The following is a 72,089-nucleotide window of genomic DNA, read 5'->3' on the forward strand; positions in this document are numbered from 1 at the left end:
CAGCCTTAACCTTTACTGTCCAATTGCAGTCGAGAGAATACGAATGCTGGTCTGTGATTGGCTGAGAAGCTGTAAAGCCGCAAAGGGATCCCACGTGGGTGCAACAGAAGGAACTGCACAGGATTGGCCGCTTCTTCTGAGTTCAGACATGGCTGTTGTTCACGGAGATCAAACCAGAACAATCATCATATTCCCAACGCTAGCTATCTGTCCATCTTGACGATGTGTCATATTCGTATAGATGTACACGTTGTGTTATGAATAGACATTACATTTGGAAAGTAATGTTTTGTAAACACCGATTGAACCTGCGTTGTTTAAATAGGGAAATTAAACTGATTAGACTTTATGTCGTATTATATACTATCTTTGTATTGTGATTTATTTATATTTAACCGTTAGCCAAATGTATACGAATACGTTAATATAATGTGTGCGTAATCTCATCGTCATCATTTCATATATACTCTTTAATATACTTTAAGCCAGATGTCTAACCTACTTAAACATAATGTTTTAACCGACATTTAATAATGAATAATTGTGTTTGTAATACACTATGTTGTTGGTTTTCTGCTGAGAACGTCGTCTGTGTCTATACTGTGACTGCATTAGATCTCCAAACAAAGACATTCACTGTGACATCGGTCCACTTTGTTGAAAAATACCTAGAAATGTTCAGCGCCTGCATTACGAGCTACCTGTTCTGATCTAAAATGGCGAGTATGATGTCATGCATCAGGATGCAGTCCCCACGTGGGGACGCGGCCCTGCAATTGGCAGGCAGGGCGAAACTCTCGGTTCTCTCATCTCATTGGCTAGCAGGAGGCGCTCTCGCAGTGGTTCAGCCCTCGTGTCAGTAGACTGTCTGTGTGTGGCACAGGGTTGCATTGCTGGACGAAGGGGAAATGCGCGAGCGGCGAAGAAGTACAACGTTACACTTTTAAACGTCCAAAACCTCTTCAAAATCGGAAGTATATTTTTGCCGCTGTTTTCTGGGGATTACACGAACCTTTTTTTCGCGCCGTGGAGTTTGGCGTCTCTTTATTTCTTGGGCTCGGAGAAGCTGATTCTCATCGAGTCGCTTCTTGTGATAGAGCGAGCGCACGAGAGATGTTCGCCGCCGTTCGCCTCTACCAGGAACCGTATCTTTCTCTCAGATATTGAAGCCGTGATTAACATTTCAGAACTTACTGGAACAGTGGAAGTGATTCGGCAGTTCGGACGCACAAAGACAGGTACAGTGGGCTAGCAGGTTAGCTAACGACAATAGCTTGTTATCCAACCAACCGAGACTTGAAACGCTTCTCACACTCACACACACACACACACACTGACCGAGTTCATCACTTATCACTTTGTCGACTCATTTACGCTCTTCTTATTCGGTTTCTTTCAAGCAGTGTGAAGTGCTAGACGAGGTCCTGTCAAATACCAGCAAAGAAAAATACCAAATGTTCATGTTTTCTTGTAATAGTATTGAATGTGTCGTTTCGCTCGAGCAGTTTTCCCCCCTGACACAATGAACCGACTTGTTTTTAAAGTGCAGGTGAAAATTAACGTTCGTCTCAACCGCAAGTTTAAATGTCCAACCGTCATTTTTGCCCTCTGTTTGAATGTAACGGTTTCCTCCTCGTCTGTTTGTTTATTCTTCATTGTTTGGGTTCCAGCAACAGAGACCTGAGAGGATTTTTGCCCCCAGCGTCCAGTGGGCTTCGTGTCCGGCTGATTTTTACAGTACAGTGGCGTGCCAGTGGACACCCCCCACCAAAAAGACCTCCAATAAATAAGGGATACATTTCAAAATGTATCCACAGGGCCGGCATCCGGTAAGTGCATCTTGAACTGATATGGAACATAATTGCTACATCTGCATCAGTTTAGCTGGAGAGCAAGGGCAGAGCCGCCCGTCCATGACGAACGACATCCTGATGTGCATGATGTGCACCTTCATTTGATTTGCTAAGCCTTGGTGCCTGTGATAATGCTTTGATGTGAAAGAGCAGGGTGGTTGGGAGCACAATGAAGTGGGGTAAAAACCTCTGACGCCTCTTGTCAATAAAGTAGTTGAATGGTAAAGAAATGCTCTTTGTTCTCTAGTACATTTTCATGTTTTTCACAAGCACCTGGTTTAGAGAGAGAGAGAGGCTGAAAACAACAGCTATTTTACTGGCGTATTTTGGCACGCTCAGACCTATCCAAGCGAGGCGACCCCATTTCTCCCGCCGGTGTTTATGTGAGGCACTAAAACGGCGTATCCAGAACTGTAAAGATTCCCCCCTCCTCCTTTGTCAAAACGCTACTGGTGCTCCTGCTATCTCCCAGATGTCACTGTAGCGTGGATGTCACCCCAGCCCTCATTCAGGCTGAAATATTAGAGCTGCTCTCCCAGGGCCCAGAATGCATTAGAGGCTCGCTCTGCAGTCGGTGGAAAACAAATTTGGTTCTCTGAGGATGTAATTGAGTTTGATTGATGTGATGGCTGTCTTTCAGGCGCCCCACCAGCCTGGTCAGCCGGGCTTCAAATTCACAGTGGCGGAGTCCTGTGACAGGATCAAAGACGAATTTCAGTTCCTGCAAGCCCAGTATCACAGGTAATAATTTAGAGTTATATGCCCGTAAAGTAGCTTGTACAATTACTGCTTGGCCTAATTGTGTTTCACAGGCAAAAGCGAGGGAAAATACATCTAATTCATGTTTTGTTTTAAAAAGTGTGCTTAATGGAAAAAAATGTGAAGTAAAAGTGCATGATGTATCGGCACCATATCGTTTATTAGCTATTGTTAATATGGCTATTTAATTGTAGATGATTTTGTTCATATAATGTTAATTGTGTTTTGGTTACAAAAGTGCTTGATTACCATGAGGATTTAACCTTTAAAACACAATTTCTTTAAGAGTGTTTTCATATTACAATAAGGTCTGTTGTTAACGTTTGATAATGTATTAACTAAGATGAGCTATCAATGAACAATACATTTGTTACAGAATTTATTAATAGTTATTGATGCTGGTTAGTTCATGCTAATTCACAGTGTATTACCAATGTTAATCAAATGGAAATTTGATTTTCCAAATATATTACTAAATGTTTAAATTAAGTCATATTAATAAATGCTGTAGAAGTATTGTTTATGTTAACTAAAGTTGTTAACTAATGAAACCTTCTTGTAAAGTGTTACCCGATAAGGACATTAAAATATTTTTATTGTAGTAAATTTCAGTGAATTTTGTTTATGATGATGTCTGAATTCATTTTAGCATTACAAAACTTGAACTTCTGGTGATTTGAGCTACATGGTTATGTATTTTATTTATGCTTTATTATTACTCTTGTTGTTTTCGAAAACATAATTTAGATTTTTAATATCAGCCATAAAATGAAAATAATTATTATATTGGTCCAAATATCGTAATAATTTTCATTGAACAGAATTTTAATATCGGTGCATCCCTAATTTAAAGTGTAAAAATAGATTTTGCTACGTTTAAAATTGAAGCCCTGTAAAATGTGAATTTGTTTGTTTAGCGTCATGTTTGCACGGTGGATTATTTGTGTGTGTGTGTAAGCAGTGAAAACACATGTTTGTTCAGTAACTGATGTGTTTTGTTTTCATCCCAGTCTTAAAGTGGAGTACGACAAACTGGCCAATGAGAAGACCGAGATGCAGCGCCATTATGTCATGGTAAGATTAGCCAATATGTAAGCTGCCATTACTAGTAGCTGGGGTGAAGGCAGATGCCTTGTTGCGTGTCTCTCTGTATGTGTGTGTTTTAGAATGTGTTTGTGAAACCCCCTCTGGTGCTTTTAGTTCAGCCTCCTGCTTTATTAAAGGGCCCTGACTGACTGCTCTTAGCCTCGGGCCCTTTCATACACCAACCCTTAGCCGTAGGGGTCAATGACCACAGCATTGTCCCCTCTTCTCTCTCCCCCCTTGCTCTCCCCCTTCTCTCTACCTCCCTCTGTGTGTGGATCTGATTATTCTCCAAGGAGACGCTGCTCTCAGACAAATGCATGGCTGTAAATTGGGTGAGGGGTGATGGAGGAGTGCCAGAGGCGTCTGTGGGAAAATACTAGATCGCAACTGAAATCCGAAGACTCTGCAGCGTTCCGTCTTTGATTACCAGATTTTACGCACAAACAAATGACTACAAATTCAGTGTTAATCTTAATCACGGGCTTAATCATTTACACAACACCAAAGCCCTAAATTCAATCGTAGACGTTCAGGAGATCAAAACAGCCTCATGTTAGGATTTATGATAGGGAGAGGAAAAACAAAGCTTTTCGTTGTGTAACTAAACAAGGTTAAACTGTGGAAGTGTATTCTCTTATCTTGTGTAAACACGCAAGCAATGACTTTAACCAATACCCGGGGACGCTAGTTAAACATTCCACTCACAGGAAAAAGCATGTCAGTCAGAAAAGAGGAGGAGAGGTTAGGTAAACACCATGTAGAATCCCCATGCTGACTGTTTGAGCCGATAGTGTCAAAATCACGACGTGCAGGGGACTGCATGGTGATCAGGGTGTTTTTTTAATCTTCCTTTTTCTTATATATATATATATATATATATATATATATATATATATATATATATATATATATATATATATATATATATATATATATATATATATATATATATATATATATATATATATATATATATATATATTATTCATTAGGTTTTGATAGAACATGATGAAATGGGTGTTTTTATATATATATATACATATGTATTTTTAATATGTAATAATAAGTGTGTGTATATAAGCTTTATATATATAATTTCTTTAAAAATCTTTTTTTTTTGCTTACTGCTTAGATATAATATTTTACTAGGAATTGCTCTTTGTAATTTTTATGATTATTTTTTTAAGCGATTGGACGATATATGAGTAATATAGTATTTTATTGGTCAAAACGCATGGGAACTCTGACCTCAAAACCAAATGGGATTTCCATTGTAAACTTTTATCGTTATCATACAGAGAAAGAGAAGCTGTGCAGATATAAGAGACTGTTATGGGACATGATTTTGAAGTGCGCAGCAAAAGCCTGTTCTCCTCTTTTTTTTCCCCTCTTGTTTCACTAGAATCTGACTTTCTTTTCTCTACTCTCTGATGTGAGGTGAAAATGTTTGATGTGGCTCGGATTGAATAAAAAAAAACTGAGTATTTTTCATTTCTCTTTCTTTCAGTACTATGAGATGTCCTATGGGCTGAACATTGAAATGCACAAACAGGTATGTAGCCCTTTGATCCCTGTTCACACAATCTTTGAGTCACAGAGGATCCATGCGCTGTGTGTGTAGACGTCAGTCAATGCAGTCACACCGGTGTGTTAGGAGACAAGTGAAGTGCACTCCGTAGAGATGATGAGAGAGAGACTGTAGACTGTGTTCTTTTGAGCAGCCGTTAGAATCAGCTAGAAGTCAGGACATTACAAGCATGCACGCACGCACACACACAGAGTCAAGTCTCTTTTCCTGCTTGTGCTGAGTAGAGTGTGGTCAGACAGCTTTGATAAGATTAAAGTCAGGACTTTGGCAGGAGGGGCCGTGTGATTTAATGACTAAAGGGAGCAGAGTCTGTGGAGTCCCTATTATGTCAGCACATTTAAGACACCCTTTATAAATTAATGCTAAGGGAAAAACAGACGGCCATGAATTCATCCCCTCCAATCAATTCTTACCCTGCATTTTCTCTAGGGCTGCAACTAACATATATTTTAATAATTGGCTTATTGGACGTTTATTTCTTTGATTTAATCATATATTCCATATCTTATCCGATAAGTACCTGAAGCCAGTATCATGGCCGCACGAAACTCTGTGACTTATGGCCTTATTTAAAGCATTGGGCAAATTGTGTTGTGACTTTTTTATAAGAAGAACTAAGTAACTGTTTTCATATTGTTGATTTTATAGATTAGTTGTTTCTTTCCTAATTTTCGTCCACCTTACTACGTCCTTCAAATTTTGGTTACTCTTCCACCGTATTTACAAAGTCTAATCTGATATGTCCTGACATTATTGTGATGCATTGTACATGTCCCGTCCCCTAGATAATAATGAGATTGTGCTGTGCACCAGATGTAGTTAGGCCACCTTAGAAACAACCCAGCTTCCTCAGCCTGCTCCCCTTCTCCACCTTATGAAGGTTAATGGCATCAGGGAGGAGCTGGTGGATGGCGATCCATCAGTGTCCGCGGTGTGAGTCTCTGCACTCCTCTGTCTGTCAGGCCCCTTGCCCCTGCGATGCATCCTGTTAACCACTTATCTCCCAACTGGCAGCTGAGGGACAGAAGAGTGAGAGAAAAGGAGTAAAAGGATAGAGGGGTGGGAGGGCGGGCCTTGTATAAACGGGTTAATCGACTGATCCGTTTTAGCACCTTGACTTTTATCAGGAACTGCCACAGAGCCCATGGATGCACTATTGAATTATTCATCCGACGCTGAGTCTAACCTGCTAAAGAGGAGGGAGGTAATGGTGTTCATAAGCAAACACACGGATCCCATCCTTTTATCCAGGTCTGTTGATCTGGGTTAAACTAAACCCACGAGCCGATGCCAGGCGGGGAGTGGTTAACCAACCGAGGTAGCGTAGATTGCCGGATCCGCACCGCATTATTCTCAGCACTGAGGATTTAATTCTGACCGCTAGGCAATCCGTTTACTCATCCATTCGGTCGTCTCTAGGCACTTTGTATTTTAAACAGTCGCAGCGTAATGCGGATTTCAGGATGCACGCTAGCGTCTGATACCTGCAGACAGCCATGGCGAGGGAGGGAATGCAGCTGTAATGGCAGCTGCTCCATGTCAATGAGCCGCTGTGCTGACTGAGGTGCACATAGAGCGTGGCTTATTTTGTGAGTTTTTCTCACCTGTTGTAAGACTCCGAGGGAATCTCCTCCCCTCTCCTCGCTGTCAAACCCAGATTGTGCCAGTCAGGCCCGGCTTGACACGGGGACGCCGATAAATGATTTATAAGGGGTGCCCTAGGAAGTGTTTGCTAACTGCTGGATTGTCCTCCTCTATGTGAGCCAAAGCAAACTGACTGGCTCAGTGAGATGAGTACACAAAGCCTCTGATAAAGAGGTGGGAGGATTGGAAAACACAGGCCCGCTCCGTCATACTGTTTATGGTGGTTGGGTCATGAAACCAGGTGAACCTGTACAATGACACTACAAACACATGCATAATAGAGCAGGGCTATTTGCAGAGGCTGGGTATGTGAGAGACGGAAAAAAAAACATTTATATACACAAGCTAGCCACCCGTGCAGACCTACAGCCCAGCTTTACTAACGCTGATCAATGCAGGTAAATTTTAATGCCAGTTCTCAACAGTGCTGCAAGTTAACAACCCTGTTAAGCTTGTGCGCTCACCTCCGGCACGCACATATATAGGCCTTGTTATAGCTTAACTACTGAGCATGAGGCTGTCAGAGAGCATTACCACCCTCTCACCCTGGCAGAATACAGGGGCCCATCAACCCGGCTAGGTCAAGTATTGTTTGTGATGGAGACACATGCCTGGAAGGGCCAGTTGTTTTCCTCTATATTCAATGCTCATCAGCGTCTCACTCCATTCCGCTGGCGCTGATGGCAACAGACAAATAGCTTTCAGCACGCCATTGACAGCCTGGCCCTGGAGTGCTCTTGAAATGGTGCTAGACAGGTCCGAGTACCTGTAATTGTGTACCAGAGCGTGAAGCTCGCCACTTAAGAGGCAGGCTTTCATCTGCTTAAAGTGACATCCTATTTTTATCCGCAGTTGTAGCTAAAAGCTCTGCTTGTCCAGCTCAATGCACAGCTCTGCTTTCATCATAGATTCATATATTACGCACGGCGTATGCCAACTTTTTACGTACATCACCGCCGGACATGTTTTCCCCCGACAGCAGGATTGTTTTTGCAAGATAAAGCATGAAGCTTTAGAGTGAGTGTCAGATAAGGCAACCCTTGACCTCACTCGGCCAGCTGTCAGCGTCGCGTTAAGCCCTTAAGGAATGTGTTCGATGCTCTCCAGGCCTCTCAGCAAATCCTGTCAAATGTTAGGCTGCTATTGACGCGGTTTATCTCAGCAAATAAGGATTATACACTGAGCTGGCTTTTCAACCAGTATTTTGTTGATGCATTCTTCTAGTAATTTTTTTTTGCCAGAGTATAGCAGGGTGTCTGAAAGCTAAACTTGTACTCTGCTTGTCACACAAAGTTTGAATATAGCTTTTAAGAATTGTAAAGCTGGTTTAGGGATGTACAATATATAATGTTTTTTAATGTTTTTTTTAAAATATATTTACACACACACAACCTGTTTTGGCCAAAATAAAATCTTAAGTAAAGCTCATATTTACAATTTTATACTTTATGAAAGCATCAAGCACTTAAACCAAAAGGTACTTATATTATCTAAAAGAAACATGGTTATATATACATTATATAGTGCATTACACTTTTTTATGTAGCCATAAGCTTTTGAAATGGATTAATATCTATATAATCTCAGATTATGCTCAGCATGTCAATTTTATATGGTCAACTATATAAAGTTGACCATATAAAATTGACATGCTGAGCCTTTTAATATATATATCATTATAATAATATTTATTCAAGCATATTTCCACTATAGCTTGTCTCAAAATACATTGGGAGGGAGCAAAACTTTCTTGGGTGTTACAGAGTGTCTTGTAAAAAAATATTGTGTCTGGCTTCTGCAACCGCTTGGCATTTTCGGCAATATGTTATAAATAATTTCCTGGTCGGCGCAGTGCTGCGTGTTTGCCATTGAAATGAAAAATAGAGCCGAAATCCCTGTGATGTGTTTGTGCTCCGTTCTGGCCCTGGGTTGAACTGAGCCTCATAAATTCTATAGATGATGTATCTGTAGCAGAGTTATTTTTCAGAGGCTTTCCTCCCCCTCTCCTTTGGTCTCAGTCAAAGCCAGTGCCAGACCTGTGATGTGAGCTCCTTTCATCAGTGGAAGAGGCTGTGATGTCGGCCGTGCTGTGTTCCTGTTGGCGTCTGATGATGGAAAGGAAGAGGGATGGAGTACATCCTACTGTAGCTGAATGTAGCCTTTGGGTGGAGAGCCCTGGCTTTGCCCCCACTCCTCCTTTTACTGTCATGTGTTCTCACAACGACCCCACATCATCCTCCGCTATTGCTCGGCTTTTTATCCGCCATTCGTGTGCGGTACTCAGCCGATCGACAGGCCGAAAATTCAATTTAATGACCTGCCTGTGTGCACGTAATATGATTTTACAGGCTGTTACGGTCAAGCTGAGGTACCATTTGCATAATGATCGGCGCGCGATAGGAGATGGGGCCTGCTCGGCTACAGTTGCCATGGCAACGGTCAGGCGGGTGGAGAGAGAATGAAGGTCGGGTCCCTGCGGTGGGCTAGATGAAGGGGGGACTTGGGGGTGGGTTGCTGAGAAAATGAAAAAGGTGGGGTCTGGAGAAGGCAAAATAGGCCTCGGCTCCTGACAGGTCTGGATGTAATCCACCTTTGTTCATTAGGTGCGGTATTGTAATGTGAGCAATTTCTCATCAGAATGCAAATGTTGAGGTGTCAGTATTCCTACAGACATTTGCCCCAATTTCTGAATAACGTGCTTGACTTTAAATTAAAATTGTTTTTAAATGCGTACTGTTTTTTTTTTTTTTTTTTTTTTTTTACTACTAGGTCGTAGTATTTTTATTTTTTATTATTATAAAAGCACTGATGCAGACAAGATGCTGAAAATCTTTTGGCTCTGATTGTTGCTGAGACTAAATGTACAATTTTTGGATGGTAAAAATTCATAAATTTAGGATTTATAAAACAGCTTTTTTGTGGTCAGCCCTTAAGTCTTTTATCACATTCGTCTGCTTCCAACATGCCCTCAGGGACTGTCTGCATTATTTAACATCTGCTAAACAACAGGAGTTGGCAGTCATTTTGTTGTGGAGACATGTAAAAATGAACAGTCAACTTCTGCAAGCTTTTCTATTTAGTGCAATTACCTATCAGTGGTGATAATGGTAGAGGTGAAAATGTGAAGTTCAAAGTACAAAAGAAAGTCTTGTGTGCTAGTAGACTGTACCTGCAGGCTGATGGCAGCTGAAGTGCAGTGCTACTCTTAACACAGCTCTAGTGTATCTGGCTCGTTCTTCGTGTGGTTTGGAGTATACACTCATCGCAGCTGTGCTCTCTCTCTCCCTTGGGCTCTCATAATGTTTTAAATATTTCACATGTCAATATCACGCAGTTTGGAGTGTGCCGAGTCAAGCGGTTCTGATTGCCGTGGTAATTGGCTTAATCGTTGGGAAACGCTAAAAAAGGCTTAGTGGTGCACTTTAACAGAAGTAAATTAACCCTTTTTTTAACATCCCCTCTTTCTTTTCCTCTTCCAGACTGAGATTGCCAAAAGGCTCAATGCGATTCTTGCCCAGATAATGCCTTTTCTGTCACAAGAGGTGAGTTTTATTTGAATTGTAGCTTCATTTAAGTTTTATATGTAGCCATAACTTTTGTCCTAAGTTGTAGTGTTTATTATTATTTAAGAACTTTTAGGCTTTTGAATCTACTTTGACTCTGAATTTAATCAGATTTTTTTCTCCCTCTTGCAGCACCAACAGCAGGTAGCACAAGCTGTTGAACGTGCAAAGCAAGTGACAATGACTGAACTAAATGCTATCATCGGGGTACGTGGACTTCCCAATCTGCCTCTCACCGTGTGTACCCCTTTAATTACTTTTTTTGACCCTAAGAATGGGGCAAACCTGCATTGTTATAGGTGCAAAATAACCCTATTAACTGATTTAACGATTCATTTTGGAATTAGTAGCTTATTTTAATCATGTGCAGGTTTGCCCCTATAATAAATGCTTTTTTAATGGTTTAAAGATATGTACATGCATACTGTGTGCTGATTAAAATGTATTTGTGGATTGTAGAGCTGCACGATTCTGGATAAATTGAGAATCACACTTTCTTTTTTTGTTTAAAAATGAAATCGCGATTTCCCAACAATTCTGAAGAAAAACAAAACAATTTACTAGAGGTTCTGACAAAATGTATATTGCTTCAGTTTATTTAAAAAAATACATTGATCAGATTAAATTAAAATATGTCTCATTCATTAAGACATTTTTCATTATTGGATAAATCCGTGTTTGTGAATGAATCTTTTGAATGAATGATTCAAAGACAAACACTATTTAGTCTCTTGTTGCCACCTCCTGATGTAATAAGCACACTTTCAAAAAAGTGGTTTGTTCTGTTTTGATCGCTAGCTATCAATGTTCATACCCAAACTATACATTTTTATCCCAGCACACATTTGTCCCCTGCTATTTAAATGTTTGTATCGTAAAACATTAAAACCTGAAGTTCCCCAATTTGTACATTTACATAGCAGCTGCTCTGTCTTCAGATCAACTCTGAAAACTGTTGAATGTTGCAGTGCAATGATCATACTTTAAAACAGTAACCAAAGTCCCTAAAATCTTTGGTTTAAAGCCTGTTTCATGTCACAATTGTTAGCGGAGAATGATCAGTGCGTTTTCGCTGCCTATGTCAATGAATGGGAGCGTTCACTTTGGAAGCTTGACAGCCAACTCTCTCAATCATTAACATGGGCAGCGGAAAAATACAGTCTGCTCACGCTCCACTGATGCTTGTGACGTGAAACAGCAGAACATAGCGGAATCGTTGTCATTTAGAAATAAGATTGCATGGGTATTTGAATCGAGATTGCGATTATTTAAACGATTAATCGTGCAGCTCTAGTGGAGTCAGTGAGGAAATGTATATTAGGGTCTGAGGTGGCGTTAACTTTAAACTTTCCATCATATTCTGAATTTACAACATTTTGCTGTTTATTAAAAGAGAATGATTGAAAATGAACAACCCAGTTTATCGGAGTGATGGATAATGGGCACAATCTCTGATTAGGTCTCAATTGTATTTCATTGCATTTCTTTACCTGATGGCTCATAGCTGCGTTATTGTTTATCTAATGTACAACCGGACACTGCTTTATTTAGTCTCCTCTATATGTGGCATGAATGCGATTAGCATCCTCAGTCCCCTGAGTCTGCATCTAGAAGCTGTTCAGAGCTTTCTTTGAGCATTAGAGGCTGGATACCTTTAATTAGATCAGGTTTTACAAGGGAGGCTCATTCCTCTCTGCTGACCTGGATTGCGCTGGGAATTTAAGACAAATAGGATCTTGCACACATATCTCTGAGCTACTACAGCTGCTGTTTTCCTAGAATTGCCCACTTCTGCCTTCTAAACGTCACTTATTGATCAGGGGCTAGTGACCCAGATCCCTATCAACATGTAGGGAAAAACAAATCTGACCCCTGTTCATCTAGAAGAAAGGCTCTGATCTGACCCTGCTTTTTGATTCACCTTTTTAAAGATTGCTCTACAGCTGAAGAATCTGATAATAGCGAGGTGAAGGTGTGAGGGTGGATTTGTGTTGTCTGATATTGGAATTCAATTAGATCCTGAGCATTGACACTTACTCAGAGATAATTCCAGAAATCAGGTCTGAATGGAGCAGTCATGTGGTCACTCTTAAATGCCACTTTATCTCCAAGTCACCAAGGGTCACCGTTTGATAGCTTTGTTATATTACAGCAGACTAACTTTAATGACTCATCAAAAAGTTGAAAAGCAGAAAACACTGCTTGTCAAAGAGTAGGTGGCTATTTGTAATTCACACAGTAGTAGGCAGTATGTGTGCACTCACGCAGGTGCAAGAGTCCTCATAAATAGTATAAGGCAAAGGTGAGATGTGTGCTACACGTACACACACACACACACACACACTCCCTCAGAGCAAAAACCACCAGCATCTCTTATTGATGAACCTCAGGGCTGGTAATAGGATGCATCTAGGGCACCAACTCTTTTTTTTCTTCTTTTTTTTTTCTGCTGTGCTTTGACTTTGATCAGAGGTCTTAAGATGGCCTCCTCCAGCAGCTCAGCATTTCTGCCCTCACAAACAGCGTGTGTTTATCTACAACAGATAGCCCTGTTTATTTTTAAAAAGCAAAATAATTTGTTTACACATTGTATATTGTTCTTAGTTCTTTCTCCCCAACCATGCTTAACTTCTTCTGTTTTGTTTTGTTTTGTTTTGTTTGGACTGATCTGGTCTGGTTATCAGAGGAGTTCATAGGGTGTGGTTGATTTTGGAGCTTGTACGATATACATCTTGGCGATATATATTAAATATTCAGAATTTGCCAGGCCCATAAAACGAAGCTTCTTAGTTTTATGTTGATTTTAATGTGCTTCTTTATAAGGTTTTCTAAAGAGCATGTCATTAGTCTAGATTCCTTGTCTTATGACTTTAATAGCGTCTTTGCTTGACATCTATGGTACATATTGTATTAGATGTGATAATTTTGATTAATTTCTGGGAATCAGTTGAAATTGTCTTATTCAATCAACTTTAGTAATCTGATTTTACAATTTACTAAATATTTGAAAAATTAGTTATTTGCTACCATGTGCCATTGTATTGGTGCATATAAAAACAATTAATTCTGTTTAGGGATTTTCATATTGACTGTTTAACCGTTAACTGATTTTTGACCGATTAACACTATCAGTTAAACGGTTTAGAGGTTTTTTATCTCACGGAGCATGTCGACACATACAACGAACCACACGTGCCGACACAGACATATTTAGCAAAATGAAGCTATGTGAAAGAAGCATATGGGACCATTTCGACACAAAGGGGGACGAAGCTACGTGCATAACATAACTTCATCTATGCTATGCTAATAAGCTATGCGGTATTGTATTACAAAACAGCGGTAGTACAACCTCCTGACTGGTGGAGGAAAGCATATGAAAGTCTCTTCCCGAGGCTGGCTGCTCTAGCGAGGCGTCTCTGTATTACCCGGGCATGTGCCATCTGAAGCCTTGTTTAATGCTTTTCGTAGTGTGGTTTTGTCTGACAGCTTGGCCCGAGTCCGACTGGAGCCCGTGTTTAGTTTTTTTTTTTGGCTTACATTGTTGCAGTACCCATTGTACCCTTTATCCCCCCCAATCCGACACCCCTGATTACAATGTTAGTTAATTTAGCCTACTATAATATTAGCTACCTCCACAGTTAAAAGGCATTTTTGACGACCTGAGGCAGGTTGATACAGCTCGCAATGCCACTTGCAAATGAAACGAGCTAAACAATCTAAACAAATAATAATAAAAAAGAACATGCAGTTTGTCTTATCTACCTTACACCTCTGCAAAATGAATAGCCTATAAATCATATCTTCAATTCCCGCGGTATAGAGTTCACACAGCAACAAAAGCAAAAGATTCAAGATGCATTTTATTCAGTAGCTCATTTCAAATTCAAAGACCGCAATATGAGAGAGCATCCTAAGCACTGGTAAGATCATTTATGAATTTTTATTGTAGATCATTGTGTTTTTGATCATCTAAGACTTGTTTTAAGTTTCATTTATGGCTATTGCGTTGCTTTACTCATTTGCGGAGTAAACATTTTTTTTTTAACAAATCAAAAACTGAAAAATTGGGCGTGCAAAATTATTCGCCCCCCTTTACTTTCAGTGCAGCAAACTCTCTCCAGAAGTTCAGTGAGGATCTCTGAATGATCCAATGTTGACCTAAATGACTAATGATGATAAATAGAATCCACCTGTGTGTAATCAAGTTTCCGTATAAATGCACCTGCACTGTGATAGTCTCAGAGGTCTGTTTAAAGCGCAGAGAGCATCAGGAAGAACAAGGAACACACCAGGCAGGTCCGAGATACTGTTGTGGAGAAGTTTAAAGCTGGATTTGGATACAAAGATTTCCCAAGCTTTAAACATCCCAAGGAGCACTGTGCAAGCAATAATATTGAAATGGAAGGAGGATCAGACCACTGCAAATCTACCAAGACCTGGCCGTCCCTCTAAACTTTCAGCTCATACAAGGAGAAGACTGATCAGAGATGCAGCCAAGAGGCCCATGACACCTCTGGATGAACTGCAGAGATCTACAGCTGAGGTGGGAGACTTTGTCCATAGGACAACGAGTCATATATTGCACATCTGGCCTTTATGGAAGTGTGGCAAGAAGAAAGGCATTTCTTAAAGATATTCATAAAAAGTGTCATTTAAAGTTTTCCACAAGCCACCTGGGAGACACACCAAACATGTGGAAGAAGGTGCTCTGGTCAGATAAAAACCAAAATTGAACTTTTTGGCAACAATGCAAAATGTTATGTTTGGCGTAAAAGCAACACAGCTCATCACCCTGAACACACACCATCCCCACTGTCAAACATGGTGGTGGCATCATCGTGGTTTGGGCCTGCTTTTCTTCAGCAGGGACAGGGAAGATGGTTAAAATTGATGGGAAGATAGATGGAGCCAAATACAGGACCATTCTGGAAGAAAACCTGATGGAGTCTGCAAAAGACCTGAGACTGGGACGGAGATTTGTCTTCCAACAAGACAATGATCCAAAACATAAAGCAAAATCTGCAATGGAATGGTTCAAAAATAAACATATCCAGGCGTTAGAATGGCCAAGTCAAAGTCCAGACCTGAATCCAATCGAGAATCTGTGGAAAGAACTGAAAACTGCTGTTCACAAACGCTCTCCATCCAACCTCACTGAGCTCGAGCTGTTCTGCAAGGAGGAATGTGCAAAAATTTCAGTCTCTCGATGTGCAGAACTGATAGAGACATACCCCAAGCGACTTACAGCTGTAATCGCAGCAAAAGGTGGCGCAACAAAGTATTAACTTAAGGGGGCTGAATCATTTTGCAGTTTTTAATTTGTTAAAAAAAATTGAAATATCCAATACATTTCGTTCCCCTTCATGATTGTGTCCCACTTGTTGTTGATTCTTCACAAAAAATTACAGTTTCATATCATTGTTTGAAGCCTGAAATGTGGCAAAAGGTCGCAAAGTTCAAGGGGGCCGAATACTTTCGCAAGGCACTGTATGATGGTGCTACTGCAACACGCATCGCTGCAAATTAGTAAAGCAACACAAATCTCGAGTAAAGCAACACAAAAACACAACATTTTATATTATATGTATGTATGTATGTATGTGTGTATTGAATGTTGTTCAAAGGCTAAAAAAAATTAAGATGCAATCTTTTTAGCTATATTGCCCACCTCAATGCATTGGGCAGTCATCTGCTGTGGATGTATAGATACATCTCTATTAAGACTGCCTCCCCTGTGCTGTGGGCCCAATTATGTGTGTTTGTGGCCAAGAGGGCGAATCATGGGGCTTTATGGTTTTGAATCCCCTCAGGCCTGCATGTTGCATGGTAACAACACTAAACTCAGGATGGTTTTGTTTAGCATACACACCTGAGAATAGAAGCAGACGCTTGTCTGATTTAGCCACTTAGCTTTTTATATGTCCATTGTTAATTGTTCACACTGGCCCTAGATTCATTGTTTTGCTGTAAGAGGGAGAGATTAGCACCAGTTGAGACGGTCTTTATGCAGGAATATTAAATTACTGGAGACATTTTATTTCTTTATTTTCTTGTCTTCATAGCTGTGTCTCTAATGAGGGTTCTCTTATTGTCCATGCATATTACACATCAGTGGCTCATTAGCTAGAATGAGCAGGGAGGGCTCTCCCCCATGAATCAACTGCTGCTTTAATTTCCCATGTGGTCAGTCGTCATCTCTGAAGCCACACACACTCCCCCACACACCCTTTTCACTGGCGGTTCACTTCACTTCCTGACACATCCGCACGCTAGCACCCTAGCACCTACACTGTTTCTCTCTTACAATCACTCACTTCCACTCTTGTCTCACTAGCTCTCTTCTTTTCTCTTGCCCTTTCACTCTCTCTTCAAGAACATTCGCCCACGCTCAGTGCCACAGTACACGCACACCTCACACACACACACACACACACACACACACACACTTCCTTATCACATCTCCTCACAGATCCACACTCGGAGGCACAGCTCATAATTGGCTTGGCAGCTCTGTTGTGTCGGGGAGGGTAAGGTTGCAGGTTCAAATCCCAAGCGGAGCTCTTCTATATACCATTCGCTCTCCTGCCAATCTCAAAGGCCCTGAGTCTCAATATACAGCCAGCTGTGCAAATAATCCGCAAAGCTGTTAGCAATTATACTCACCCCGAATAAGGGCCTGTGATGGACATCTTAATAATGATTTACCCACTGGAAAAGGGCAAGCTTTTGGAGCATTCCAGACTTATAAATAAGCCTTTAGTATTGATATTTACTTAAGGCATGGCATTAATGACCTGCTGATAATTCTGAAAGGTTGTACCACTGTGATCGCCGTACATAGCCAATAACATCTACCCTTTCTACGTCAAGCCAAAAAAAAAGTCAGGATTCTCAAAGAATGACCGTAAATGGTCATTGATTGCATGGTGAGGTCTGTACAGAGTTGGGCGGTATATGCTCTAACAGCCATTTAAATAATTCATTCTTCCTGTGGAAGCTAATAAATTGTGGAGACTAGGTTTTTTGTTGTTGTTTTTTTCTTTATTGATGGCTCTGCTAAGTATTATTTAACCTTGCTTTAAACTGCTCGCTTCCCATGCTGAGTGGTTTTTAACTCTCGTCAGTTTCCTCCAAGCTTTTCAAATATTGATGGAGGTATTGGAGGCTTGAACGCGTGCCAGAACAGGACCCCTCGCTCTTGGCGGCCGTTGCCGCAGCCGCTTGACATGCACGCACACACAAAAGCGGGCCCAGCTGCTGTTGGAGTGGTGTTTAAAGTTTGGTTTTCTTGAGTGACTCATACTTTGTGCAATAACCAGACCCAAATGTGAGAGAAGTAAATATAGCCGTCCAGCGTTTTGATGGGGCTAAGGAGCAGGTGGTGTTAAGCCAATGAGCTGACAGCATTCCACAACCTGCTGTCTTTAAACTATCTTAAATAGGGCTTGGCGACTCTTTTGGAGCTTGTATATGAGTTTTATAATTTAATGAGTGAATTTACATGGGGTCTTTTTTTGTATTCTATTTCATAAATTTTGTTACAGTTAAGCTGGGATCCTAAAAATAAATAAAAAAAATCACTAAGGGGAAGACACTGCAATATATTATATTTTCGGGTTAAGTTCCAGTCAATATAAAGACAGGGTTGTTTGCTGGCTCATGATTATGATTTGCAACCAATGTAAAGGACATAAATATCCCAAGATGCCTTCGCTTCTGAATTGGCCGCCCAGAAAGCAGTGTTTTGATTGTGGCATAGCTTTCTCTATTTCTTTCCCTCCGGCCCACTCGTTGTCTGTCTTTCTCCGCAGCAGCAGCAGCTCCAGGCCCAACACCTTTCTCATGCTGCCCACGGCCCTGTGGCTTTACCTCCCCACCCTTCTGGCCTTCAGCCACCAGGAATCCCACCAGTCACCGGCTCTGGCTCGGGCCTGCTGGCTCTGGGAGCCCTGGGAAGTCAGCCACACTTGCCGGTGAAGGATGAAAAAAACCACCATGACCTGGAGCACCGAGGTAAGGAGCAGACTCCCACACTGCTCTCATTTAAAGCCAAGAGAGTGGAACATTAGTTGCTCAGCCATACCGAACTCTTGTGTGAATCAAACCCTTGGTTCGTAACACTCTCCCCTTCATTATTATTGTAACTCTTATAGGCTGCTGACATTATTGACCTTCCTAAGTTAGCTTTATAAGAGTAAGCCACCCTTATGGCTTAACATTAAGGATATAGCCTATTTTCAGAGAAGAACCGAGAGTGTGTAAAGCGATTGAACACACACAACACTCTCTGTGGCTTGAATGATTGTCCAAGGTTAACAAAGGACACATGCAAATGGTTTGCTAGCTGTATTGTGTACATAACAGACATATTCTGCCTGCTGAAGAAAACCTCTCTTAACTCTGATTGTCAGTCGGTCAGGGTAACTGACTTTTGTTTATCTTTGTTTTGTCTTGCCGTTCTGCCTTGTCTTTCAACGCCAACCGGGGTCTGCTGACTACAGAGAGCACGGTGAGTGTCAGGTTTCCTTTTGCCTCAGTTGTCCTCTTCCCTTTTTCTGTGTTAATAGCTTTATACCAAAACTTAGTGAGCTACATAGGCAGCAACTCTGCACAGTAGATTCGAGACTCAAGACTCATTTCAGTAGAGTTCAAAGGTCGCCTGTTGCTAAACATTGTATTATATAATCTATTGTAATTTTTGTTGTATCTTTCTGTGTTGAATAATGTAATACTTAATAACTTTATTTTAAAATGAAGTTGCATAGTGTTTTGAAAAGCCTTCATGTCAGGAGCACACCTTATTATCTTAATGTTGCCTCCATAGGCGGCTCACTAGGTATTGAAACAGTGCTAATATGTCTTCGTTTTACTGGGTGAAAAGCACCTCTTGGCCCATTTCATGCCTAAGAAAATTTCCATTAATGTAAATGTCAAGTAAGATCCTTCATCCTGAAGCACACGCAACTCGTGCACGAAATGGTAATCTGCGTTCATTAAAATGACTAATAGAGAAACAAGCTTTTTATGAAATAAGCACTCACATCTCTCCGCAGATGGGAAATGACTCGTATTACAGCGTGCAGATTAGCGCGGCTCTATAATTTCATCACAATTAAAGACGACGTTGACTCCCTCCCTCCTTTGTGGGATTTATTTTATCCCTCTCCCTTCCTACCCACCCCTCCGCTATCTCCACTTGTTTACCGCCCCTCTCCGCTCTCTTTTGCTAGCGTGATAAATATGTATGAGCACAGGCGCGGGAATTGTTTTCCTCCCTCTCATCTCTGTGCCCTTGTAAAAGGCATTTATTCGACAGGGCTTAAATCTCTATGATGGCTGATTGTGGCCGTGAGATTGAGTTTCTGCTGGCCCGGCAAGGCCTGAATGGGTGCAGTCATGTCTGAAGGAAGGGGAGCTCCTCTGGCGGTTAGCAGTCCAGGCGCTGTTGTGTGTTTGCTGCTGCCGTTGTCTAAGGTCATCTGATAGCACGCTGGTGACTCTCCTTAATGAGTCACGCTAAGCATCTCTTTAGAAGGTCAGACATCATGCAAAGAGAGCAAGAGAAACAGAGACTATTGGGCATTCGGCCCAGTCTGCTACTTCATCTTCTCAGCTGAATCCTTTTACGCTTCCAGTGATCTGGCCACATTTTCCCCCTGTGAGTCTTGTTGCCTCACACTGAGTGAAGTCTCTTGGGACAGGATGAGTAAAGCTCTGGGAGAGGGATTTTTTTTGAGAAAGTGCCCAGAGAGCACTCAAAGTCCTGTTGCACATTGAACATGCTTGCTAAATCCTATGAATTCATGAAATAATTTTACAGTGCATTATTGTGTGTTTGGCCAGTGGCCACAGGACGAGTCATCCACCATTTACTAAGGATGTAAGTCACTTTTTTTCATTTTTTCGCCCAGTAGTCATTGTCTACTGGGACCGAAGGCCCACAGTGAGCTGAGAGACGGGTACTGGGAAATGTCCAAACATGCTACATGGATCAATGGCTATTACATGCTCCCATACACACGACCCGACTTAGACTTCTTGCAGATAATGGGCTGTTGTTTGACACTAACGGTGCTGCTCATGTCTTCCTGAAGCAGTTTGTTGTCTCTTTTAGAAGATGGAGGGAGTGAAGTGGGGGAAGGAAGGGAGGGTAGTGGGGCAGTGAAAACGAGCCCCTCTTTTGCTCTGGTTAACTGTAGTGCAGCCAGCATATTTTTCTCTGTTTAGTCTACTGTGGGTTGTTAGATACGGCTTGGCGAGTCTCACTATATTATGTTAGGTCTGTTTTGGGTTTTCAGATTTGATAGCTGGAATGGATAAATCGCTTTTGGCTTTTTAAGTGTGGTTTTGGGGTGATAAGAGTTTTTATGATAAGTCTCTCTCTCTCTCTCTCTCTCTCTCTCTCTCTCTCTCTCTCTCTCTCTCTCTCTCTCTCTCTCTCTCTCTCTCTCTCTCTCTCTCTCTCTCTCTCTCTCTCTCTCTCTCTCTCTCTCTCTCTCTCTCTCTCTCTCTCTCTCCCCCCCCCCCAGCTGTGAAGTACCTGTCATTGTAATGTAATAGTTTTTGACACTGAACTCAAATAATTTTTGTCACTACATAAAAACAGAAATAAACTGGAAACAGGTTTGGATTAAAAACTATTGTGTGCTGAAATGGTTTGATGGGTCCTACGGACTATTTTCGAAGCAATTTGGAAGTGGAAACAGTGGAAACCACCTGCAGATCTGCATGTACAGGTCAATGAGATGAGTTAAAGTCTGCAGTCTGATAGCACACTTTCATATTCCCCCTCTTTCTGCTCCTCAGAACAACTCCATCTCCCCATCAGACAGCCTGCGCACAACCAGCGAGAAACACCGTGGCTCCTCCGATTACAGCTTGGACTCCAAGAAACGCAAAGTGGAGGACAAGGACAACATGAGCCGATATGTGAGTTATGTGACATGAACCTGTAATAAAAGATTATTTTGTAACAATTCTAGGGATACTAACTAGTTGACACATTGTGTTTTTAGGACAGTGATGGAGACAAAAGTGATGATCTGGTTGTTGATGTTTCCAACGAGGTAAGAACATATTTTATGTGAAAAGCACAAATTAAATAAAAATGTTTTGCAATGTAATCATTTATTCCTTGCATATATGGTCTTTTTTTTAACTCCTTCCTGTTGTATATTTGTACTCTAGGACCCTGCTACACCCAGGGGCAGCCCTGCCCACTCCCCTCCTGAGAACGGCATTGATAAGCCCCGCCCAGCAAAGAAGGATACGCCCAACAGCCCTGCCTCGGTGGCCTCTTCCGGAAGCACCCCCCTCCTCTAAAAACAAGGAGCATGGCCATGTACGGGTCTCTGTCTCACACACACACACAAGCTGGCTGCATTTATGTGTATCAGCTCTATTTATCCAGATTTTTATACTGTAATAATCAGTGGCACTGCATATAAGATTTGATAGAATATGGGTCTATGCCACTGAAGCAGAATTATAGGATATGTTTGATGGGAGGGGGCAGCTAGGGAAGCCTGAACGCCCTGTGATCTTCCACTTTCTCTAATGGCTCAGGAGTGAATGTCTGTTTCCCAGCCTCAGCTTTAAATACATCTGTAAATGTCAGGGATAATGCATTCCCATAGCTGGATCAGTCGTGTCTTCCCTGCTAATAACTCAATGCGTTTAACCATTCTGGGCCTCTGCATCAAAAAAAAAGATTAGAGGGAGAAGCGAGGGAAGGATAAAACGAGCCTCATCTCCATTGTAGCTGTAATGGGTTTGGGGATAAATAGCAGGGTTTATAGTTTCGTAGGAGTAGTGAGTTTGTCAGAATTGGATTGGATTAGGTTCTGGCGGCACTTAAATCTTCTGCCTGGATGCTGCCTCGTTTGGGGGGATTTTAACTCCGTTTTCTCTATCTCATTTTCTCCCTTCTCTTCTCTCACATCTGCAGAATGACAAATCCTCCACGCCCGGTCTTAAGTCCAACACCCCCACGCCTCGTAACGATGCCCCCACCCCGGGTACCAGCACCACCCCTGGGCTGCGGCCCATCCTGGGCAAGATGGATGCTCTAGGTGAGTTTATAATCAGCGTCCACAGAGATATAGTTTCGCTCTATACTGTCGTGTCCTGCATCGTACAGCCAATATTGTAACCAAAAGAGAGGTTCTTTGCATATGGAAATAATCCTTCAGCAAATATTTAGGCTTGCCTTTTTAACAGAGCTTAAAGCTGCTTTCGTAAAACTAGTCTTTGAAGCAGCTCAGTGTAGGCTGGTCTTTGATTGAGATTTATCTCCCTGTTCCCGAGTTCAGCTCCTTTCCCCGTGGTTGACTGATGCTGATTTATGATTGGCTGTGTGTCTCTGTGCTTGCAGCCGCCCCTGCTCTGCGCACCCCCCTCTCTTACCCAACTCCCTTTGCCATGATGAGCCACCATGAGATGAATGGCTCACTGACCAGCCCTGGAGTCTATGCCGGTCTTCACATCTCTCCTCAGATGAGTGCAGCCGCTGCTGCTGCCTATGGACGTTCGCCCATGGTGAGTGTATGTATGTATGTGAAAACGATTAACTGACGCATCATGATTCTGGATCTGTTGAACGTTTAAATTAATAATCTTTTAGGAAGTTGTTCTTTTTCATGCACAGCTACAGAAAACAATATTCATCCTCTTTAAAGACATTAAAATGTAAGGTTTCTTGAATGCTGAATTGCAATATGTATACTAGAGATGGGGCGATTTATCGGGACAATTTTTTTTATCAATTTATAACCATTGGCATATCGACTATAGCATGAAAAAGGCTGATACAACAAACCAATGGTTTAATAATTAACTGTGTGAGTTGTATGTCTCTTGCATAATCCAGTATTATAATGTAAAATTCCTGGTGCACCGTGGACTACATTTAAAGTCAATCATACAACAAAAGACCAACAAAAAAACAAATCAATATATATGTATATGTGTGTGTACTAGTGTCTGTGAATATTAAGCTGCAAAAAGACGAATTAAATGTGAATCGTGCCTGTTTCCGTTAGGGATGTCGACGATTGATTGACAATCATTTAATTGTCGATAATATATTTTAATTGATATAACTTGTCGATCATCAATAATTCAGGGTCATGAGCATGCGTGCAACTAAAGAAGCATTGCATGACTAATAATAACCATGATTGGGACTGTCATATTACGTAACATTAATGAGAACACTATTTTAATGAGTCGTTGTGAATTCATTGTCTAGTTGTTGTTTTCAGCGTGTTGTTCAAGGAAGAGTGTTATTAGTTATTTAAATATATGATAATTAAATAAGTAATTAAATTATCAATCACTTGGACTCATTTTACAATCCTACTAACCCCTGTCATGCTGTTGATATAAGCCACTGCAGTAGACACATATTGCAATATTAAGGCTAACGTTCATCATTAATTTAAACGATTGATCATGGGAATTTGTGTAAATTGACACACCTAGTTTCTGTCTCCTGTATGAATGAACAGCGCAGACGCATGGTTTAATTTACCTCACACACATTGAAACTTAGTGTTTTTCAGCCTCTGCCGCCTTTATATGAGGATGAGAACACATGAACTTTATCTCCAGTCACTTCATGAGTATTTTACCGTTTCATTCGACAAAATCTATCATCATATCATAAACACACACGTACAGAAACTCAAAGATCTTCATTTTAATTTGTTCTGTTGTATTTATGTATTTTTGTTGGCCTGCTGAATGTTAAATGGATTCAGTTTATGTTCATTAGAAATTATTTGATAATGCAGCAATAAACTAACATGTAGGCTATGTAAATGTTTTTAAAAAAAATTGTTACTTTGCTAATTTAAAACATGATCAGAACACAATCTATTTTAACGACAACATTTTAAATAAGAGGACAAGTGACAAATATCAGTACTGGAATCGGACAATATTTTTTTTGTTAAAATCGGTTTCGGTCTCAAAATCCTAACGATGCATCCCTAAAGTATACAAATTAAAGATGATCAAGAGTTAATGTATTTGCCTATTTGGTTAATTGGTGGGTCAGAGCAGGCATGTTGCATGATACATGATATAAAACAACCTTAACTCCCCAAAGATTTGTCACTACATTGGTACTAAAAATATTGAGAAACTGAGATATTGAGAATTATTTTGAATCGGATTGTGACTCCCAGAAAAAAAATCAAATCCTGAGGTGCCTTAAGATTCCCACCCCTACTCCAAAGTTGCCCTGTCCCCCACCTTACCTTTCTCTTCCAATTTCTTCCTCTCATTTCTTTTTATTTTCTTGCTCGATTTCAATCTCTCTCTTACCCAAAGCCCCCAACCTGAGAGTGAAGGGAGTGCATGAGGTGATGTAGTGTGTGTGACTGGGTGTGAAATGAGCGTTACATTGACTGGGCTCTCAGGCTACCTGACTGCCTGCCGTCTGATTGCTTCATCCTTTCGGTTAAATGAAGGTGCAGGGCACAAATCATTCCTCTGTGGTTTGCATGGTTGTTTTTGCAGTATACATTGATCTAGTCAAATTAAAGGAATATTACACACCACAAAAATCTAAACAGTCATCATTTACTCACCCTTGTGTTATTCCAAACCTATAAAATGTCATGAATAAATTGTTTTAATTAATGTTATTTTCTGTCCATAAACAATGAAAGGGGGCTGAGGCTTTCAAGCTTATAAAATGCAAACTTTTAAAAATGTAATAAATCATGGTACATTCTGCTTCTTAAGCCTGAAGTAACACTCTGAACTATAGCAGTTAAGTTTAAAAGCATATTATTCAGACTGATTCTGTAAACTAAATCAACGGATTAATTGATAAATAATGATTAATTTACAATTTTTGGACCTTTCACACAGATATTTTGGCAATATGTACCACTTTTTGATATACAGCCATTACAGGTTTAAAATTACACAAGAGTAAATGAGCAATTCTATGCACAGGTCTACTCTATAAGGCTTTGCTTGTGGTGTTTTTAATTTGTGTTTTAATACAGATCCTTGTTTTAATACGGCATGTTCTGTTTTGTTTCCGTAGGCAGGTTTTGAGCACCCTCATATGAGAGCTCCCGGCCTCCCTGCCAGCCTCACCTCAATCTCTGGAGGAAAACCGTAAGTGTCCGTCAAAGATTAAATGATCATAAATAACTCGTAGCTGCACTAGACCGTTTCCTTTCCCCACACTCTTTATGTAACGGTTCCGTGAGAGTGCTTAAGAGCACAACCTTTTCCACCTCTTAAAACCTCATTTAAAACTACTTACTCATATTGCTATAATTGATTTAATTAACCCACTTCAATCAGTGCGCTGTTGACTACTAGATTACTAACAAGGTCTCTCTCTCTCTCTCTCTCTCTCTCTCTCTCTCTCTCTCTCTCTCTCTCTCTCTCTCTCTCTCTCTCTCTCTCTCTCTCTCTCTCTCTCTCTCTCTCTCTCTCTCTCTCTCTCTCTCTCTCTCTCTCTCTCTCTCTCTCTCTCTCTCTCTCTCAGAGCCTACTCTTTCCACGTCAGCGCTGACGGACAGATGCAGCCCGTGCCCTTCCCTCCCGATGCTCTCATCGGTCCAGGTATCCCACGTCATGCCCGTCAGATTAACACACTCAGTCATGGGGAGGTTGTGTGTGCCGTGACTATCAGCAACCCCACTCGCCATGTCTACACTGGTGGAAAGGGCTGTGTTAAGATCTGGGACATCAGTCAGCCTGGAAGCAAAAGTCCAGTGTCTCAACTTGACTGCCTGGTAAGGGCCAAAATCATACTTACTATAACTATTGCTTCTACTGTTAATGTTTATATTATATTATTAAAGCAATACAGGATTCTAGTACCTTTTTAGTTGCTTCTAAAAAGTAACATCTCATAAAATGTAAATAGTTTGGGGCATAATGTGGCAAGTTCAAACTGTTTTGTCCTAATTGATTGGACTATTTTTGTTCCTCTACAGAACAGGGACAACTACATTCGGTCCTGTAAGCTGTTGCCTGATGGCCGCACTCTTATCGTCGGAGGTGAGGCCAGCACTTTGACTATTTGGGATCTTGCCTCCCAGACACCCCGCATCAAAGCTGAGCTGACCTCCTCTGCGCCAGCCTGCTATGCGCTGGCCATCAGCCCCGACGCCAAGGTGTGCTTTTCCTGCTGCAGCGATGGAAACATCGCCGTCTGGGACCTCCACAACCAGACCCTCGTCAGGTGGGCCTATTTAAGGATTTTTTTTTTCCCGCGTGAATTGCATTGTCTTATGTCTTTATTAATTTATGATTAAAAGCAAGGCCATTCTCTAAACCCTTTACTTTTTGTGATTTGCAGGCAATTCCAAGGCCACACAGATGGTGCCAGCTGCATTGACATCTCTCATGATGGCACCAAGCTCTGGACAGGTGGCCTTGATAACACAGTTCGCTCCTGGGACCTGAGAGAGGGCCGGCAACTCCAACAGCATGACTTTACGTCTCAGGTTAGGCCACAGCACAATGACTTTTCAATGTGGAGTTTGAAAGTCACAATGGAATGGAAACAGTGACAGATATTTTCTACTGTATTGTGATGTAGAGTGGGATTCTTCTTTATTAGAGATATGGACATTGCACCAAAAAAATTAGGCTGACAAACATGAGCATGCAGGGGTGGGTGTAAGGTGACTTCATGATCTGAGAAGTCCTGCATATGTCACTAGAGAAAAGTCTGTTTAACCTGAAGATCCAGTTATGATTTTTTGTTTTTTAAGAAACATACATGGATCCATATTTCTCGATATTACTCATAACATTTGGGAACAAAACATTACTTTCATGCTGACTTCAAGTGCAAAGCTATGGTGCTCAACTTGTGTCTGTTCCCTCAAACGCAGATCTTCTCCCTGGGCTACTGTCCTACAGGCGAGTGGCTGGCCGTCGGCATGGAAAGCAGCAATGTGGAGGTGCTCCACCACACCAAGCCTGACAAGTACCAGCTGCACCTTCATGAGAGCTGCGTTCTCTCTCTCAAGTTTGCCTACTGTGGTAAGAGACTTATTTAAGCTTCACAGATTGAGTGCAGGCACTCTACACAAATCTTCACTAGAGCTTTTGCACTGTCTTGAAGTTATATGGCAGCACTTGTATACTGCACAACAACAGGACCTTGACTTTTTCTGCTAGGCTTTCCATTTTTTGGCTTTCTGTGCATATCTCCATTTTGCCTGTACTCTGAACAGAGCTCTAATTACATTTGATTTCCCTTGACAAGGTAAATGGTTCGTGAGCACTGGGAAGGACAATCTGTTGAATGCATGGAGGACTCCCTACGGCGCCAGCATATTCCAGGTACAGAGATCAATACAGACTGTCTGCAGGAAATGTGTGGGTTGCCTGAATCAGTAGAAAGGGCACGGTGACCGCTGGCTGACAGGCCGGGCCTCGATCAGCGGAAATGGGCTGGAGTATGTCATTAACGCTGGGTCCTGACCACTTAGTGCGGATGTGGGTCCGCGTATGTAGCTTGCATCTACCAGCTTAAGAGTAAATAATGATAACCCTTCAAGTGTTTATGACTGAAGGGGCTCAGCATGAACGCTAATGCATCATTTGGTGGGGGGAGAGAAGTGCTTATGTATACAGCTGTCAGCATTTTCTTTGAGTAATAGAGGATGTCTGAAGAGTTTTATGCAAGCCCTTTGTGGCACATTCAAAGTTAAAATTCAAATCTTTTTATTTCACCAGATTTATTGTGGCTTTTCTTTCCTTCTCGCAGTCAAAGGAATCATCCTCGGTCCTGAGCTGTGACATATCAGCTGATGACAAGTACATTGTTACAGGCTCTGGAGACAAAAAGGCCACGGTGTATGAAGTGATCTACTAGACTGAGAGGTAACAGACTGGAGCACTCAGGCCTCTGGAGGAGGAAGGGAGGACACACAACTTCTCACTCCAGTGACTCTCCTAGTCAAACAGACAGGAACAGCCCTTGTCTGTCTGTCTGACTGTCTGTCTCACACTCACTGACTTTTTACTGACTGACGACCGCAGAGGTGGACGAGTGGATGCTGGGGTTACCCTGGACTAAGCTGCCTGGACTAAGACATGAATGTGCAGCCCTAAAGAGCCCAAACACTCTGCCCAGTTCATATGGCACTAGAGAACTTGATGTTTCCTTTCTTGCTGTTTTTTTTTTTTTTTTTTTGGTTGCTTCAGATCTTTCTTTGTTGGATTTTTTTTTTCTTTCTTTCTCACTACGCAGTGAGAACTTTCCATATTGCATCGTGAAGCAGCGCTTCGTTCTGAAACTTCATCTGTGTGGAGGGTATGTGAAAAGTGTACATAATGGAGTATTAAAATGCCTTTTATAGATTTATATTTTGGTGTCCTGTTACACTTGTGATGGTTCTCTTTCTTTCTCTCTCATTCTCTCCTTGATGCTTCGTTTCCCCTTCGAGGTTTGGAAATTAGATTAAGACGTTTTTTCTATGAGGATATTATATTCCGTTTTTCCCTCCCTTTGAGAAGTTCATTTTCCAAGCTGACCTTTTATGGAAATCTAATTTACTTTTTTTCCCCTCCCTCCTGAAAAACAATTTTGAGCTAAATCACATTACAGAGGCGTTTTTGTAAAATGTCCTGTGGATTTTTTTTTTTTTTTTTTTTTGAGTGGCGTAAACCCAATGGAAGGCACCTGAGACTCTGCGGGGAGGGGCGTTTCAGTTCTTGCTGACTTCTCCGCCTACCTGTGAGAACATAGACCCTGCCTCATACAAGCAGGGAGATCCTCAATGGTGCACTTGGCCCTGGATATTGCTATTTACAGATTAGTAGAGGACTACTCTCAAACCTGTGACTTCATTGTGCTGTTGTGTGACCAGGACATGACATCATCTCTTGTAGTGGAAGACTTGGAAATTGGATTAATTGGTTATTTTTCCCCCTTTCCTTGAGTCCCAAGTGACATACACTGTGTTTTGTGTGCATAGTGTTCCATATACAGGAAGCACAGAGTAAAATGTCTGCCGATAAGCCAAATGGACTGTAACATCCCTAGCCTAACGCACAGGCATTTACTTACTGTCCAGCTTGTTTATAGCTTCACACTGTTAGTATGCCCCCTTCCGAAAATAAAGAGAAAAGAGCTGCAAGAAATGGACACGTCTCAAAATACACACCAAAGTATGTAGCAAACTGTGTTGTCACTGAAGATATGTACAGTTGTTGATAATTCAATAAACTGTTTTTTGTAAAAAATGAAATATTTAAGAATGTCTCCGTGTTGTAAACTAGTCTCTCACCATTGGCCTGTTCAGAGGGTATTGAAAATGTGCATCAATGGAGAGTTGAACTTCAAGGCACTTAATGGGAAGCATGACGCAAACCCTGCTCTTCGGCCTCTCTGAATGTTCTGTTGGTAGTGGAGCACTCTTATTAGGCGGTCAGCTGAGATGAATGCCCTCTCCAGCCCTTATTTTCTGTCTGTTCCTCTGTATAGCGAGGGGCTCTCTTTGAGCTCCATCCCCTCGCCTCTTTAGTGATGTTTTTGTAAGACTATAAAAGCAGAGACGGATGGTTTTGGCTCTGAAATGCTCTCTGTCTCTGCTTGTTTCCCTCTCTGTAATGCCCCCCCCCCAACCCCATATAGACACAAGTGTGCATTTCCTGAGTGCATCTATATAGCAACCCCTCTGCACTTCTGGAACTTTCTTCCTCTCAATCAAGAGGTTGAGGGTCCGTACACGGATGAAAGCTTGTGCTCCCTCTGAGTGCCTGACACTGGACGAGTGGATGGGCTGTCAGTCGTTTCCATCCCCTTTCATGTTTTCAACAGATCTGCTGGAGATGGGGACGGCTTTTCATTTACATCTTGTATTTCTTATTGACAATGAAATCAGGTAATTCAGAGAGGTAATTCAGCTAAGGTAACTCAGGTAATTCAGCTCTATTCAGAGAGCTGTGATTTCAAGAGAGGCTTGATTTTTGTAGGAGCAGCTTTCATCTGATTGGTGCATGGGAAATTACATCCGTTTTCGATACTTTTGCCATGTTTAGACTTGCTCTGTTCCGAAACCTACAGCTGCCTCTGTAGGTAAAGGGGCATTCTAGAAATGATTGTGTTAAAAAAAAGATCCATAACATATAACAGGATTTTTTGATGAATAGAAAGTTTGGAAGAACAGCATTTGAAATATTTTTTTGTAAAATGTAATTAATTTTTCCTGTATATTATATATTGTGTATGTATAGTAACTGAATAGTATATTTATATATTTCAAACTTTTGACCAGTAGTGTTTGTAGAGTGTTCCAAATCAGTCACTTCCATTCTTGTTAGGATCTGCCTCTAGGCAACGAGGCTAGGTTTTGGAGCAGAGCTTTGGTTTCTAATTGACAGACATCTATTCATCCATATTATTTACTGGAAACATGATTGCCAGTGCCAAACTGGATTTTTCCCTTACCAATTTGTGGTTATGGTGCTACTCATACCATAAATCTCGGCTTCCAGTTGCAGCATTAATGGATATGGATCAACAGCAAAGGGCTTCTGCTGGTGTGAAGTTACCTTCCCTTGTAGCCGGTGGAGGTGGACAATGTTTCGACTGGCAAGGTCCTGGCACGGGGCTGAAAGTCTGTAATAATGGCCTAATCACCTGAGCATTGCCAGGCTTTGGCTTTATCTGGCGTGGATGCGAAAGCCCCCTCGGTGCTGTGTGATTACAGCGTTTGATCTGGGTAATAATGTCTTTACTGTGGCCCTGTCTGAGCCCTGCGGGCACTGCTCTGCACTAATCCACACAGTGCATTCTAGTGGAATCGCGTTACACAAAGACCACCAGAGTTCTCTGCAGAGGAGTGGGAAAACGGGGGGGATGACTGTGGTTTCCATGGAGACAGATCCCTTTTCTCTGCTTTTCAATCTCCCCTCCTCCTTTTCGCTCCCCTCTGCCACCTCCCCGCTCTTTTTCCCTCTATCCGTCTCTTCTCTGGCTGTCTCTCTCTCCCAGGACAGATAAGCATGAGGACAGGTTTCTGTGTTTACTTGACACAGTAGGGCCCTCCAATCCCAGAGCAGGGCTGACCCTGATAACACTGCCTGTTACAGCAGCAAACCACTGACAGTTGATAAGCTGCGGTGCAGGCGTCTCCCTTCCCCTTTCTCCCTACCCGGGATAACCACGGCTACGCACGCTGTGTTCATTTGGATTAGTGTGGATTCAATTGGATTATTCCTCCTGTGTTCAGAATGTTGATGTCCGAAAGCACGGCACTGTTGCTTCCTTTTTTGGAAGGAAGAGCTAAATGTCATAGTCAAGATTCAGCCAACTTTTCCTCATCTGGATTGTGTGTGGTCACTGACACTATCGGATGAGAACAAAACTTGAGCTGGATGATGACACTTGGCTTGCTTTATAGCTGAATCAAATTTGTTTGCTAATTGACGAGTCGTGCAACATCAACACTGTTGTTGAACTGAAATGACGCTACTTATAGCAGTAGAACTACTTAACTAGCTTTGAACTTGTTTCATAATTGATGTACTTCACACAAACTGACTTGAACAGAATGACATACAGCAGAATTTGACTCTTATTTGAGGAAGTTTGCATCATCGATTCTTTTATTATGCTTTGGAACAATTACAGATGACTTGACTTTAAAAAGCGGTGTTTCGCAGACGTCCTTGAAGTTCTTGTGAATAGCCTGCATTCCTGAGTGTTTATCTGTTTAACTGCTGGCCTGTGATCATAGTCATATGATGGTCCTTTCCGTCCTCTTGACATGGGGCTAATATGCCTTGATCAGAATCACACAGTGTGGCTGTAAAAGATGAGGTATTTTGAGGCTGGGCTGTCAGACTCCGGCTTTGTATTCCTTCCAAGTGAGCATTGAATTCCAGGCAGTAATTAGATGTTGTCCGTAATGAGATTTGTGTGATACGTTTGCTGTGAGAAGGTACCGGCACTCACTCACTTTGATGTCGAGATTAAGACGCGCACAAGAGTGCTTTTATGGCGCATATTAAGCCTACACGGTAATTACATTCTCACACAAATGTTGAGGTTTTAGGCCCAGCTGGGGGTTAAAAAAAGAACATGCTTAATTATTGAAGCGAGAAACAGATTATTTTGTGAAACAAATGCTCTGTTTTTATTTTAAACCCTTGTTTCCTGGTGTACATGCAGGCTGATTTGATTTGTGAAATAATTGCGTACATTTACATAGACGTGCACAAATTAAAAGTTATTTGATGACTATAAGCTGTCTTTGCCATTCCATTAATCATAGCAAGACTATACTGTTTTTTGGTCCTTACACATTTTGAAGATACTAAAATGTTTATTTTTGTAATATGATAATTTTCTGTGGGATTTTTCATCTTTCAATGGTAAATTATTGTCCGACATTTTAAAATGGCACTGCTAACACCCATAAATAGTTTCAAAATGGCATTGCTTTCCAATTGAAAAAGATTCCAGGTTGTTTATTTAAGCTCATTCTATTTTTAGCACAAAGTTCATGGACTCTGAACTACCAACAATATGGAAATACTTAGCCGAACAGAATGTGTTCAATTCAGGTCATAATTATCTCTAATGAGATTCTGAGAGAGGTCAATCCAGGCTGCACACTGGCTAATTTCAAATGATTATAGATGTTCTAGAGCTTTTTTTTTTCTTCTTCCCCATTTTACCTTTCTCCGTGGTTTAACATCAGGTGACGTTTTAAAAGCTCAAGCTGCCAGTCCCAAAACCACATGGATTTAACAGGCAAATTTCAGTCACCATTCTCTGTTCATCTTTTTTTATGCAGGCAAATATCCTTCAGACTTAATAACAGGTACATAGTATGTTTTCTAACTTCCTTTTGCATCTGAACATTGTTATATGAGAAGGATTGGTCAGATTTGATTATAATATATGAATTATGCTGAGTTATGCAAATGGCCAATTTGCCTTTCCCAAGGTAGCCATAGTGAATGGACCATCCAAACACACACATGTATAGAATCAAGGGCAGATGCAGTAATATACTGTATGTATATTATATAAGTAAAAGGAATGCAAGCTTAAAGGCAAAGGGTCTTTTGCATTTATTTATCCTGTATTTTTCCTAATGAGCAGGAGCTGGCTCTGTTTTTGCATGTGTCATTTGCATCAAAATGATGCTTGTCCAGCACAATTAGAGTCAGTATGAATGTGAACATCAGTGCAAAACTATGGGTGTCCTAATTCCAGTTTTTGTTTGACATGTATCTTTTAAAATATGGAGCCCTGCACTTCACATGCAAAAAAAGTAGGTAAATTATGCTCACAAATTAGTAAAATGTAGCCGAAAACGGGGCAAATTTGTGGGAGACAATTTTTTGACCACTATTTGAGGTGTTCATATCCCTCTAGTCACTAGTTATGTTTCCATCCACCTATTTTTATGTGCATTTTGGGATATCGCATCAAAAATGCTGAATGGAAACACCAATATGCACATTCACATATTAACCAGTAACAATCTTTTTTACAGAGCATATGTTTACAGAAATGCTGTTTTGGTCATTCAGAAGTCTGTTGTCAAAGATGCTTGGTCTATTTTTCTCTCTAGTTTCTCTGAGACACAAATAATTTATTACATACGACAGTTATGTATGTTGGCTTCTATATTTCTTAGTGATTTAAAAAAAAAATATTTAAAGCTGTGGTTTATCAGGGAGTGAAGATTGTTTTTTTCGTTTCTCTGGATAGAAACTGTGCTTTATTCGTAAATGTTTTATGCGATATTGCAATTTTGCACGTTACATTTGCAACTTTGGATGGAGGCATAGCTGATGGCAGTCCATGGTAGCAGTCAATCTTAGCCGTTTGTGTATTAATTAATGTATTTAATCAATTCAATGTGTCAACATCTGTAGATCGCTCTTCTAAGGAGTTCCTGTAGATCAACTGATAGAATTTCCATTTTATGCATTTTATGTTTAAAAAAAAACCTAATATAATAGTATATAAAATAGCTTTATTTGCAACATTTTGGTCCCATGACCTTCATAAGGCATATAGGTGTGCAAGGGTAATTGTTAATTAATTTTTTCATGCATTTTTAACATTACCTCCTGAATATATTCAATTCTGGTTGGCATGTAATTCTTTATATTATAGCAATTTCCTTGACAATGATAACTTGATTTGGGCTTGTAGGATCTACTGTAGAGATTTTGGGGGCTTTGTGCTTTTTCCCCCTCTGTGAGTTCCTTGAAAATGTCAAAAGTTATACAAAAACCTTGTTTGGAGAGTATGGAATTTATTTTAGGTCAGAATACTGGAGTGTTGCAGTATTTATTTAAATGCTAACTTTTCTTTGCTAATGGTATCTGTGTCCTGAGGCTGTTTCCCAGTAACTAATGCATTTATTCTTCTAATTGAACCATTCTGCATTTAGATATTCCCTTTCAGTGGCTTGGCAATTAAATGGCGGTGTCAACAACTTAATACAACTGCTTTTTGTTTCGTGTTCTCCTGCCAGGATTGCAATTACATCCTCTGGTAATGGACATGCTTTGCTTATGGGTCAGTAAAATGACTCGATAGACTTAAATGCTCAGATTCAAGTTGGAGTTTATGATTAATCTATCCCTTTTGCTTTTGGGCCACTTTAATTTTTCATGGTTTAATGGATGAAATATCTTACCCTCAATGTGTTCTTAGCATGTCAGGTCACTTGCACAACCTAATTTTGACTCATCCCCATCAACCACAATGCATCTTTTAATTGGCTTAGACATGGATTGTACTTGTACACGGTTTAATACTTTAGCTTGTGCAAGCTCACTTGGTTTATAAAACAAAACATGAGGTATAGTGGAATTAAATATGTTGATATTAGTGATTAGTATTAGATACAGCATAGTTCAGTTTGCTCAAGTGGGAAGATTAATTTATGGAGACAAATGTTCACACTTGTATTCAAATTATTTAAGTGGCAATTTTACAGATTCTTTTAGAAGTTAAGGTCAACAGGCATATTGGGATTTTTTTTATGAGATGTGTGCAAAAATGAAATGTAGTAAAATATAATACAATGGTGGTGATTTATTATACGTTTCTTTGATAGCATAGAAGGTCTATTTCAAAAGAAATCAATATTTTTTTTCTAATGTGTATTTATAATTGTGAGGTTACTTCTCTTAAGTGGATCTTTTCATTTAGTCTCTGATGAGAGTCTGGCAAGGCCAAATGCTTCAACGCTAGTAGCTGCCTGATATATTGTTAAACAGAACAATACCAAGATTGTTATTCATTCACATGGCGTAGGCAAAACTTGCCTGTCAAGTATGAGTAAAGATGAGACTGACACTTAGACTTTCTAAACCTCTAATGGAATGCTAATGGAATGTCATGTATTGCATTTATTTATTATTTTTTTAAAGTGAATAATTTTTACCACTGTTGATTTCCCTTTCCATTTTAGGGTCACTTTAACTGACATCCGCGGGACTGTAGTTCACGCTGGGTGGAAAACGCATCTACCGCTGCGGTGATGTATTTGTGGCTGTGGTAAAACCTCTCCAGGTGCCCTGTTTGATTCATTGGCGCATCTGTCATCCCCTGCCTCTCCTGCTGAACCAGACAAAAGCAGAGCCATGCTAGATTGAAAAGGCAGAGGAGCAATCTTTTAAATGGATCTCTTTTCGAAAATATATTATGACATAATCATGTTTTCTTCTCAAAGCCCAAGGGAAGGCTGCCTGTCAGACTCTGGCCTTCTCTTCACTCGCCTTCCCCTGAACAAAAAGCACGAAAAAAAGAGAAAGAAAGCGAAAGGGAGGGAAAAAACGTGGTTGTGTGCTAATAGAACCCAGAGGCACTCTGAAACCTTAGACATTCTGCTTTTCTGCTCTGAGTCGGGAGATTAAAGCTGGGGAAACGTTACAGGAGGCTGGATAATTGCCCCTGTGTCTCCAGCAGACAAAAGCCAACGCTTCGACAATTCCCCGTGGTAAGTCGTCAAGAGAGGCTCAAGGATCCTTCAAGGCTGCAGCAAATTGTATAGTCCTGTCTAACAAACTACCAATCTCTGGATATTATGAGGCACCCATACAATCCCGGGCGTAATGACAGCTTGCACTGCCATAATGGAGTGGAGGAACAAAATGTTTTTTCCTTTTTTCGTGAGCACACTTGAAATGGAAAAAAGCTACACTGGCTGCTGTTTCTTCCTTTTTTGTGTTCCTGTTTGTATTTTGATTTGCCCGTTTGTCTGTCTTTGCTTTAAATATTCACTATCGCCACCAACACCAACAGGTGATTGCAACCTTTTCCCCAAACGACCACTTGATCCTTTGCCTGAGTAAAATCTGAACGCAGCTAATGAGTTGCCAAGGATTGGGGTGGCTGTAAATTAACAAGGGTTTTTGGTGTGAAAATTTTTTTTTTCTTCCCCTCCCACTCTCACGTTTTTCGATTTGCTCCCTCTCTCTACCTGCTTCACGCCTCATTGCCGGCAGCAGCGGCAGCAGTGGTGTTGTCTGGCTCCGAGCAGCCTTTTTTGTCGGTTCGGTTCATGTTTAGAATTAGCCATTTGACAAGAACAAAAGAAATTAATTGGTGGTTTAAGCCCTAATGAGACGGCTTTGAAATTAACAGGGCTCATCAATGGAAACAAACAAAATCCTTCAGGGCCGTTGTTGAGGGAGCATTACTCTGACAGAGCTTTTGACACAATGATGAATAGCAGGTCAGGAGAGACCATCTGTGCTTATTTAAACTCCTGCAGGAGAGGGGAGGGTTGCGGCCTGGCTGGAAGAGATGGCGATAAAAAGAGGGAGGAAAGGGAGTGGGGGCCGCAAATAAGCCGAGAAAAGCTTCAAATTCACCAGCTTTATTCATCGCCCTTCAGCATGACACCACTGCCCAACTAGGGCTACAAAGGAAATAAAAAGCACTCACATTTGCATGTGAAAGGTTCAGGGACTCTGACTATGCATCCAGAAAGCCAAAGAGCTCTGATTTCAAGGGATATTTAACCTCCATTCAGACTGCAACAAAGGCTTGGCTGTCGGGCTGAGAGCCCCGGCTCTGGCTGATTGGGGAAGGGGGAGGACGGTGGGAGGGGGGGTTCGGGATCACAGACCTCATTTGTTCTCCCTCTTTACTCTGCCCTGTCTCTGTATCCGCCAAGAAGCCCTAACCGCTCCCTCCTGTTCATCTCCACAGGCGCAGGGCCCTTCGCGTTTTGTAAAGGCGTCATTTTGAGGCTTTAATGTATAATTAACACATTAATAATCAGTCGGACGCACGAGGGGTTGTTCTGCTGCAATCCAAGTGGTTGTTTTGCCACGTGATTTCGGGCCGGTTGCGGAAACGGTGCCGCTGTTATCTCTGAGCACGGCTCAGACTCAATGGCCTGGCCCCTGATCCCTGAGACTGTCCTCCCAGCATGCCTCAGCTCTCCCCTGCCAGCTTGTTTGTGGATCACAGGGGAGTGGTGATAAATAAACAGCCTGTGCGGTGAAGGGGGAGGGCAGGATGAGTGCTGCGGTGTCTGTGTGATGTTTAGCTCTTCCTCTGTTAGATAAGGAAATGTTTGATGAGGTAAGGAGGAACGAGAACGATTTAGGTCATCTAATCTGATTCTCAGAGAATTGGTTGAGCCTCAGTGGGGAGCAGTAATTACATAGTAGGATTAGCGGGTCTGCCTCCCCCCTCCCTCCCTCCAAAAAGCGCTCATGCCCTGTAGGGGTGGCCTTCGGGGGCGGGGGTGGGATGGCTCAAGGGGACGTTCAACATGTCAATCAGAGTGCACTCTGGGTAAAGCTTGGGAATGAAGATCTAATAATATAAATAGGTAAATCCTTTGCTTGGTAAGGCAGGGATTGCTCCGTACCCTAACAAGGATTAGCCAAAAATATAACATCTGATGCTTTTTTTGGGTCGGTCAAGTAGTAGGTATAAATCGAGTGCAAACTGATAGCTGCTTAGTGTCTAATTTATCTGGTTAGGAAGAATTAACTAATTGAGATACAGAGGACAGGCTGATTTAGTTACCAGGGATTTCTAATTGTATTCATCTGTTTTTGTCTGTCTGTCTTACAACTGTTTTCAATGTGTTAAATTAACAGATTACTACGGAGGCCTGTTTCTGCCTCACAGTAAAATAATACAACAGGTACATTTTAAAGAATAAAAGTCACATTGTGAGTAGTTGAAATAGTCTTTTTGATATATCATTTATATATTTAATATATAATTGTTTTATTTATTCAGGCAACAGTGGAAACAGAATGTTTTTAATTTTCTGTTATCAGCCTTAAAAAGAAATAAATATTTGTAAAAGTCCTTAATATTTATAAATTAACATTTATTACATACTTTTTTTTTTAACATAATTTTCATTAATATTGTTAGTTCTGATACCTAATGTTAACTATGGCTGTCAATACAAAAGCAAAAAACTTCAAAAGCTTGTGTATGTCCATGAATTTGTGTGTGTATACATTATAATGTATGTACATGTATTTACATATATTACATGTAACACTGTAAGGCCCCGTCTTCATGCTCACCATTGGTTCTGTAGCCTCACGGGACCATTTGACAGGGTGCTTTAGCATACAGAGACATACACGGGCCCTGCCCTTCTGCTTACCTTCTGTCTGCACCAGAAACACAGTCTTCAATGTGCCTTTTGCATAATTCCCAACTGTCAGTCCATTGCATCCAGGGTCAACTGGGAGTTAACTTGTCCCCAAGGAACATTATTTGCTGATGGATACACACAACACATATTGAAAATTTCACTGCGCTCCACCCTCCTCCATTTCATGCAGTTGAGTGAGTGCGCGCGTGTGCGTTTGAATATTGAGCGGCTACTTTAAATCATGCAGAGAATGCGAGCACGCGTGTGACATGACTGTGTTTTTAAATTGCACACATAAACGAGTGTGGCCCTACGAGAACAGCAGCCTCGATTGCAAAAATGCCTGCCACGCATGGCTGCCGTTTGGAAAGGGTAATCCACTCATTGCCGTTTGCATTCAGTGCTGTGAACCGTGGGGCGCCTGCCCGGATGCCCGTGCATAAATTACTGCCACGGAACATAAAGTGCTGGGAGGATTTTCCTTAACGATCGCCCTGGACCGCTTTAAACGCTTCTGCTTGAGCAGTCGATACTGCGCAGCCCATTCAATTATGCAGACGGCAGTCCCTCATTAACAGAATCCCGACCTTGACATGTCTGCCCTATTTCTCTCCCCTGCCAGCCCGTGCTGTCTCCCCCGCTGCACGCGCACACGCACGCCCAACCGCTCTGTTTGCCTCTTCGCTGACCTGGAAATCCATGAATATCGATTAGTTGTTTGCAGTGTAATTGAAAATGTCAGTTATGAGGCCTGCACAGATAAAGATCAACACCGGCAGTGGGGGCTTGCTGTACTACTACCTGCTGCCCGTGTTTATGTGTGTGCTAGAGCGGGAGATGAGGCGGCGGTTGCTAAAGTGCTCTAAATAATGTATTTCATTGACTTGGTGTAAGTGCACAAATGGAGATGTATGTATTCGGTTTGTTTTCATTCTAATAGAGCGGTATGTATGAAAGAAATATTCATTCAAACTCTCTGGAACACCCCCCTCCAAACCTCCAATTTCATAACCTTTCTATCATTTCATAACCTTTCTCTCTCGCTACCGAGTTTGATGAATTGACAGCATGTCACTTGATTTGAATTCAAAATCAGTTTTTGAAAGGTCAAAGGTTAGTTAGCATTCAGTTCACAGAGGGCTCGCACGGGGTTTAAGATTATGTTGGGCATGTAGATGCCTCGTGTTTTGAATCTTCATGGCATCCAAAAGCAGGTGGCTAGCGCACTTCCCATAAAGTTTACGCATTAGGTCAGTAGGCGGAAAGCAGGAGGCCTTTTGTGGCTGTTGAAACATGAGCATTTACACTATTAAAGCAATTCATTCAAATGCATTTTGGACTACCTCTGGGTTTCATCAAGGTGTTTGGTCTGGAAACTTACCATTGACAGGGCGGCGGATAAACGGTTGTCTTTCAAATTAATTCCCCCTGCATGCAATTGGATATCGTTACAACCAACCAGAGCAACGTGAACTGGAGCTACTTGATAATTAAACTTTCGCCATATCCGGTCGGCAAAGATCCGAACAGAGTGCCGTTCTTTTCTCAAAGAAAAGCTTAACTCCAAGTCTTCCAGAGTCGCGGCCAAAGCAGATTCGAAAGACCGCCGTTCGCCAGTTTCTGTGTTTACTAGTAGCACGCAAACGCAACTCGACCATCATTATGTTAAGCCCCGCCCACCGACTCTATACACGATGTGATTGGCCTGACCAGGGTTTGGTTTTCCTGCTCAGACGTGTATGGAGAGTTGCTAGACGACACTCGCTACAAATTAGATTTGCTGCCACTAGGGTGTGTCTAGGCTTTTTTAGTTAAACTAAATGAAAATGAGAAATGTTGCTTTGGCAACAAGTCTTCTGTGTTCAACTTATGGAAAAAGCGTAACTGGTGCGACGATGACGTTGGACAATATCATAAGCGTTTTGAACTGTGTAAGGCACACTTTCTTTGTAGGTTAAATATGGAAGGTGGTCCACTGGAAGCTAGAAATATTACTTTATAACGTGTTAAAAATTGATATTTTTCTTTAAAAAAAACCCATTGATTTGGTTCAGGCATTTATTAACCCCCCCGTAGCAGTGTGGATTACTTTTAGAATGGATGGATGGACAGACTTTTTGGGGCTTCAAATTTTGGCCTGCCATTATAATGCTTGGATTTAGCCTGGACATCTTTTAATATAACTCTGATTGTGTTTGTCTGAAAGAAGAATGTCAAATACACCTAGGATGACTTGAGGTTGAGTAAATTATGGGATAATTTTCATTTTTGGGTGAACTATCCCTTTAAGCCTCTTCTTTTAAACCAGAGGAATGACTTTACCTTTAGTCCGTCCCTCTTTCAGTCACACCCAGGCTTCCCAGGATGCCACTGCCTGCCTGCTGGTTCTCTAATCGATTGCTAATGGCTTCAGTTCCATCACTGCGGAGCAGCTTGGAATCTGGCCCTGGGACTGAATGGAGCGGAAACACCATTTTCAGCTCTATGAGCCGTTATACTGCATTGAGAAGCCCATTCTGCATGCTCCATAGCCCTGCTGATGGCGAGTGCATGGCTGCTAGATGGCTTTTGACTCTGACTCGCTCTCTAATGCTCTCTTTTTCATTCTGTCGATTTCTTTACAAGTCGTAATGCTGAGGGCACAAATCGTTTCGACATACAGCAAAATAATCTCAGCTGATCTCCGTCAATGCATCCGATGATTGCAAATGTCCTTGTTTTCTCTGTTGTGTTTTCAGTAATGTTATCAATATTTATGACTGCATCACAGAGCGCTTTTAAAGTACAGCCTTGATGCGTTCTGTGATTTTAGATGACGCGATTGTAGTGTCTGTCATACAGAGTGTCAGTGTTTACACACACCAGTTGGCTCAGTGTAAGGTCATGCTGACATTAAAGCTGCAGGCTCTATAGGATGTTATTCACCAGATTGTGTCGGTAACCCAGGCCTGTGTTAATCTGGGATTTCTGCAATCCTGGCTCGCTGTTAATGAGCACCTGTGGATTATGGCCACAGGCGCCCCTGCGGACCACTAACCGGCCTCCAACCACAACGCCGCATGCTGATGATCTTCTCCGCTCTGCATGCATTTTAAGTTGGATTGTGGTTTGACACGGCCTTGGGCAACTTATGATAGTGTTCACTTATTTTAAGAAAGTTTTGGCCTGTCAAGAACCTGAAGATTTTACAAAGCCAAGGGCAATGCATGTTTGTTTATTATCTTGTATTTTCATAATGCATATTTATTTATTATTGTGTAACGTGATCTGCTTTATCATCATGATTTTTATTTATTATATTGTTTTATTTGTCATCCTGTATCTTCCACCATGTTACGCAATGTTTTATCAAATGTTATTTACATGTTTATTAATGCTTAATACAAATAATTTTAATATTATATTTAATAAATAAATAAATAAAAAATCTGTTTACCTAATGCACAGCATCTGTGTGCAAAAAAAATTATAATAAAAATATAATTATTTTTATATATATATATATATATATATATATATATATATATATATATATATATATATATATATATATATATATATATATATATATATAAAATATAACGTTAACCAATAGACAAATATTATTTAGGCTTAGTTTTAGGAAATTCAACACTAACTTTTCCCCATGCAATCGATTCCTGATAAATAAATGTTCCTTTTCTTGTTTCTGTTAGAAATATTTCAGATGTCTAATTCAAAGTAAAATGGGTTGTGAACAGCAACTCATGCAATTAAAATACAAACATGCAAAATGATTATACACCTGGTTATCCATTCATTGACAAATGTCACTAGCACCTGCTTTCATGATCCCCCCTCTGCTATTAAACTGTGTAACATTTCCTGATCACGTTAAACGTGCCTTTAGATTTTTCCTCCGAGCCGCAGGGTGGCCGCAGGCTTGCTTTTCCCTCTTAAAACACACGTTTGTACTTACAGTACCTTGTGGGGGAAAACACATTAACATCCCAGACTTCCTCTTGGGAGTCAGCCAGGGGATGCTGAGTGTTCAGAAAAGTGAGTCATGCTGGAAGTGTGTGTGTGGATGTGTGTGTGGTGGGGGGGCACAGTGACGTTTCAGAAGACATCTAAACGAGATGGACTTCTTTGAAAGAACAACTGTTTGGATTCTCTTCCAGAGCAACTGAATAAAGGATTTATGCTTATGAATATTGTTTGTCAGGATTTGGGGGCGGATTGTAATCAAATTCATATTTGTTGTGCTTATGGCTGTAGATATTGCATCTTTCTACTGCCTTGCATTTATTTGCTTTTATATCTGATGGTTCTTGTGTATCTTCTGATTTACATAAATGTTATGTTTATATATATTCGGTGCCTAGATCTTTCCTTGGAATGTATGAACCATGTAGAGTCCATTACCTTCTCAAAGAGTCAGTATCTCCTCAAATCTAACATGAGTTGTCTACTGTTCGTTGTCTGCTTTTATTTATGCTTTTTACTTTTTAAACATTTTGAATACATTTTTACCACCTTTTTAAAAACATATACCATGAACCAGATTTATCATATTTATAGGCCTACTTTTTAATCTTTTTTTATTTACATTTTATTTGCAGTTCTTTCAGATCAGTTTAGTTGTGAGTTTTCACAGGGATCACAGATGCAAATTCAGGGTTGCAAACTTTTAAGTTCGGGTTGGAGTGAGGCTTTTTTTGGAAGGATTGAGGGGGTGATATTGATCCAGTATCAATTCATATGTAGTATATAGCCTACTGTATATAATAATGGAGAAAAAAAATGTCTTGGCACTATTTTAAACGTTTCTTGGCCATCTAGTGTTTCCTCATTTAAATATTTATTAAAATGCAAGACTGCAATCCTTTTTGGAGCAACTAGCTTAGATACATGTATATTTATTAAAGAGTCATAAGGCACCTCCTGGGTAATGGCATTACAAAGGAACATTATTATTTTTTAGCCACAAAATGACTCTAATTTGCCTCTTTGAATTGGAATTCTCTATTTTAACCTTAATTACTACACAAATTGTAATATAAATAACACAAATATTAGAAGAAAAATATTTTAAGTGGTCATTAATTGACAATAATTATTGCACAAATAGTATTTAGTAGCTACCAAAAGATCTCAAAATATTAAATAAATATTATTGAACTAAAATATAGAACATTTATTTCATTGAAAAAAAGTTACAGTGTACGGTCACATTTGTCATCGATGAGTATGAGTGTGACCTATTAGTAAGGAATACCTGAGGGCTATGTACAGGAAATGTATGTAAGGGCTATATTACAATAAAGTTAACAATGTTGCATCGCTATCACTCTCCATAATAAAACGATCATTTTGGCTTTAACATTATACCACATTAGCACCAAAATGTTTACAATTTTGAACATTTGTGTTGTGTATGGTTTCAGTTAAATACACTTATAAACTAAACTGTTAATTGGTAGTTTTAGATTAGTTCATTTTAAGTTAATGTGGGACGCATGGGTCTATCGACCATTAATTGTTAACAGCCAATGATCAGGGCCAAAATTAAACTAAAAGATGGCGGAAACCATGTCAGACTGCAACTCGTACTGAAGAAATTGTGAGCCGTGTTGTTAATTTTAACCCCTAATATTATTGTAATGTACCAAATGAGAGGGTTCTCTGTATAGTTAATTAGTAGGGAGACATTTGTTTCCCTTAAAGGTGTCATGTGTAAAATTTAGGTAAAAATATCCAAAAAAATGACCTACACGCATCAAAAGAATGAGAAGAAATAAGGGCATTAATGGCATGATTAAGGGCATGATGTCATTAAAAAAAATTCAAGTTATAGTGCTGCAGAGATATCAACCTTAATTAGCTGTAGCATTACTAGCTCCAGCCCGACAGGTATCGTTATACCAGTCTCGGCCATGGGATGCGGTATGCAGGCAACATAACCACCAGCCAACCTGGCATACTTGAAACTGATGTCAATCGTGTAGAAAGTACAGCCCACTACTTCATTTCAGTTCAGGGAAGAGAGTGGACTGATGGCCGAAGCCCTTGGTCCCTTAAATGTATCTGATATGATAAAGATAGCTGTTTTTACCTGACCGGAAACAGCGGAAGTGCGGGCGCCCGGCGACTGTGTCCCGTCCCGTCATAATAAAAGTCCTGGTACTCGCGAGCCGTTTAGAATAGGCGCCCTCCAGTGGACGAAAAGTTGCATAGTGCACCTTTAAAGCTGCTAAAGTAACTTTCTTTTCTATTTTTAAAAAATATATTTTTGAGCACATAACCAGGCAATGTTCAAAAATATCCCCTTACCTTAGCCCGATTCACAACAGTAAGCTTCTAATAATGTGAAATTTGAGTGGTACTGGTTACTGGTAGCTTTCCATGGGAAATTTGAGAATGGCGTTATTTGTCTTTGCATCATTAAATCAGGTCTGTATAGAGCCCGGCTAGTAGCAGCATCACATGTGAGGATGCTGCAGGTGGCGGATCATTTCTAACCTTTTCTCACAGACACTGGAATAATTAAATGTATCATTTTGATGGCGGATTGTAATCCAGAAAGGTCCAAACGACAATTATCAGTGACAACTGGAGATTCATCCATAGTCAAAAACTAAAGATTAGACTGTACAGGGACATTACAGTTCTCATGCATGACTAAAGGAAACATGGGTGAGTAGACAATGACAGCATTTTGAGTTCAAAGCAAATTAAGTTTGACCGCATGGCACTGATTTTGAATATAATTTGTTTTACATTGTGGTGGCATGATGCTTATGTTTGAAATGCGTGTCTGTTTTACAATTTCATCATCAAAGTGTTGTGTATACGACTACTCACATACAGCATGCGAAGCTAGTAAAGCACTGAAAGCATAGAGGAGGAGTTCTAGATGGAAAATAAGAGGGAAGAAAGGCAAAAAGAGCATCATGTTATATGAGCAATTCTGGGAATAGCCACATAAGAAAGCATACATTAATATATTGCGCTGCTGTGTACCAGGGAGAGAGTGAGCTCATCCTCTTAAAGCGCTGGTTACATGGGCCTGTATGCTCGACGAGAGATCTGCATGGGGCTCAGAACCGGGAGCTTTGTTGAAATGCAAAGCTAAGCAGTCAACACTGCTCTACATTTCTGAAGCATTCCCAGCAGACTTTGCGGTCTTTGAAGCATTTCTAGGCCAGGGATACAGCCTTGTTTATTCAGTGCATCTGGAAAAAAAAAGGAAAACAGCACGAGAGAGAAAAAGAGAGAAGAAAAACGTGGGCTATTTTTTGTTCCCTCGATACAGTGAAGTGTAACTCTCTTTGACGTCTCAACAGAAGGCCTTGTACTACAGCACTTACTGCCAGATGCCTTGATAGAAACACCCTTGTCAAACAGGAAAAGAAATAAATGCTTCATTGAACTAAAGCTTGGTTGGAGGGGGTGCCCGGGTGTTAGTTCCCACCTTGTGTGTTTTCCCCGCCACGATGCGTGTGTGTGAAAGAGAGAGAGTTGCTTTAAACAGGAGAGGAATAATTTAACTAAAACCTTCAATTTTTCATTAATAGATTGTAATTCTGACTCGGTTGCTAAAAATGAAATGCAGTTTGACCTTTTTTGCTTGACTATTTCTAAAGCAGATGTTTGTGTTTGTTCTTTCAGGCACGTCCTCTGCAGCGCCAAGTAGAGTATGAGAGGATTTACATTCGGGCTTCTTAATCTGTGTAAGCGAACCTGTTTCAGGATGTAATTCACATGGTATGTCTTTTGATTCGGATTAGTTTGGGCAATCCTCTTACCCGCTGGCTCAGTATAACTTATCACTGACAGGGCTGTCTCGTGGAACACAGCAAATCCACATATCCATCCCGCCCAGACTTCCAGCCCCTAATTCTAATCTGTCTAAATCTGATCGGAGACTTTAACTTCCAAATACCTCTTGAAAGCCACAGCTCGCTGGGTAGTTCATGCGAGGGCTTTATTTTGATGAGAAATCATGGTCGGGGATCGCCATACTTTTTGTGCTCGAGCTCAGGGGATGTTTTGTAATTTTCAGGATATTATAACACAACTTTATCCTGCCTTGATGTTGCAAGGTATTGACAGACCTTCTAGTGTGTGTGTGGTTTAAACAGTTTTCAGTGAATAATTATGACCGTGTTCCATAAGTGCTGTCGTGCCTGACCGTAAAGCATCGGTTATGAGCGTGAAGACATGCATTAGTCCCTTTTACACTGGCACGGTTGACAGTGACACCTAAATTGCAGTCTTAAGGCCAGCAGCCCACTCGTATCTGTTACTTCCGTGTGCCTCCTTCATCTTTGTTGGTAATACATCTTGTTGAGATAGATTTAAAATCAGGGCATGGCTTAAAAAGCTTGAGGCCGATGTTCTGTCACTGGCCATTTCTCAACTTTCTTTTTTTTCCCTCTTCATTTTTTCCTCAGTGCTTTGACTTAGAAATACCATGAAATATTTAAATCCTTGAGTCATATTCTTTATCCTTTAAGGTTCTTTATAATTCAATAAACAGGATTAAAGGCAGAGCAGGCATGCTCCACTTTTCTGTGTCAGCCGCCAGGCCACAAACAGGCTCTTATTAAACGTTGTAAGATTACGCCTTAATCTCGCTGAACACATGTTGGGAGGAATAAAACCAATTTTATTTCAGAAACGAGAGTCCGTGGCTCTCTCCGTAATCTCATCGTCGTGCCGTCAAAGGGAAAAGACGCTGTTATGTGTCAAAGGCAATGTGAGGGTGTCGAAGGAGGATGGAAGACAAAAGACGTGACATGCGGGGTGATTCTTGTTCTCTCTCTCTCTCTCTCTCTCTCTCTCTCTCTCTCTCTCTCTCTCTCTCTCTCTCTCCCTCTGCCTCCCACATGTGCATGCATACACAAACACACACACACCTGTTTTCCAGTCGGGCCTCCTCCCTCTCCCCTCGCATGAGCCTGCTTACTTTAATTTGCTTCCCAATCATGCAGGATTTGGTGCTGTGGTCCCTGCGCCCAGTGCGAGGCTGGTGTGAAGATGACGATAAGCTAAAGCCGTAAATCCCTGCCTCAGCTGTCTTATCAGGAGCTGCTGGGGCGAGTGGCATGCTTTAATGGAGGCGGCTCTCTGTCTGGGATTTAACTCCAATCGCATTAAGACTCGCCTTCACCACTGTGCCTGATTTCTTTTTTTTTTCTCCCCCACCTTCATTTTCGTCATCATCATCATCTCTTTCTTTTTTCCCTTCTCTTTTCTCTTTTCTGTTTTCTTCTTTTTTCTTTTTTAAATTCAAGTTGCGGCATGGATGTAGGGAAATTCAACTCATAAGCTCCCGCAGTTAATTCTCCGCATAGTCATTTGTCTTCCTGGCGTTTTTCTGGCTGCTGTTCGGCAATGATTGTGAAGAGGCGATTTAATAGCAAATTACTTTGCTTGCTTTTGTGCTGATATTGTTCCTTAATGGACTGAAAGGGAATTTGGAACACCCATTACGACGAGATTGTTAAAACTGACACTGTAAAAGATATTGGACTTGTCATAATGCTTTTAAGACATTGTTAAAGCACATTTTAATGTCTGTACTCCTGTTTCGCAGCATCTGTGGATTAATACGCCTTTCGTCTAAAAGTTTAGTATCATAGGCTACCTTCGCACTGTGAGTGTTTGGGACTGACAACTGAATTTATATGAGTCTCAAAATGTTCTGTTCCTACAGTAGTGTTTTGAAATGCTGTCTGTATGAATGTGCAACCGAAGTCAAGACTGTATTCAATTCCTGACTAAAAACAAAACATTGTTTTTCACAATGCACAAATGTTTCATTTGCAGCTTTACAAAAAAATCATGATGTTAATGTTTATAAAATCTTCATGGCTTATAGTTCCATAGCAAATTAGTGCTGGGTGATGTATATATTGAAATTTTGCAATGATACAACCAATCAAGCAGTTGAGACGTGCTATATAGTATATATTGCTCTTTGTGAGTAAGTATGCTGTATATCCAGAAAAAGTTGGACATGCATATATTTTTAACTTAAAGAAGCTAGGTGATAATATAGTTACATTTTACGACAAAATAAAAATGTTTAGATTTGCTATATAGATATCGCTTTACATGAGTACTATATGTATGCAAATAAAGAGCCGTGCTATAATACAAACAATCACACGCCGAGATTTGCTATTTAGTGTATATTTCTTAACATGAGATGGTAATATCAAACTTGATCTATAACCTTCAAATGACACTGCTCATATATCTGGGGCTTTGTAAGTTCTATCATGACAACTCTCTCATGATCATGATGGTAATTGGGTATGACTAGGTTTTGTCTTGGCGAAATAGATCTGCTACAGAGCATGTACGGGACTTGCTACTGCCAATAAATTCACCACACACTGCTGTGAGCAAGTAAGACATGCTGCTGCTGTACAGTGTACATGAATTACCCGTAGCAGATCTATACAGGTGGAGCTGGGGAAGGTGGAGGGTTTCTGAAAGGGCGCTGCACTGCTAAGGCAAATGTTACCCAAGTATTTGAAGATTGAACAAACAAGCTTATTGGCTTCTGATACAACAGGAACCAATCAGCTGTGCCCTAAAGATGACGATGTGATTACGAGCAAGTTGAGTTAAAGGACCTTTGAGCCTGCGCCATCTAGAGCTTCATGACAGAACTCTGTATTTAACAAAATCACAAAACGCCTTAAGCCAGGTTCACACTGTAAGAGTTTGACCACTATTTAGTCATATAAAACACATTTTGAAAATCCTAAAAGATTCCTCTCTTCCTAGGCTAAAATCTGTAGTCTTTGGTTTTTAGTTTGACATGCTCACTGACAAGCAATTTTATGACTGTTGCAATAAATTGTTTGGAATTTTAGGAAGATTTTTGGAAGAATGTTTTTTTAACCTTTACCTTGATCTACTTGGTGAACATTCTTCAAAATGTATTCCTTTGTGTACAGCATAACAAAGAAATTCATACAGTCTGGAACAACTTGAGGGTGAGTAAATGATGACAGAATTTACATTTTTGTGTGAACTATTACCAACCACCATTACAGTCCAGCATGTAATGCAGCTCACAGTCATGGACCGTGAATAGGTTGATGCAAAACCCTGAACAACTTTTCATGCGTGCGTCCGTTTTTAATGCATTTTGACTGGTACAGTCTGACTTTAATGATCCCACATTGTGACATGTGATCATGTTCTGACAAGCAACAATCGTAAATGACTATTATGTGTGCGCCCAGCTATAGAAGCACGTTTTTGGCTTTTACTCCTGGTTCTCCATTAGCAGAGCATCTGAGCAAAGCTCTGCAAGGTTCCAATTCTGAAACTCTGGTATCAGCCTTGTCTCATCAGGTAATTAGCTTGTAGGCCTAGCTTACGTTACCCTTGACCTGACATAGCGGGCTTACCGTGTGCTGAAGGCTTAGCACAGCTCTAGCATCCTTGGCCTGACACTAATAAGGTCCCGTAGCTCAGTCACACAACAACAACCTGGCCCATGTGGCGCTTCAATGCCCGAGGTTGCACATAGCTGGCGGAAGTCTGGCCAAAATGACACTGAGGGCTCTAGGGAGAGAGCGAAACTGCTTTTGGTGTTATCTCCCGTCACACACGCTGTGACTGTCTCTGTGTTGATTCAGGTGCACCGCACTCCGCCGCTCAGCTCTAAACTCCTGGGCCAACTCTAACTCTCCGCTGCCTCTCAGGCAAATGCCAAAACAAATCTTATCATAATTAGCAGTAATCCAGCTCATTACCGTCTGCCTAATTATCCTATTAATAGCACTTCCTGGGAGAGCTTGTTTGCCACGCAGGCAAATGTTTGTTCCCAAATTAGCAGACAAGAAGACAGCTCCATTGTTCAAACACAGGGCTTTGACAATGCAGAGCAGGCTAGATTAGTGACACGGGGAGGGAGGAGTTCTCTGAGGTACAGGAGCTCCGTGCTCGCTCAAAGCCAGCTGCACTAGTGTGATGCTGAATATGTGGTATCACGAGCATCAGTTCTGATTTAATGTAAACATGACGTTAAAACTTTGACCTCATGAACTTTCTAAATGCATGGTTCTAGTCTAGACACAAAGTATTTGTCATTTTAGACTTTTATAGCGACATTCCTTTTCAGGTATCTTCTTACATTCCAGCTTTTCCTCTTAAACCACCTGACTACATTTTGGTATGTAAAACTCACTTCATACAATCCAGCCATCCATAAACCATCTTACATTTATCATTTTGAATATCCTGTTTTTGTTGTTGTTTTTTTATGAATTTCTTTCTTTTGCGGGATACAAAAAAAAGTTATTTTGAAGAAGTGTTTTGTCGATACAATCGGTCCAAAACAACATTGGTAACACTTTACAATAACTTTAACATTAGTATCATTTTCATTTTTGTTACATGCTCAATTTCACTGAGACCGAGAGGGTAGATCAAGTGCTTTTTTATTATTTTGCAAAAACACGTTTGTTGTTATTGCGAATTTACAGACATTTTACAGTTTGCATTATGACCAAAAATGATGGAGTTATGACCAAATGATGGAATGACCAAATGATGGAATGAGTTATGACCATTATGACCAAAAATGATGGAGTGTTTTAAAGGGTTAGTTCACCCAAAAATGAAATTTCTGTCATTAATAAATGACTCTCCCTAATGTCGTTCCACACCCGTAAGACCTCCGTTCATCCTCAGAACACAGTTTAAGATATTTTAGATTTAAATATCTTAAATATCTTTCTGTCCTTTGAATGTAAGTGTATGCCTACTTGCTGTCCACGTCCAGAAGGTAATAAAAACATCACCAAAGTAGTCTATATGTGACATCAGTTGGTTAGTTAGACTCCTTGAAGCATTGAGAATACATTTTGGTCCAAAAATAACAAAAAATACGGCTTTATTCAGCATTGTCTTCTCTTACGCATTTGTTTTCAACCCTCAAATAAAGATTCAAACGGTCATGAATCAGCAGATTGATTCATGATTCGGATCGCCAATGTCACGTGATTTCAGCAGTTTGCCAGTTTGACACATGATCCGAATCATGATTCATGCCCGTTTAAATCTTTATTTGAGGAACACGGAAGAGACGACAATGCTGAATAAAGTCGTATTTTTGTTATTTTTGGACCAAAATGTATTGTCGACGCTTCAAAAGAGTCTAACTAACCAACTGATGTCACATATAGACTACTTTGATGATGTTTTCATTACCTTCTGGACGTGGGAAAGCCCTCGGACTAAATCTAAAATATCTTAAACTGTGTTCCGAGGATTAACGGAGGTCTTACGGGTGTGGAACGACATTGGGGTGAGTCATTAATGAAAGAAATTTCATTTTTGAGTGAACTAACCCTTTAAGTAAATGCAAGTGATCGCGTCGGCACTTGTATGCCATGCAGTGAGCAAGCTCTGCACACAAACACAGATATGCTTCACAAATTTTTCTACATTAGTGCAAGCGGACTTGAAGAATTGCTACTACTTACATGTTTCAAGTGATGAGCCATATTAGAGGTCGATGAATGATAGGCGAAAGTTTGGATTTCCTGCCGCTAACGATCTGTCCGTCATAGCACGTGTGGTTTTGCTACAATCTATGGAGTTTTTTTCAGACTAATATAATTTTGGTCGACCAAGCCTCTTCTAGTCGACTATTATTGGCAATATATATATTGTTTAGAAATGAGACACTGTAAAGTGTTACCACAGCACTGAACTTCAATTGACTTGGAAAAAAAACAGAGATATTTGTAGAAATATCTTCTTTTTTGTTCCACAGAAGAAAATAACGTAAACCGGTTTGGAATGACATGAGGGTAAGCAGATGATGACTACACGAGTATATTTTTGGTTGAAATGTCTCTTTACAGAGTGTATAATTAGAAAATTAGAGCCATTATTGTACTCTGACTGTACCACTTGTGGTGTTGAGTCAGACGTATCGGGACATGGGATTTGTGATGTCAACTTTTGTTTACAATATGACTAATGTTCATGGAAAGAGTTAATAAAAGTTAGTTTGTCCCCTTGCAGGTTGAAGTAAACGTCAAGTTGTGCCAGGTCCAGAGCAGTTGGACCAGGTGGTCTTCATCTTAGTAGTTGATGCATGCACAGAGAAGACTGATCTTACTGAAAGAGTTTTGCAGAATTAGCTTCAGGTAAGCTTCCATGCACGCTGTCGGCAGTGTTCTGTATTCATTTCAGCTCTTCTTGGTTACCTGTTTCTGGCATAACTCTGGACCTGAGCCAGAGAAAAATCCCTTTAGATCAGTCCGTTTGGCAGCCATCTATAAAACACCACTTATTAGCTATTTTCTATGAAGGTAATAATAGGCATGTTTATATATAATGCTGTTTATTTCATAATTCACTTCAAAAAATCAAATCTAATAACAAGTTATACTATCAGTCTATATCCAGCTATCATGCATTTAGCTTCTTTAGCCAAAATCACGCAAAATATATTATATCCCATTATTGGTATTGCTAATTTAAACTATTAAAAATAGTTTTAAGTAATAAAAATAATGATGAAATGAAAAATGAAAATGAAAAATCCCTAACCCAAAATAAAAAACTATTAAAAACAAAAAAATAAGACATGTTGCCTAACTGAAATAACTTGAAGTTGAGGTACTAAAATGACAAAACCTGAAATAAAAATACAGCTATACACTGTAAAAAAAATTCAGGTCTCCAATTGAAAATGTTCTAGTGACTGATCCCATCTACATGCTGCTATAGGGAAACAAAGAATAATGAAATGCCGTAAATGGTCAAATAATTAGTTCTATGTTGGGTGAAGGTGAATCATTAGTCACATCACTTTCTGCAGTTTTACCATCAATTTGATTATGATTATATTAATAATGTCATATTTTTGTCTATAAGTTATATTTTGAGTAGTTTATTGAAGTTGAATACGGTGCTGAAAATACAAATCGTATTTGGAAGCTGAAATGTTCTTGCACTGCACTACAGGGTAAAGACTGTTGTGATTCTTTAATATGAGAATTGTTCCTTGTATTAACTGTGCAAAATTAGTGTTTTCCTCAGAATATAAAATGTGTGTGAATTTTAGAGCCTGAAAGCAATTACTTGACCAACTCTTTCCGTTCTCCAGAGATTTTTTTAATGAGTTTACTGAAAACCACTCTTTGTAAACTAACACGCACATTGCAGACCACGAACATGCTCCACCAGCTCTATATATAATAAATGACTCTCTCTCCTCGCACCCCCCTCCCCACACACGCACTCACACACACACTCACACACACTCAAACCCTGTCACGGTATGAATAAGCAGTTCTTGGCCTGTGGAGCCAGCAGTGCTGTCAAGCCATTGATGTACAACACTCTGGCCTTTGTTCCCCTGTACACAAACACGGTTGCCACATTAATATTTCACAGGAAATGTACTCTCTGCTCCTGATTTAAAGCCCTTTCTTGTTAACAGCGCTGTTTGCCTCATTCGGCCGTTCTGACGTATGAGGCTTACAGGCCCACATTTGTCGTTTAGGATCATAACATATTTATTTTTCATAGCAAAGTGTTTTGGGTAAGAGATTTAAGAATGAAGTCTCTTTATGGTTATGTCCCGTAAGTACCCTAATTTGCTTGTAATTAGAAATCATTATGCGGTTTGCTCGTAAGATTCATAATTTGTACTCGTTTCGTTATTTGTGAATGCATACGAGCGCGAGTGCTTGTAAATGGCCTGTTTTTCTGTCGGCCGTGTGTCTGTGTTTGTGTTGCGATAAAGTCAGCGTAGTGTGATCATTTGTTATAAAGGGAACGGAAGCACTGTAGAGCCCAATAAAAAAACAAAAAAAACAAGGGATCAATAGATTCTCCCCGCAAGAGTGAAACATAACAGACGCAACTAAAGCCTTTTATGAGAGAAACAATACATTATTCATGGCAAACTCTCTTTTGTTCTGCTTTGTTGTGTCTTATACAGATGGGATTACAGAAGGCTAGATCTTGGAAACATATGAAAGATTAATACGTGAACGGGGACATGGTTTGCTTACGAAAGGACTAAATAATGATTCTTTCACAGTGAGTGGTGGAAGAGCTCCAGAGATGGAGAACTGGGAGCTCACTTTGACTGCAGAATGTGACGGTGAACTGACCTTGATCTGGCAGACACCGCTGAGTCTATATCTGGAACTTAAGACTTTTTTAGTTATCTCTAGATGTGAAAGGTAATCACAGATTGATGGGTTTTTTTAAAGAATTTTTTTTAATGTTTCAGTGGCTTATGTTTACCAGGCCTGAAGTGCAACTGGAGCAGACTGTAACGTAAGATGATCATTGACGGGGTCACATGAGGACTGTTGTCTCTGAGTTTGTCCGCACAGGTCAACCGTTTCCACTCAGTCTAGCCTTTTATAATCATGCCACAACATTCTGTGCACCGTAGCCCTGCTCTATGAATAAATAACAACGTGAGATGTGAAGCGTCCATTTAAAAAGCTTACTGCGGTTCGCTCTTGCTGGTCACCGGGCGTTTGTAAACAGATTGATATCCCATCGACTTCATTAAGGGGCTCTGCTGGAGCGTAATTGGCGTTTCCCGAGGAGCGAGGTTAGCAAATCCTTCCGCTGTCCTTGTCCATCATCAGACTGGCACATTAATTGATATGAATGCGCAGGCACAGATCCATATGCCGCAGAGACGGGCTGATGAGGCGTTGAGTGAACCAAAAAAAAAAACACAGGCCAACTGGGATAAATACAGTCGTTAAAGAATCCCGGCGTAAATGAAAATGAATTGATTTATTTTAATTGATTGAATAAAGCACAACACGTCCGTAATCTTTGCCGAGACGTTCGAAGGAGGACTAAACATTTGTCAGTCTTTATCTATTTTCAATTAGCTGGCTATAATGATTAATTGAGTGCTCAGAGTTATGGATGAGTTAATTAGTGTAGAGAGCTCATCTCATTAGAGCAGAGTGGCATACTCACCACATGCTGCAAATGCTGCTCAGGGTGGCACCGCTCTTTCTATCCGCACGTGTCCACCATTCTTGAGAGCCGCTCATTATTGACATACTGCTGCTAGCCTTCCTCATCATCATAATCATCGTCACCACCAAGGGCACAGAGTGCAATGGCTGAAGTTGAGCTTGTGTTTCTAAATGAATGGAGATAAACATAGATAATGATGCTCCATATAGCCATGTTTACATTATTGTCACATGTATTCTTCCTCATTCTGCTTCAAATGGTGCTTGGTCAAGGGTTATTTTACAGGGTTTTTTTTTCTACTTTTCATTCATTTTTACTAGGGCAGTGTTGTTGTTGTTGTTTTTTTAGTATTATTATATTTCTTTATTTCTTTAGGCTGCCACTAAATGAATGAATGCTAACTTCATTTAAATATATTACGCTGTTTTAAATTTCTCACCAAAGTCTAGTGTTAATGCTATTTAGTGGAATTTCCATGTTTAATATTCACTACCTTTCAAAGTTTTATAGTTTTATGTTTTATAAAATAATATGTTATTTACTCCTGTGATGGCAAAGCTGAATTTTCTATCATTAATCCAGTCTTTAGTATTCCAAAATGCTGATTTTAAGGATTCATGATCACCATATCAGTATCAGCCGATATACGTTCATTTTTAATGTTATATCGTTGTCAGCCTGATAATTAAATTTAGCCGATATATTTAGGCCGATAAATAATGGATTTTTTCTTTCAAGCAAAGACACTTCAGATCCGCATTGTTCGCCATGATGGTTATATCATGGAAATAGGATTGGAATTACTTTAAAAAGGAAAGTACAGTGTGCAGCGAAAGTCTGTTATATAGAATACATAAAATTATATTGAGAATGCACTGTCAGAAAAAAAGGTACATTTCTGTCACGGGGGCGGTACCCTAAGGTACAAAACGGAAAAGGTACTAATATGTACCTTTACGGTACTAATTTGCATACTTAAAGTACTGATATGTACCTTTTACGGTACTAATATGTACCATTTGGGGGTGAGTACGGTACAAAGGTGTACCTTTTCACTTTTGTACCTTAGGGTACCGCCCCAGTGACAGTACTGTACCTTTTTTTCTGAGAGTGTGTTATAATTGTGTGCTTGGGACATGACATTTTTGTAATCTGGCGTTAAAAAATTATATAAAACTTTGGGATTGGCTTTCAACTATAAAGAATTATCGTAATCGGTATTGGCCAAAATGTTCATACCAGTGCATCTCTAGATGATTTGGTGCTCAAAAATGTTCTAGTGACTGATCTTGATAATTCTTATCAACATTGAAAACCAATGCTTAATATTTTTGTGGAAATTGTGATAAATTCATTGATGAATTAAAAAAAATATATATTCAAAATAGATATCTTTTGTAACATTATTAATGTCAATTATTTACTGTCAATTTTTATCAATTTAACATGTCCTTGTTGAATAAAAGTGTTCATTTATTTCAAATACAAAAGTAATTTGAACGGTAGTGTATGTGAGATAGATCAAATTAATTTGAGACCATTAATCATTTATTCATTTCATTTTTTGTTAATGAATTTAGTTTTTTATTAGTTTCAGTTTTTTCCCAGTTATGTTAGTTTTTATTAGATTTTTTTCATTAATTATAAAAGCCATTTTCTACCCTCCCTTCCTAGGGTCCTTTTATTCCCAGTGCTGCGAATGCCTCTGTCCCTGTGACTGCAGTAGTTCTGGAAGCATATGCCCTTTAAATCTTAGACCGCTTTTGCAATTTCTCTTAAAATTATTAAATGGAACCCACACAATGCTCTCAGCTGCCTCAAACCACAAATAACATCACCTATGCGTTTGTGAAGGTTTCATATCTCTCAGGGCCGAGTTGGCATTTAACACACACCTTTATTTAACAGCCGGCCGTGTGCCATTGGCTTTTCTTCTCGTTCTGTACCTCATTCACTTGTTTGTTTTCTAGCGAAGTCACGCTCGAGTGATTCGATATTTGTAAGCAAGTGCGTCGCTTCATTTGAACTGTAATTAAGCTCGATGAGAATGATCTGGCTGAGATGACAGGGAGTGTGAATCGCTGCTCTTTGTCTCCTTTTCCCCGCCCGTCTCAACTCACCTTCGTGTAATTCCCTCCAACTACACAGAGCGCACAGACCACTTCTTAACTCTTTGCTAAGTGTTAATTAAGCACACAAGAGCTCAATAATTGAGATAACATGGCAATTGGATGGCGGATTCCTTTTTATTTTTTAATTATCAAGCCCTCTGGGTGTTACTCCATCTTAATGAAATATGGACAATTTGACAAATCAGTCTCTCCTAACGGCGTTAATGCCTGCTGCATATTCATGGCTTTTTAGAAGTCTAATCAAAGTCGTTGTTGGGCCTCCCGCATGAGCGCTGCATGGATGTGTGAGCGTGTGTGTGTGTTTACGTCTCTCGCCTATGAATGATTCATGCTGTTTAGCTCGCAGTTGCTTGGGTGCATCTGGCTCGGGGAGGTGTGAGTCTGGCCAAATGGAGGGGCCACATGGCAGCTCCAGATGTTCAGCTTTTGTATATGCACAGCTCATCAAAAACAACAACCCGTGCCACCCCTGGGTCTATGCCATCTGGGGAAGAACCTAACTACAGCTTCCCGCCAGCCTGCCGGTGCATTGTGGGGGAGGTTTGCTGCTGCACTTTTGGAGGAACAGCGAGAGCGCTGTCAGACGAATCTCCAAACTCTACTTTTTCATCTTCTCAAAATCGCGGGTCACGGTGCACAACTGATTGGTATCCATAGATACGCATATCCATGTAAAATCCCAAAGCACTCAGGGAGGATATTTCATGGCCTGCCTCTCTTATCTTCCCTTTGATACATTTTTTATCCACCTCGATTGAAGATTCAGCTCTTTCATTTCCTGTGATATGTGTCCTGGCTTTTCCCTCTCAGCAGTGAGGAACAGATAAAGCCCCCAATAACCAATTCAAAACTACAGAGCTCCTCAGCTGCCCTTCTTCCCACCTTAACCCTGGTAATGAATTCATTAAACTTTACAATAGCATCTGCTTGGGGACCAAATGGAGCAACCCCTAATAAATGCTTTATGGATTGATGTGGCTTTCGTAGTCGACTTTTGGTAATGTGAATGGCTGGCAATAAAACTCGATGCATGCCAGGTGATCCACTGAATGCGTGATGACGAGATAGGGTTCACGTTCAAGAGGTGAATGGACCAGACGTGGTGATGGAACTGTTTATGAGTCTGTTGCTACAGAAGTTTTGTGTCATTGTCTGTCTGTCTAATTTGAGCTAATCTAATTTTCATTGGCCTTGCAGCTTGCTAGCACCCGTTAATTGTATAATTACAAATTAGAAATTTTAGGAAAAAGCAGAGAGGGCTGTTCGCTTATCAAAGGATAAAGTGGATACGAAGTGTCTCATTCTGGCTTTAAAGAGGTGGTTCACCCAATAATAAATAATTTACTCTCGTTCAAGTTTTTCCAAAACTGTCTGAATTTCTTTTTTCTCCTGAACACAAACAATATACTTTGAAGAATATGGGCAACCAAACAGTTGATGGACCCCATTGACTTCTATATTATGGAGAGAGAAAAAGTTCAGTACATTTTTGGGTGAATTATCCCTTTAATGGCATCAGTTTACTGGATGTTTTTTGAAAACATTCATTATAAAATTGGTTTTAAAATGTGTTGTGGAAATTAAAAATTAAAATATTGTTTTGATGGACTTAATCAGGGTTTTTCCTGGTTCAGAAATGGTCTTCGGTGGTGGCTGACCAGACATGGTCATCCACCACACACATGCATATACGCGCACACATGCGTACACACACACACACACACCAACAGTAAAAGTACCTACCCGTGTGATCTGTGAGCCCAATACTGACAATAAATGTGAAATAAATGCAATTTTTTTCATTTTGCTGAATTAGATGCTGACCTCATCTAATTTTGATATCTCATGATGTCTTGATGTTTGTTTCTTTAGTTCCTTGTTTTTACACAGTTTGCATGGTTTACCGATTAATTATTTTGGCAAAAATTATTAAAAAGTAGCATTAAAAATGTAATAACAAAAAGTCTAATTCTCTACCATATTCAATTTAATAAAACTATTGGCTATCAACAACTTGTGTTGTTTTGGTAATTTACTACACATTATCAATATAAATGCTAAAAATAAATACATGAAAATACTATGGATTATTAAAACTAATTCTTACTAACCCCTCTTGTTTAATGGGTTAAGCACTCTTGCATTCTCATTTCAGAGGTGTTGCAAGTAGGCTAAATGATTACACACTGATTCCTGAGTTCAGTGTTGGACAGATCAGTTCATTCAAATGAATCGGTTCAAATGAGTCATTAGTTCGCGAATCGGACAAAAGAGGACGTGTTATATGTGAACCCATACGGTTAAAACAATGCCAAAGATTTGTCAACACAGAAAACATTACATAAGGATATTTTTCCATTTATTTGAAAATATGGTTTATGTCAGCTGTGTGTGCAAAACATCTGTCAAAAGAAGTGCGTTTTTTGAGCACAATTCACAAGTGGGCTAATTCAGGAAAAATATTGTGCGAACGCGCCACGCGGAACACGGAGTCAGTCTTCCGACCTTTTACCATTGTGTCAGTTCTGTTGATTTTGATTGATATATGCGAGCGAGAGCTCAGATGGTGATCGTTTTGAAGACAGAGGGTGTGTGCGCGCGGGCTCTCTGCTCGTTTTCTGTCACTCAGTTAACGTGCGCCCTGTCACGTGCATTAGTAATCTACATCAATTTATAAATCACAATAATTCATCAAATAAGGCTTTGGCGGGACAAAAATTTGTTTTGGCGGCCGTCAAAAAAAATTCAATGTAGGAAAAACCCTGCTTAATAAAGAAAAAGATAAAATAATGGTCCTTAAAATACTTTCGGTATACTGAAACAAAAAAATATAATAAGCAATAAAAAATATTTTTACTGCTTGTTCAAATTGCTTAATTAAAATGAGCTAAAGCAACACAATTGCAATACATTTTGTCCAAACTTAATTAGCTTGTGATCAATCCACTTAAATATAAATCAAATTCAAGTTTACTTAATCCGTTTGTGTGGAGATAACATGAATGATTTGTGTTGCATTAACTAAAACTGGGCAGGGCTTGTTAGCTCCCAGCATGCTTTGCAAATGTTATTTTACGTAAATGTGTAAACATGTTATTTTATGTATTTTTGAGCAAGAGGAGAAAGGGGGTTACTTGATTTTAATAGTGTGTAATATTTCATTTTGTTGAAATTATTAGAACAATCAACATTTGCGTGGGTTACCATTGTGGAGAAGAGTGGAGCATTTGATTAGGGTGTGGATTGATACAGCTAATGTTTTAACGGCTTTGTTGAAGGAGCTTTTAATGTGTAGCATTTAAGATGCTAATGTGTGCTATTTATTGCTAGCTAAAAGTTTGTTAACTACCTAGTGCAGTATTATAATTCATTTAATGTGTGCTATTGCTAGATAAAAGTTCGTCAACTAATGCAGTATTATAATTCAGTTATGTTACATTAAAATATATGAAATTGAAGTGGATGAATAAATATGTGAAATTGAATGCTTGAATCATGTTAGGGAGCCATATAAAATTAACTTTGAGACTACTTAATTGGGTCACTTAAAATGTATTCATTCCATGATGTTGAAGTTACATGAACAAATTATATTTGGTTAACTTAATTGATTCGTGTGGCACCGATGTACACAGTTAAATCATGTAAATGCAACACGTTTTTTTCAGTGTAGATGGTTGTCTTTTTAAACATCATTTTTCTCTGCTCCCTTCCTGTTATATGCTTATTTGATATGACCCAAGCTTACTTCTTTGACCTCCCTATTTAGTCTCTTGTACAAGTCATTGATCGGTTTCTTTTCCTTGCAGTCCATACTGATCTATCTGCTGACAAATTGCTAATTCACACTTTGAACGATTGTGGTTACAATGTCAGATAAATTGGCAATGCTATAACAGGTATTCATTATGTTTAGATATCTAGCTATATATTAAGATTAAAGATGAAATAAATAAAAAAAGCTCACATTTCCAAAATAATACAAGATTTTACAATGTCCACTTGTGAAAGATGTACTAAAGTAAAAAAAAACAAAAAAAATTATGCTTGGTACAGTTGCTCAAAAAAATGACTAGACTATAATTGGTACATTTCCACAGTAGCAATTCCCAATTTAATTAACTGAAGATTATTCAGAAGGCATGACATGTCAGCATGGCCAGGGCACAGAAAGAGAAAAAGTGAGCATATGACCTATAAGTGAGATTTTGAAAATTATGTGAGAATTGTAATATATTTATATAATTTTCATGCGAATCCACATATATATATAGTAGAACCTGCTGTTGTAATAAAATGTCATTAAAAGGAATTGGGCGTTTGGTGTATAAAAAATAAGCTGTGTTCTGAATCCACCTAATAAGAATAATAACACTAGACTGCTACCATCAGCTATAGTCTTTATTTGCATTGTTCAGTATATGTTTGTCACAATAACATATTCCATCAGCAATAGCTTTTATACAGTCCCACTGGTGCCCTGTTTTGCATCCAGGCTCAGAGCCACCCGACGCAGAGAGAGGATTATAGAGGAGTTCTATGAGTGAGTCATCACTTTAAACTACAGATGGAATTTACAGTTCAAAAGAGATTATGAATATTAAAGAGGGATTTTTAATGATTGGGTTTTGTTCTAGCAGGCCGCACAGTAAAAGAGCACACACAAACTCAAAGGATTAGATAAACACAAAGCTTCAAGGTCTTTGCCGGGGAGAGAACTGTATTTATTAAATCACCTCTTTGTAATTTCCTTTAAATAATGTATTATTGCTGAGACTAACCGCTCATCACTGAAACATAGTAGAAGCACTGGGGAGTCAGACTGGAGAGATGTGTTCGGGGTTTTGATGGGCATGGGGAAGCACAGATTCTGCTGATCTTTGGTTAGCGTGTGTGTGTGTGTGTGTGTGTATCTGTGCATATATTATCTTGTTTGCGTTGTAAGGACTGGTGCGTTGAATTTTACATTATCCAAATGCTTTTGATGATAATCCCCTACTTGTTTTGTGAATAATTCACTTTATATTAAAGAGAACGGCTTTGAAATTCAAACACACTTTTATAAAGCACTCTAGGGTGGAATAAATGGATGTCAAAATGCAGTCTTACTTTGGTTTAAGTGCTGGCAGAATAAAGGTACATATTTAAGGCAGTTAATAATCAAGACTTTTGAGATATCTATCCAGATGAGAACACGAAAAAAAAACACAGCATATAATTAAACACAGAAAACTCTCTTTTTTAAACCGCTGTCGCCACTGGCACAAGAGAATCAGATGCACTTGTATCCTGTAGCAGTGATGAGAGGATCGGTATGAGCTCATATATCGTCTCTGCTGTAATCATGTTTCTCAGTGAGTCTCACTGGTGGTAATTAATGTGCATTGCCTGCTGAGTAAGACAGTAATAATAGTGGAGAGCCATTATTGTAGCACACCCCCATACTTCACATATGTTTGGAAGCAAATTACTGACCCGGTCGATACCCAGTGGGCACAGGCGTAGATCAATACCTGCTCTCCCAGGGAACAATCTTCAGCTTTAATGACAATACATTGATTTTTAAATAACTGCTCATGTTTCAGAAACGCTAATCACTCCGCTTTCTCAGGGGACTGAGAGTCTGTCTTTTCCATTTCTCCTTTTTCATCTCTGCTTCTTTCTCCCTTTATCTTTTATAAGTGAGGAAGAATTTGTAAGTGTCCTGGATTAAATTTTCCCCAACTGTAAGATTTGTGTATTTTGACCATGCCATGTGTAGTACTGTGATGAACTATTGTATAACATACTCTTATACTGCTAAAAAAAATAATTTAGTAATCAGTGCATACTTGAATGAATTATAAACGAATTTTACTTATGAGGACATCAGTGGGCATGCAAAACCTGCATACCTGAGAACTGATAATTACCACACTGAAATTAAATTAAATTGATCTTGTTAATAATTCATCATAAAAACAATTACAGCATAAATACGATACAATTAATAATACAATTAACTATAAATTATAGCCTTTTTACTATATATGTGACCCTGGACCTCAAAACCAGTACCACAAGCAGTACCATGGATGGCAATACAACAATACATTGTATGGGTCAAAATGATCCATTTTCTTTTATGCCAAAAATCATTAGGATATTAAATAAAGATCATGTTCCATGAAGATATTTTGTAAATTTCCTACCGTAAATATATCACACATATTTTATTAGTAGTGATATGCATTGCTAAGGACTTGTAATAACTTTAAAGTTGATTTTCTCAGTATTGTGATTATTTTTGCACCTTCAGAGTCAAATAGTTATATCTCTGCAAAATATTGTCCTATCCTAACAAACCATAGATCAATGGAAATTGATTTTTTTAGCTGTCAAATTATATTTACATACAAATTTAAAAAATGTGACCCATATGAATACTTTTGTGGTCAAGTTTCACATATGGTACTTACTATGTACCTGTTTGCATAGCAGCTTGATAGAGGTAATACTTCATAGGGAAAGTTAATTGTGTTTAATTGTTTATTTTTTTCTCTAAAATGGAAAATAAAGATGACATTGAAATAACAAACTGAATGTGGTGATGTTTTTTTGGTAACACTTTAGTATGGGGAACACATTCACTATTAACTATGACTTTTGCCTCAATAAACTCCTAATTTACTGCTTATTAATAGTTAGTAAGGTAGTTTTTGTAGTATTTAAAGGGTTAGTTTACTCAAAAATGAAATTTATTTCATTAATGACTCCCCCTAATGTCATTCCACACCCGTAAGATATTTATTAACTTTCTAGACATGGACAGTATAGTGTGTATACACTTGCATACGCTCTCGGACTAATTATAAAATATCTTAAACTGTGTTCCGAAGATGAACGGAGGTCTTACGGGTGTGGAACAACATTAGGGGGAGTCATTAATGACATGCATTTCATTTTTGGGTGAACTAACCCTTTAAGTTTAGGTATTGGGTAGGATTAAGGGATGTAGAATATGGTCATTCAGAATAAGGCATTCATATGTGCTTTATAAGTACTAATAAACAGCCAATATCCTTGTAATATGCATGCTAATAAGCAACTAGTTAATAGTAAATAACTGAACTTTAAAATAAAGTGTTACTGTTTTTTTTTTTTTTTTTACTATGCAATATTTCTCAAAATAGGTGTCATTTCATTCTGTGAGCTGTTCTAAAAGGCATTGCTGAAGACAAGTTCCAGAAAAAAAGGATTAATGGTCACCCAACTCAAAGTTCACATGGTCTGTATTTGTTGTGAGCATAAACTCTATGCTAACATAACACCCTGACCCAGGTCACAGCAGTAACACTGAGGCCAGCTGGCACAACTCTACAGGTAAAGATGTTGTGTTACCATCTTGACTGACTGAACTGAGTGACTGCACAACATGAATAAATGATTGGAGAATAGAGGTGAGCCGGGCGACAGCAGGCTAGGCCGGATGGGGTATGACAGACACAATCTCACGTCTTTATTTTTTTTTCTCTAAGGAGACTGACTCACCAGCAAACAAGCCCCGCTGTCGGAAAAAGCCAGACAGCAGTGTTAATTAGAGGAGCAGGAAGATAGAAGCGGCAGGGGCAGGTAAAAAGACTCTCTCTCACACACATACACACACACACACACACACACACACACACAGAGATAGGATTTCCTGGAGGAATGTGATAGGCAGGTAATCGTGCTATTTTTTTTCAGGTGGGATAAATAATTCTGAAATGTTACCTATTAGTGAAGTGGGTGTTTTGTTTGTTGAGTAGTTGTTGATTTTGCGGGGGTTTTTCTTTTTTTTGGACAGACCATTGTGATTAATAATAAAGGTTCCAAAAAATGGTTTCAGTACAATGAAAGTATGGAATACTTTTTTTTTGTGGAGGATTTTATAATGTATGAATAACTTTACACAGGAGAAAGTAAGCTGTTTTCTATCCTAAAATCATGTTAACACATTTTTTCATGATACCAAATGCATTAACTAATGTTATCAAATTGACATTTGTTGTAAAGCATCACTTGGTTATGTAAAGCATTTTAAAATGGCATAGACATTTTGAGCCATGTGTCTGGGCCGCAGACAAAACTTTCCCTGACAGGTATCCCAATGCAGCTGAGCACTGATGTGGGCAGACGGCACCAAAGCCCAGCAAAGCCTCTGCTATTTCTGATGCCACAGATTCACTGACAAATGCACCCACAGACTGAATAACAAATCCCCTTCTCACAGCCTGGTCTAGACAGAGAGAGAGAGAGAGAGAGAGAGAGAGAGAGAGAGAGAGAGAGAGAGAGAGAGAGAGAGAGGTGCGAGAGAATGAGGGGTGGTGTTAAGTGTCTTATTAAAGGAGGATGATTATGGCGGCGGCTATGGAGCCGGACCTGCCACATGGCAGTCATCATTAGAATGATCACAAGAACCTCTTGTCGTGGATGGAATCGTATTTTAATCCACGACACATTATTACCGCAGCGAAGGGCAGGTCAGCCCTCAGACGCATTTAAGTAGTGACTAAACTCTCAAGAGAGCTTACAATATTCCTCCACCCAACCTCAAACCAACCTCCACGGTGAAAAAATTGGTCATATTTTACATTAAAGCGGCTTTTTTCCGTATTATACAGCCGCAGTAATGAAGAGTCTAATGTAATGCAGCTGCCGAAACCTCCGTGGGGACGATGAATAATGCAAACCTACTTGTTCTTCAGTTCGGCTGATCTCTGGAGGTTTTTCTCTCTGTATTGTCCATTATGACAGCCTATTATCTGGCCTTCAGACTGCTATCTCTCAGACGTTGTGCCCGGTCCATTTGTTACCCCTCTTGCCCCTGGTAACCTTCAGCCAACTGAGGAGAATGATTGAGACAGTATTGTTATATAAACAGAAGAGCCACAGGCGAAGAGAAATGGGGAAGTGTCACATATAAACCTTCCATCTCACAATGCATTTGTGCAGAGTATATTGCTCTCTTCTCTTGCTCTCTCTCTCTCTCTCTCTCTCTCTCTCAATACACTTTTTCATTAAGAGCCATTTAGCTATTACTGCTTGCTTGGTCATGCTAAGGCCGAGCATCAACGAGCTCTCAGTGGTGATTAAAGATTCTAAAGAGGTAAAATTGATTTTAAAATTAGTGGATGGATGGACATAAAATAAGTTGCTGTGTTGTTATATACTACTTATGGAAGATAATGGCGATGTTGTGTTACTAAATGTTTATCTTACCCATCAAACCACTGCCACACTATGATTGCAGTTGGACTAAAGCAGGGCTGCCATATCGTGGTCCTGCAGAATTTAGCTCCAACCTCAATCCAACACACCTTAAACCAGATAATCAAGGTCTGACTAGGCATACTAGAAACTTCCAGGCATGTGTGTAGAGGCAAGTTGGAGCTAAATTCTGCAGGATAGTGGCCCTCCAAGAGCAGGTTTGCATCCCTGGGGTAAAGCATTCATTTGTCTTTTTAAAGTGTCATGTAAATGCTTTAGTCTACATATTGCAATTGTATGTTTGTTTTCCAGCATTTTTACGCATTTAGAAAACTACAGTTGCAGTTACCAAATTGTTATGAAATACAAAGTTGACCTGTGATGTGTAAAATCGGCATTTAATGAAAATTCAAAAATTCTAATTTATTTTCTGAATTCGTAGCACATATCTGTCTCTATCCAATCAACAACCAGTAGAACCAAGTCATGCCCTACATTTTCTTTTTTTAAAATTCATTTCACTCCGATGTGTTACAATACAGAAGGAAATATTTTTTGCTACTTCTGTTAAACTTACAACAAAACCAGTCATAAGTCACATGGGTATATGTGTGACAATACAACAATACATTGCTGATAAAATACATTTTATGCCAAAAATCATTAGGATATTAAATAAAGATCATGTTCCATCAAGATATTTAGTAAATTCCCTGCTGTAAATATATACAAAATGTATTATTAGTAGTGATAGGCATTGCTAAGAACTTCATTTGGACAACTTTAAAGGTGATTTTTTTTTATTTCAGATTCCAGATTTTCAAATAGTTGTATCTCCACCAAAAATTCTCCTATTGACCCTACAGCCCATAAATTAATGGAATCAACTTTCAATCTATAAACCATGGTCTCTCAAGCTGCAAAAATTACTAAAAGCACCATAACAAAACAAAAAAAATCAAAAGTGGCCTATTTGGCTCTTATAGCAATATATTCCAAGTCTGAAGCCATATGATTGGTTTGAGTGACAAACAGATGCATATTTTAGTCACTGTTTGCTTAAAATCTACTTTATTTATGGATAAGAGCAGATTGTATCCTTTGCTATAAATACCACAAATTGTGTTCCTCAGAATAAAGAAAAAATGAGGTGAGTAAAATAACAAAATTTTCTTTTTTGTAATTGAATCGTACCTTTAAGATAAAATTGAGTCGTTTTATGCACTGACTATGTGTCAAAAGCTATATATCTGAGGTGAAGTGTGTCTGAGATGTGCATCTGATATGTATACAGACAGGTAACTGCTTTGATCCGTCATTGGCTTCACAGTGGGTGTGTGTTAGTGTGTGTGTGCGCGTGTCTGTTGAGCTTGATTGTGTCATTAGGTGAGCAGAACGGTTCCCCCTTGGGGTGACACCTCAGCCATCTTGGATCAATGCCGGTAGCGGTTCTTAAATCAATGTAGCTTTAGCATTGGTAGGGATTTATCTATAGACTCAACCTGAGACCAGAGAGAGAGAGAGAGAGAGAGAGAGAGAGAGAAGAGTGCAAGAGCCTTATCTACTGACCTCAGTAATTACCCTGTCCTGCAGCTCTAATTCAAATGTGTTCTGACTGAGATAATACCTTATTGGAAAGCCCAGTTGAATCTCACAATAATCACCAGCAACCCCCGCAGCCTTTGCCGTGTGTGTGTGTGTGTGTGTAGCTATACATGTGTGTCTGTCCGTGCGCGTTGAGTTAATGCATGTGTATACAGCGCCGCTGACACCACTGTGCTACTGTGCTTCCCAGGTCTTTCTCTTCTGGTTAGCGCCCCGCTGTTTTACGTGACAGAAAGAATCGAAAGTGCGGTTTGCGTTGTGCGCGCCACCCAGCTAGTAACCCTGCTGCGGTCCCGCAGGGCTAAGGCCGGCTAATCAGAGTGCTGATAATATCAAGGCAGAAACAGAGAAAGAGAATAAGGAGGGGGAGGCGAAGGCGAAGGGATGGATATATTTATCTAGTTAATGAGAGGCCAAACATGGCCGTGCTCCACGGGGAGAGGGTAGGGCTGAGGAGGCATGAGGGGATGATGGTCTGCACGGTCCCTGCGCCGCTCATTATATCAGCATCATCCTGGCCACCCTGTACTCACAAACACACACACAAACGCACGCATCCTCTGATTAATTCATGAGAACGGGGAAGAGTGTGTCTACTGAGAGACCTGGCTACTGGCTTCAAAACAGACGTTGACTCCCTCCCACTCGCTTCATCTGTTTGGCAATGAGACGGGGCGAAAAATATCAGTGATACAGATGTGTTGTGAAACATTAATGGCTACTGCGGCATTTCCCCTACAGTATTAAAGAAGCCCAGCCAATTCCACTCCTATATGTGTGTGTGTGTGTTCACTTTTATTTTAATATGGCGCTTTTCATTGTTATCTAGATGAGGCGGCGTAAACACGCCAGGCGGTCTCGCACGCTCGCTGGTGCGTTGCCCACGCGTGTGCGCCTTTATCGAGACTCCGCAGACGCGCTCTCTAAAGCCGCCCGAGGGAGGGGCTCGCTGGCACAGCCAAACAGGAAATGGGCCTGAATATGGATTGCTCCAATTGAATTAAAAACATTAGCTCTAGAACGACGGGGGTTCCTCGGGAAAATGTGGGGAATTAATTTGATTGCAGGAGCATGGAGAACTGGCTCTAATGGAGCATCGGGAGGGAGCGACAGACGGGAAGCAGGAAGGAGACAAAGGAAGCAGTGGCGAGCGAGTGGTTTGGGAGGGAGGGAGGGAGCGAGAGAGAGAGAGAGACAGACAGACAGACAGGCTGAGGAGGGGAGGGGAAGGGAAGGGAAGGGGTAGCGTGCAGAGTAGCCAGATAGTTTCAAATTAACTGTCATCATGGGCAGCTCCATATATGATTACCCATGAGAGCTTGGAGTGTGGAGCTCATTTCCAGAGAGAGGTCAGATGAGAGTGAATGAGTGTGTGTTTGTGTGGTAGGCTGACTCTGCTTATCCCATGCCCCATCATGCACTTCATTCCCCGAGTCTCATTATCCCCGATCTCCGGGCGCTGGGGGTCGGACACGAACTCCTAATGATCACACGCAACTGAGTAACCAATGATTTTTCAATCAAGACAAATCGTTTAATTGCAAACAATTAATCTATTAATTTACTTGAATGGCATGCACACTTTCTCCGTCTCATCTCATCTCCTGTCTGGTGTGTTTACACAGGCAGCACACCCCCTCCCTCTAACGTGTGTATGTGTGTGTGTGTGTGTGTGTTGTAGCTTAACAGGATGCTCGGGAGCACAGGAGGTCAAGTAATGGCAGCCTGTCTCTGGTTTCACCTCCACATGTTAGTTCTGTTCTCAGCGCTGAGAGGGGGTGTGAAACAGACCCCGAGGCTGGTGAAAATAGATCAGGCTCACATCCCCCACCTCTTTCTCTGTGTGTGTGTGTGTGTGTGTGTGTGTATGCATACTGGGGGCCATCAGTGCCACATGGTTACAGTCCACCAGGCATGGTCAGCCATGCGTAAAGAGAGGGGGAAACTGACAGCTTCCAACAAAAGCAGCATGACAACTGAATGCTTTGTTTGCCAGTGATTGTAATGACTTATTATAATTGGTCTGCTTATCTTATATAATACACAATTGTGCATGATTGGAATGATTCCAGATTTTTTCTTGTCACATTCCTCCCCTCACCCTCTTTTTTTTGTGGCGTGAAGTAGGATGACAGTGTGTAATTGATGTGACAAGCCAGAAACGCTTTTGCCATCCTATTTTTGAAAGCGGCAGGATGTGTTCGGTGCTGTTTTGTAAAATTATTAGGTCGGAATGCATTATGCCTCATTATCGTGGAGGTGGAAAATGTAACTATAAATGAATCATTAAATTATTCTACTGACATGAAGCAAGCGATTCTAATTGGCAAGGCTTTTAATGTTATCTGTCTTTCTTTTTTCCCCTCAGGAGCTGATGAATGCCTGCTTGGTTTGACTTTGGTGGGGAGTAAAGCGAGCTGTACTGTTAAAAGAGGCTAAACGGATGACAAGCATTTGGTTGTACGGTAAGCCCGCATTATGATGCTTAGACATGAATGAGGATGTGAAGCTGCACCAGATCGACTCACTGCACAGGCTCCATGTGGTGATAAGATGCTCAGGCTTGGTTTTTCCACTGCTGTCTAAGATACAGGGGCTTTTGGAGGGGACATCGCAGACATCAATCATCCGACACCTATATAAAATGATTTCGACATGGTTTTCACATCCTCAAAGATACTGGCTAAAACTGAATGGTTCTAGATTTATACAAGTAGAAGAGAGTGATTTACATAAATTGTCTTCTCTATACAAGAATAAAATTAGGTAAAACTAATACTCCTAATTGTATTTTTTGTATATCTGCTATCCACTGGGAAAAAAAATGTAACAAAAAAGTGGTCCAATTACAGCTTGCCCCATGTATATGTATACGCACACACTGGTTTCCATGTTTTATTCGGGCTTTCCATAGACATTACGATTTTTAAACAGTATAAGCTGTATAGTCTATCCCCTTACACACTAACCCTACCCCTAAATCACAGAAAACATTTTTTATATTTTTTTATATATTCAAAAATGTACTG

The 72,089-nt window shown here is 40.1% G+C and overlaps 1 protein-coding gene and 1 long non-coding RNA gene across 4 annotated transcripts in view; both read left to right on the top strand.

Moving 5' to 3' along the window:
- The first annotated feature begins 845 nt into the window (after positions 1-845).
- On the top strand, positions 846-29,737 carry tle3a (TLE family member 3, transcriptional corepressor a). The gene is given in 22 exon segments (XM_067420518.1): positions 846-1,238; positions 1,671-1,829; positions 2,494-2,594; positions 3,623-3,686; positions 5,206-5,250; positions 10,410-10,472; positions 10,626-10,730; positions 18,311-18,509; positions 18,998-19,005; positions 21,303-21,425; positions 21,512-21,562; positions 21,684-21,806; positions 21,808-21,837; positions 22,444-22,567; positions 22,870-23,033; positions 25,558-25,631; positions 26,011-26,260; positions 26,465-26,712; positions 26,830-26,977; positions 27,371-27,521; positions 27,748-27,824; positions 28,252-29,737. Coding segments are annotated over 21 exon segments (2,280 nt in total). The 5' UTR covers positions 846-1,238; positions 1,671-1,805; the 3' UTR covers positions 28,360-29,737.
- A 22,556-nt stretch (positions 29,738-52,293) lies between these two features.
- Positions 52,294-72,089, top strand: part of LOC137043953 (uncharacterized) — a 97,577-nt gene continuing 77,781 nt past the window's right edge. For 2 of the 3 annotated variants that reach the window (XR_010898590.1, XR_010898591.1), the window contains exons 1-4: positions 52,895-52,932; positions 53,150-53,274; positions 65,745-65,838; positions 71,429-71,525. This is a non-coding gene — a long non-coding RNA (uncharacterized lncRNA). Of the gene's footprint in view, positions 52,425-52,894; positions 52,933-53,149; positions 53,275-65,744; positions 65,839-71,428; positions 71,526-72,089 lie in introns of those variants that run through there. The other variant, XR_010898589.1, reaches the window with a different exon arrangement.

The sequence above is a fragment of the Pseudorasbora parva genome, chromosome 16 (genome assembly GCF_024679245.1).
Source record: "Pseudorasbora parva isolate DD20220531a chromosome 16, ASM2467924v1, whole genome shotgun sequence".
Lineage (NCBI taxonomy): Eukaryota > Metazoa > Chordata > Actinopteri > Cypriniformes > Gobionidae > Pseudorasbora > Pseudorasbora parva.